The 72,089-nt window shown below is 40.7% G+C and overlaps 1 protein-coding gene across 1 annotated transcript; it reads left to right on the top strand.

The window, feature by feature from the left end:
* The first annotated feature begins 22,374 nt into the window (after nt 1-22,374).
* On the top strand, nt 22,375-61,693 carry haus7 (HAUS augmin-like complex, subunit 7). Its single transcript, XM_072249209.1, has 10 exons — nt 22,375-22,470; nt 28,464-28,579; nt 29,838-29,920; nt 31,216-31,277; nt 40,613-40,725; nt 42,376-42,525; nt 53,263-53,365; nt 54,534-54,740; nt 57,754-57,865; nt 61,462-61,693. The coding sequence occupies exons 1-10, from the start codon at nt 22,414-22,416 to the stop codon at nt 61,527-61,529; spliced, it is 1,071 nt and encodes a 356-aa protein (XP_072105310.1). The 5' UTR covers nt 22,375-22,413; the 3' UTR covers nt 61,530-61,693.
* Nucleotides 61,694-72,089: the final 10,396 nt, after the last annotated feature.

Below are 72,089 nucleotides of genomic sequence, written 5' to 3'. Positions count from 1 at the left end.
CTTCTCAACACATCAACAGTGTTCGAGGCTTGTGGTGGAGGCTATTGGGAGCACTTCTGGTCACTTTGTAGCTGCATCCACTGCTACCAAGAAATTTGTACCCAGGAATGATCTGGCAAAATTTACATGTATCCTCTGCCAGGGCAATGCATGCCACTCCCAGGGATGGAGAGGCACTGCAGTATAACCATGGGAGATTGTCGCTGACATTTCATTTGCAATCACAAGGCGATGTTGGACAGTGATAGTGTAAATTGCTGCAGCCTTTTACCCTTGTCTGGTAGAGGGACAGATGATATGGCAGCTGTGCAGCCTCTGTTGTAACAAGGTCTGGGTGTCAGGTCTCGGGCTTGCCTGCTGCTATAGACCAAGTTAGGAGACAGGGAAGCGTTACAGCGTGGTCTCCGTGCTCGGCTGGGGCCTGGCTTCTCCCATCGGCTGCCCTCCCGTGTTGAAGCAGTGGAATAATAGGCTGCATCTGCACACCGCCGGGATACTGTACCATCGATTACCAGACATTGTCGCTCACGGTCTTGAACTATATATATGTTTTTTTGAGTGTATGTGCTTCTTTGCTCACTCTTTTGAATTATGTTACTTGCTATTTTTAACATTACTCGCTATTTTGAATGTTTTGTACCTTGGCCCCAGAGGAACTCTGTCTCATTCAGCTATGTATATGTATGGTTTAAATGATAAGTAAACTTGATTTGATTTGCTCTTGGCATCGTCTGAACATGTTGGCATCCTGAACAGTGCATGGCAAGCTGCTCAATCTGCTGATCTATCCCAGACCACCAAATAAAGCTTCAAGCCAAGACTTTTATTTTGACCACTCCTAGATGACCAGCAGTTAGCTCCTCCAACACTATAGCTCTCAGTTTGAATGGTACAACTCTCAATCTCCACATACGTAACCCCTGTTAACAGCAAGTTCATCTTGGTGCTGGTAAAAATGGGGAAACTGGAGCTTCTGTGGCACATTCCAGCTATTTTGTGTTGCCATGTAGACCTGAGACGGTGTGGGTTTTTTTCTAGTTTCCCTTTGGATCATCTCTGCCGTAATAGGGAGAGTTTTGAATTGCATTAGGAAGAATATGTCAAGAGGAGTGTCCTCTTTTATAAATTTGTCAGGTATTTCCTTTTCCAAGGGTAAATGGGACAATCCTTCAGCACGTCTATGGTTAGTTGTCCTCTTGAATTCGATGTTGTAATTGTGTCCACCAAGAAACAGAGCCCATCTCTGCATTTGTGCTGCTGCTGTTAGTGAAACACCCTTTTGTGCACTGAAAATGGACACTATGGTTGATGATCAGTAATGAGGGTAAACTCTTTCCCATACAGGCACTGGTTGAAGTGTTTCAAATTCCATATTGTTCTGTTGTCTAGCTTTGGGTCTCATCAGTAGTTATAGGTGAGTGAACACAACAGCTCTTCCATTTTCATCTGCAGGTAGGTCTCAGGTGAGGTGAGGTGTTTTCCTCCAGAAATGCCTGAAAAGATACCCTCTAGCCTGGGCAGAGGGTATTGATCTGAAAGAATTCCTTCAGTGTCCATGTGATCTAGCTCACTGTCTACTTGATCATGGATAGTATAAGGAACTGAATGGGCTTTGTTAAACTCTGAGGCATTTTCATTTTACACTAATTTCCTCAAGATATGTTTGAGTTTCCAATGCCATCCTTGAACACTGCTGTGGCATCATCCAGTACCTTTCTTAATTTGCTTTCAGTTGACTCTATTGCAGGGAATGTGGCATGCCAGTGGTGGATGGATCTCCAATCAAGTTGTAGTTGTCTCAGCGACTCATGGCCCACAATGCTGGTGCTCCTGTTTTTACCATATATAAGCCCAATGTGGCTTGTTGGTTTTGTATTTCACTGTTATGGATGTCATTCCCACAGGAGTAATCTTTTCTCCAGTATAAGTTCTTAGTTGGGTATCTGCAGGCTTCAGTTCAGTATCTTTGAAATGTCATTCAAACTCATTTTGTGAAATGACTGAAACAGCTGAGCCCGTGCCCAATTCCATTTTAATTGATTTACTGTTCACTTCTGGTGTAAGCCATATTGCTTGTGTCTTGATAGTCTTCACATTGTAAATCTTAAGGCTGCCAAGTCCTGTATCACTCTCATCATTATCAAATTTTTCATTAACACAATGCAGATTAGTGCTCTTTTTAATATTGCAACTTAACTTTTTATATTTTTCTCTTTCCTGTGTAGTCCATTCAGTTTTGTCTGCTGGACATGCTCTTTATAAGTACCCTACTTTGTTGCATTTTCTGCAAGTTTCACCTGTAAATCTGCATTTATATGGTGTATTGGAGCCCCTGTCACAGAGGTAACACAATTTGTTTGGCCAAGCAGGCCTCCATCTAGACCAGGGGTTCCCAGCCATATTTACGCCATGGACTCCTAACATTAACTGAGGGTTCTGTGGACCCCAGGTTGGAACCCCTAGTCTAAATACTGCATTTTTTAACACTCACTTTCATCCCTGACTGCAGCTCAATTGAGTCTCTAGCTGTTGTTTCCATTGATACAGCAATTTCAACTGATCTTTTAAATCTAAATTGTGCTTCATTTAGGATCTGTTTTTGAATGCTGTCTCCCTACCCCACTCAATTTTCTTGCTGCTCTTCAGGTAGGAGGTCAACTTGGATTAGTTTAAAATTTCCTCATCACCACTGATGTTTTGTAACTCTAATACATATAACTAATTGAAAGAAAAACATGGGAGCCCAGGAGAATGTGTCTTCTTTTTTTTACTTTAGTGAGGTGCACACTTATGACATGTTGTGTGATGACATATACCACTCACATACTTTTACCTATAATCCATAACGAATAGTGTAAACAACAAGGAATGCTTAATCAAACAATACATTTACAATATTACTCAGATATTAAGTACTCAACATGTGTATAATTTGATTACAGGAAAATTTTCAGGAAATTACCTTTAAATTTTACCTTTTAATGATAGATATGGCAACAAACTAATTAAATGAGTGGACTAGCAAGTCAATCCTGAAAGAATCAGAAGACTAAATCAGCTAATTAAATAAACTCTGAAATTTAAATTAAATCCAAGATTTGAAACAAATCATCTAGAATTCTGGATTGCTTTAGAAATGGAAACCTACCATTCTTGCCTGATTTGGCCCAGATGTGGGTCCAATTCCCAGAAATATAGCTGACCTCTAACAGACATGTTAACTTTCTGGATCCACAGATGAGAGTTCATGCCATTTTTTTTCTGCTGTTAGCCATTGGGACAAGCTGTTCTGCAGCAATTCTTTACACCTTCTCCTCAACATTAATCTTCCTGTATGGAGAAGCAACTAATATGGCTGGAGTAAGTAGAGTCATAAAGCAACTTATTTTAACCCCAAAATGCATTTTTCTACATAATTATGCTTTGTTAATTCAATAGCCTGTTCTACCAAAAATGTTGGCAACACGCACAAAATGCTGGAGGAACTCTCAATCCTGCCGAAGGATCTTAGCCCAAAATGTCGACTGCACTCTTTTTCATAGATGCTGCTGAGTTCCTCCAGCATTTTGTGTGTGTTGCTTTGATTTCCAGCATCTGAAGATTTTCTCTTGTTTGTGATTAGACTAACAAAAGTCTTAATGTAAATCCTGAACTCCTTACAGATCTGAAAAATATTTTGAACAACCTTGAAACAAGTATGGATATTCCCCTCAAAGTGGTATACTACTTTGGATACTGCTGGGGGGGGTGGGGGTGGTGTATGACTTAGCAGAGGAAAGCCATAGCAGTCAAGTCTCTGGCACTGAGTTTGGTGCTGTGGCTCAGAAGGGAAGTGGGGAGAAGAGTGCAGTAGTGATAGGGGACTCCATAGTTAGAGGAGCAGATGGGAGATTCTGTGGATGTGAAAGAGACACATGGATGGTGTGTTTCCTCCCAGGTGACAGGGTCAGAGATATCTTGGATCAGGTCCACAGCATTCTAAAGGGGGAGAGTGAGCAACTGATAGTTGTGGTACATATTGGTACCAATGGCATAGGTAGAAAAAGTGAGGAGGTCCTAAAGAGGAGTTTGGAAGAAAGCTGAAAAGCTAAACCTCCAGGGTAATAATCTCTGAATGGCAGTTTTGTGCCACATGCCAGTGAGGTAGGAATGGGATGATTTGACAGATGAATGTGTGGCTGAGGAATTGTTGCAGGGGGTAGGGGTTCAGATTTCTGGATCATTGGGATCTATTCTGGGGAAGTTGTGATATGGACAAGTTACACCTGGTCTTGATGGGGACCAGTATCCTTGTGGGCAGGTTCCCTGGAGCTACTGGGGATAGTTTAAACTAATTTGGCAGAGATGGGAACCAGAGTGATGGGGCTCAGGATGGGACAGTTGGTATACAAGCTGATGCAGTGAGACTGAGGAAGGACAGGCAGATGATAGGGCAAAATTGCAGTCAATGGTATTAGTTGAAATGTTACATGGGAGCAAAATTGAAAAGGGATGAATACAGGACTGAAGGTGTAATATTTGAATGCACACAGTATATGGAATTAGACAGATTATTTTGTATAACAGAGATTGGAAGGTGTGACGTTGTGGGCATCACTGAGTTGTAGCTGAAAGAAGGTCATAGTTGGGAGCTTAACATCCAAGAACACACATTGTATCAAAAGGACAGGCAGGTATGCTGAGGGGGCAGGGTGGCTCTGATGGTAAAATGAAATCAAATCTTAGAAAGAGGTGCCATAAGATCAGAAGATGTAGAATCCTTGTGTGTAGGGTTAAGAAACCTCAAGGGTAAAAAGACCCTGATAGGAGTTTTATACAGGTCTCCAAACAGTAGTCAGGATGTGGGCTACAAATTACAATTGGAGATAGAAAAGGCATCTAAAAATTTCAATATGCACGTAGAATGGGAAAACTAGGTTGGCACTGGATCCCAAGAGGGAATTTGTGGAATGCCTACAAGATGGCTTTTTAGAGCAGCTTGTGGTTGAGCCCACTTGGGAAAATTCCACATTGGGTAATGAACCATATTTGATTAGGGATCTTAATGAGGCAGTGATTATAATATGATCGCATTCATCCTGCAGTTTGAGAGAGAGAAGCTAAAATCAGATGTATCAGTATTACAAGGGAGTAAACAGAATTCCAGAGGTGTAGAGAAGTACAACACAGAAACAGGCCCTTCAGCCCATCTAGTCCATGCTGATTCCATTTAAACTGCCTACTTCCATCATCCTGCACTGGGACCATGGCTCTCCATACCCCTACCATACATGTACTTATTCAAACTTCTTTTAAACGTTGAAATCAGGCTCACATGCAGCTCATTGCACACTCTCACAACCCTCTGATTGGAGAAATTTCCCCTGAAACTTTTCACCTTCCACCCTTAACCCATGACCTCTGGTTTTCATCCCACCCAACCTCAGTGGAAAAAGCCTGCTTGCATTTACCTTATCTATACTCTTCATAATTTTGTATGCCTCTATCAAATCTCATCTCAATCTTCTACATTCTAAGGAATACAGCAATAATCTATAAAATCTTCCTTATAACTTGTGTTCTCCAAAGCTGGCAACATCCTTGTAAATTTTCTCTGTATTCTTTCAACCTTGTTTACGTCTTTCCTGTAGGTAGGTGACCAACATGCCACACAATACTCCAACTAGGCCTCGTCAATGTCTTGTACATCTTCAATGTAACATCCCATCTCCTGAACTCAATAAATCAGCATACACAAAATGATGGAGGAGTTCAGCAGGCCAGGCAACATCTATGGAAAAGAGTACAATCAATGTTTCGGGCTGAGATCCTTTGGCAGGACTGGAGAAAAAAAGCTGAGGAGTAGATTTAAAAGGTGGTGGGGGAAGTGGAGAGAGAAACACAAGGTGATAGGTGAAACCTGAAGGGGAGGGATAAAGTAAAGAGCTGGGAAGTTGATTGATGAAAGAGATGCAGGGCTGGAGAAGAGGGAGTCTGATAGAAGAGAACAGAAGGCCATGGAAGAAAGAAAAGGGGGGAGGAGCACCATAGGGAAGTGATGGGCGGACAAGGGAATAAGGTGAGAAGGGGGAAAAGGGGATGGGTAATGGTTAAGGGGGTTGGTGTTGGGGGAGGTATTACCGGAAGTAATACTTGCTCTCCTGAACTCAAGATACTGATTTATGAAATTCAATGTGCCAAAAGTTTTCTTTATGGCCCTGTCAATGTGTGATGGCATTTTCAATAAATTTTGGACCTGTATTCTAAAATTCCTTTGTCCTACCACACCTCTCAGTGCCCTACCATGTACTGTGTAAGACCTACCCTAGTTGGTCCTACCAAAGTGCAAAACCTCGCACTTGTCTGCATTAAATTCCATCTGTCATTTTTCAGCGCATTTTGACGCAGATCCCTCTGCAAGTGATGATGGCCTTCCTTGCTATCCACTACATCCCCAATCTTAGTGTCATCCACAAATTTGCTGATCCAGTTGACCACATTATCATCCAGGTCATTGATATAGATGACAAACAACAAAGGACCCAGCATCGATCCCTACGGCACACTACTAGTCATAGGACACCAGTCAGGGAGACAACCATCCACTACCACCCTCTGGCTTCTCCGACAAAGCCAATGTCTAATAAATTGAGTACCTCATCTTCAATGTTGAACCACTAAAACTTCTTGGCCAACCTCCCAAGCAGGACTTTGTCAAATGCCTTACTAAAGTCCATGTAGACAACATTCACTGCCTTGCCTTCATCCACTTTCTGGTAATTTCCTCAAAATTCTATATGATTAGTTGGATATGTCCTACCACACACAAAGCCATGCTAACTATCCTTATTCAGTCTATGTCTATTCAGTACTTTTATATCTGGTCCCTTAGAATACCTTCTAATAAAATTTCTCACTACTGATGTCAATCTCACCGACCTGGTTTGTGTTTAGAGCCTTTCTGAAACAGTGGAACAACATTGGCTAGCCTCCAATCCTGGTACCTCTCCTGTCGTTAAGGATGATTTAAATGTCTCTGTTATGGCCCCGGCAATTTCTGTACCTGCGTTCCATAGGGTCCGAGATAACACCTTGTTAGGCCCTGTTGGTTTATCCACCCTGATTTGCATTAGGACAGCAAACACCACCTTTGTAATCTACAGGATTTGGTGCTGCTTTGCCACACTTCTATAGGCTCTGTGTCCATCTCCCAAGTAAATACAGATGCAAAAAAAAACTTAAGATCTGCCCCATCTGTTTTGGCTCCATGTATGGATTAGCATTCTGGTCTTCCAGAGGGCCAATCTTGACCCTTGAAATCCTTTTGCTCTTATCATATCTGTAAAATCCCTTGGGATTCTCTTTCACGTTGTCCGCTAGAGCAACTTCATGCCTTCTTTTAGCCCTCCTGATTTCTTTTTTAAGAGTTCTCTTACATTTCTCGTACTCCATAAGCATCTCGTTTGTTCCTACCTGCTGATACCTGCAATGCATTTCCTTTTTTCTCTTAACCAGGGCCTCAATATCTCTTGAAAACCAAGATTCCCTACACTTTCATTCTTTACCTTTTATTCTGACAGGCACATACAAGCTTTGCACTCTCAAAATTTCACTTTTGAAGTCACTTATACTTTTGCCAGAAAACAGCCTGTCCCAATCTACACTTGCCAGATCCTTTCTGACACCAGCAAAATTGGCCTTTTTTCCAATTTAGAATCTCAACCCGAGGACCAAACCTATCTTTTTTGCTTATTTACTTTGAATCTAGTGACCACAATGCCATTAGTTTCAAAGTATTCCTCCACACAAACTTCTGTCACCCGCCCTGTCTCATTCCCTATAGCAGATCCAGAATCGCATGCTCTCTCATTTGGATATCTACGTATTGATGAAGGAAACTTCCCTGAACGCATTTGATAATCTCTATCCCATCTAGTCTTTTTACAGTATGAGAGTCCCAGTCAATATGTGCAAAGTTAAAGCCACCTACTGTAGCAACATAATGTTTCTTACAACAGCCTGGTATCTTTTTACAAATTTGTTCTCCTAAATCCCTAGGACTGTTGGGTGGTCTGTGATATAGCTCCATTAACATGGTCATATCTATCTTATTTCTCAGTTCTACCCATAAAGCCTCGCTGGACAAATTCTTCAGTCTGTCCTGATCGAGCACTGCTGTGATATTTTCCCTGACTAGTAACACCACCACTCCTCTAATCCCTCCCATTCTGTCACGTCTAAAACAATGGAACACCAGACTATTGAGCTCCCAGACCTGCTCCTTCTGCAATCAAGTCTCACTAATGGCTACAATATCATAATTCCAGGTGTTGATCTATGCCCTGAGCTCATGAGAGAGGAGATGGTCAAAGTTGATCAGAAAGAGACATGAGGAGAGATGACAACAGAACAGCAATGACTGGAGTTTCTGGGAGCAATTTGGAAGGTGCAGGATAGATGCATTCCAAAGATATAGAAGTATTTTAAAGGGAGGACTACGTAACCGTGGCTGATAATGGAAGTCAAAGACAGCAGAAAAGCCAAAGAGAGGGCATATAATATATGACAAGATTAGTGAGAATCATTTCAAAACCAACAGAAGGCAATTAAAAAAGCTATAAGGAGAAAAAAGATGAAATATGAAGGTAAGTTAGCCAATAGTATAAGAGGATACCAAGTTTTTTTCATATGTAAAGTAAGAAAGGCAAAAGTGGATATTGGACTGCTGGAAAATACCACTGGAGTGGTAGTAATGGGGGACAAAGAAATATCAGATGAACTTGAGTATTCTACAGTCTTCACTATGGAAGACATACTGTAACAGTATGCCAGAAATTTGAGTGGCAGGGGGCATTAGTGAGTGTAGTTGCTACTGCTGAGGAGAAGGTGCTCAGGAAGCTGAAAGATCTGAAGGTAAAGAAGCACCTGGACCAGATGGATTGCACCCAGGGGTTCTGAAAGAGGTGGCTGAAGAGATCGTACAGGAATTGGTAATGATCGTTCAAGAATCACTAGATTCTGGAATGGTTCTGGAGGACTACAGACTTGCTGTTACTCTACTCTAAGAAGGGAGGAAGGCAGAATAAAGAAAATTATAGGCCAGACAGTCTGACTCCAGTGGTTGGGAAGATAATTGAGTCCACTGTTAAGGATGAGGTTTCGGTGTACGGTACTTGGAGGCACATGATGAAATAGGTTGTAGTTAGCATGAGTTCCTTAAGGGGAAATGTTGCCTGACAAATCTTTTGGAATTTTTTGAGGAAATAAGAAGCAGGACAGACAAAGGTGAGTCAGTGGATGCTGTATATTTGGACTTTCAGAAGGCCATTCACAAGGTGCCATACATGAGGCTGCTTAACAAGATAAGAGCCCATAGAATGACAGGAAAGATATTAGCATGGACAGAAGATTGACTGACTGTTAAGAGGCAAAGAATGAGAATAAATAGGGTCTTTTCTGTTTGGCTGCCAGTGACTTATGGTGTTCTGCAGGGGTCAGTATTGGGACTATTTTTCATGTTCTACATCAATAATTTATTTGATGGAATTGATAGCTTTGTGGCCAAGTTTGCGGACGATATGAAGATGGGTGGAGGAGCAGGTAGTGTTGAGGAAGCAGGGAGTCTACAAAAGGACTTGGACAGATTTGGAGAATGGGCAAAGAAGTTGCAGATGGAACATAGAGTAGGGAAGTGTATGATCATGCACTTTGTAGAAGGAGTAAATGTGTAGACTATTTTCTAAACAGAAAAAAATCAAAACTCGGAGGTACAAAGGGACTTGGGAGTCCTCGTACAAAAACATAAATGCAAGGATACAATGCTGAGGCATTGGTCAGACTGTACTTGGAGTACAGTGAGCACTTTTGGGCCCCATAGAAGAAAAGATGTGCTGGCATTGGAGAGGCTCCAGAGGAGGTTCATGAGTATGATTCTGGGAATGAAAAGATTAATGTATGAAGAGCATTTGATGGCTCTGGGCCTATACACACTGGAGTTTAAAAGAATGAAGGGGATCTCATTGAAACCTATTGAATATTGAAAGGCTGCGATGGTGGTTGTGGAGTGGATATTTCATATCATTGGGGAATCTAGGACCAGAGTGCACCGCTTCAATATAAGGACATTCTTTAGAACAGAAATGAGAAGGAATTTCTTTAACCAGAGGGTGGTGAACCTGTGGAATTCATTGCCACAGATGGCTGTGAGGCCAAGTCATTGGATATATTTAAAGCGGAGGTTGATAGGTTCTTGATTAGTCAGGGGGTCAAAGGTTATTAGGACAAGGAGTGAGAATGGAGTTGAGAGGGATAATAAATCAGCCATGATGGAATGACAGTCGATAGGCTGAATGGCCTAATTCTGTTCCATGTTTTATGGTCTTGTGTACAAACTCCTTACAGACAACAGCAGGAATTGAACTCTGATCTTCCAATCAATGTGCCGGCCACTGGTGTAGTGTCATCCGCACCAGACTTCAAGGTGAGTGGTCCTGGTATTGAATCTGGCTGGCTCCTTGCACACGTTCCATCCATACTGGGTTGAGCGTCAAGCTAGCAACTCAGCCTCTAAAAAACAGACAAATGCAAAAGAAATGGTAAGGTTGCACTACAAGGTGTGGAGAGGAGCAGCAACTTCTGATGAATAGGACTGTCATGTGTTACTCTAACTACAACACTATCATGTCACCCAGAAAAATCCTTGTTTGCTAGGTTACTTGGTCACTGTAAATAGACCCTAGTGTGTAGGTGAGTAGTAGAATATTGAGAGAAATTGATGGGGATATGGTGAGTATAAAATGGAGTGTGGTGGGATTAGAGTAAAATGGGGGATTAATGGACAAAATCAAAAGTTAAAGTATGTATATGTCACCATATACTGACATGAGATTCATTTTTTGCAGGCATTCACAGGAAAATAAGAAATACAATAGTATGTATAAAATTTATACATAAACAAAGACTGACAAACAACCAATGTACAAAAGACAAATTGTGCAAATAAAATAAATAATACTGTTATATGAGCTGTAGAGTCCTTCAAAGTGAGTCCGTAGGTTGTGGAATCAGTTCAGCATTGAAGTGAGTGACGTCATTCACACCAGTTCAGGAGCCTTATGGTTACATGCTAATAATTGTTCCTGAACCTAGTGGTGTGGAACATAAAGCACCTGTACTTTCTGCCCAATGGCCGTAGTGTGAAGAGAGCATGACCTGAATGGCAGGGTCTGTTATGTATTTAATAATTCAGAAATATTAGAGATATATTATGTATGTATAAAAATGATTCCAGGATTGAACAGCTTGTCATATGAAGAGTGTTTGATGGCTCTGGGCCTGCATTCACTGGAATTCAGAAGAATGAGGGGTGACCTCATTGAAACCTATCAAATGGTGAAAGGCCTTGATTGAGTGGATGTGGAGGGGATATTTCCTATGGTGGCAGAGTCCAAGACCAGAAGACAAATCCTCAGAATCGAGAGACGCCCTTTAGAATGGAGATGAGGAGGAATTTCTTTAGCCAGGGAGTGGTGAATCTGTGGAATTCATTGCCACAGGTAGCTGTGGAGGCTAAATCTTTATGTATATTAAAGGCAGAGGGAAAATGGATCAGCCACGATGAAATGGCAGAGTAGACTCGTTGGGTCAAATGACCTAATTCTGCTCCTATATCTTATGGTCTTATGGCACTGAACTGAAGCCTGCAGATATCCAACTAAGAACTTGTACTGGAAAAAAGGTAACTCCTGTGGGAATGACATTTGTAACAGTAAAATTGAGGTTAGCATCCGTCTGTTTCACAGGACAATGAGTGATCATCATCGCAAGCCTGGGCAGAAGGTATGGAGATCCTGAGATACCCTGTCATCAAGATCTCCCTCTCGGCCTCACCGGTGTGGTCAAAAGGAAAGCTTATTAAGCAATATGTTTGGCACCAGCTTCGCTGCAGGAGCTGCCGGAAGGATGTTTGATGTCTTCCAGCCGCCTTAGGGACTCCACTCCGGATTTGCTGTCTCGGTTTACTCCCATAGCCTTTGTCTCTCCCAAGGCTGCCCACAAGGCAGTGAGGCTATTGACCCATAGCTGGGGATCTGGTTGACGAGCACCAGGACATCCACATACCGGTGGGCCTGTGTGCTACGTGTGCAGGGGCCAGACCTCCTCTCTGTCCTCTGTAGTTCAGCCTGCGTCCAAAAAGTGTTCAGTTTCTGTGTGTCGCCAGCGAGGAGGCACTACATGAGGTTTGCTGTTGGAGAGGCTATGTACCGGCAGGGAGAGACTTGCACATTCAGCTCTCCTTTTTGCAGAGCTGCTAGCCAGCGGTGGAAGCTGAAAGTGAGAGCGACAAGTGCTACCTACTACACAACCACACTAGTGAAATACATCAATCAAAAAGCCACATTGTGCTGTTGCGTGCTTAAAACAGGACAGCCAGCATTGTGAGGACGTGATTTGTTGAGGCAACTACAACTTGATTGGAGGTCCATCCACTATTTGCATGTCAGATCCCCGGCAATAATGCCAACAAAACAAATTAAGAAAGGTACTGGATGATGCCACAGTAGGGTTCAAGGATGGCATTGGAAATTTCAAACATATCAAGGGTAAAATAGTGTTACATGAAAATGTTGCACCCAAGTATTTCAAAGCATGTCTGATTCCTTATACCATCTGTGATAAAGTAGCCAGTGAGTTAGATCGCATGGAGGCTGAAGGAATTTAGTGAAGCCCCTGGGTAATGCCAGTGGTCCCACTAGCCAAGAGGAATGGGTCTGTCAGGATCCGTGGTGATTTTACGGTCACCATTAACCCAGCAGTGACAGTTGATCAATATCCTCTGCCCAAGATAGGGGACATCTGCGCAAACCCTTTTGGAGGGAAACACTTCCAGCAAATTGGACTTAGCTGAGGCCTACCTACAGATGGTAACGGAAGAGGAGTCCAAAGTGTTCTCACCATAAATACTCACAAAGGGGTTTATTGCTATTAAGAGGCTTAATTTTGGAGTAGTATCTGCACCTGCACTCTGGCAGAAACGTATGGACCAGGTGCTGCAAGGCTGCTCAGGCACTCAGCGTTACCTGGATGACATCATTGTTACTGGTTAGGATAACAAGGAACATCTTCAAAATTTCAAGTCGGTGTTAAATAGATTAGAAGATTATGGGCTCAGAATAGAATGCAAGAACTGTGAATTCTTTAAACCAAGTATCACTTACTGGGGTCACATGATTGATACACAAATATCACACAAGTGTGCTAAGAAAATCCAAGCAGTGGTGGCCAAAGGTCAAAGATGTGTCACAGTTGCGATCTTTTTTAGGATTTGTCATTTACTATAACAGGTTCCTGCCAAAGCCGGCTACTGTATTCTACCCCTTGAAACTCGTTGGTATAGATCGGGAAGAAGTGGCAATGGACAAAGCAGTGTGAGGTGGCTTTCCAGAAGGTAAAGGAAATAGTGATATCAGACACTGTATTCACATATTCTGACCTATATCGTCTAATGGAGCTTGCCATGCACTGTTCAGAGTGTCAACACGTCCAGAAGAAAGCTATCCAGATCTGTCAGAACCACTTTCTGCAGTCTTGCTCAACTTCTACAACCACCACAGAGGAGGTCCAGAACCTGAGATTGTTTCACAGCCACAAGTCCTATAATACAAGCAGAGTGATCCCACTTGTCAGGACCAATGTTGTCCCACAAGAATAAGAAAGCCTCCTGAGCAATTAAATCTAGATCTACATAGGACAACTTAAAATTTACTCTGCTGTGGATGTCTGTATAGAAGTTGTATTATATTATACACCATGTTTCTAGTTGAGATGCTTCTATAGTTTAATATTTTGGTAATATTTGAGTAATATATGTATTTTGTTTTTGGTTACATATTTTTGTGGGCACTGTAAAAATACGTGAATTGCATACATCCTCACACCTCCATGTGATACGTGTGCACCTCGCTTAAGGTAAAAAAATTAAGTTAGACTTGCATCCCCTGTCCTGTGTCTTTCTTTTAATGTGTTTAATGTTTTGGAGTTACAGAACTTAACAGGGTCCTTGATGATTGAATGCTGCTTTCTTGTGACAGTGCTCCATGTAAATGTGTTCAATGGTTGGGAGGGTAATGGTCTGGTCTGTATCCACTACACTCTGAAGGCTTTTCTGTTCCTGGGCATTGCTGATTACATGCCAGGCCATGATACAACCAGTTAGGATACTCTCCACTGTGCATCTACAGAGGTTTGTCAAAATTTTAAATGACATGCCAAACCTACACAAACTTCTAAGAAAGTAAAGGTGCTGTCATGCCTTCTTTGTGATGGCACTTAGGCAGCAGAGATTCTATTGAATAAAGTACTCATTTTATCGCCCTATGATTATATTATTAATTTATTTTACTTCCCTATGTGCACTGGACCTCCCTGTATTTCCGAGAGGTGACCTGACTTGGTAAGGGGGAAGTAACAAACAATTCAGGGGTCACATTAATGACTAAACAAATATAACCTTCCATGAAATTTGATTGGTTAATTCTGCTGCTATTTCCATATTCTTTATTATATATATTTCCATCTCTACCTCTAAGGGAAAGAGTTAATATTTACTCCAGTTAATATTTTTCTTTAGCCTTTTTGATGAAAATAACACAACGTTAATGAAGAATGAGGATTTTGGACACCCACACAATGTTGAATATCAGCTCCACACAAAAACCCATGTAATGGCAGTAAGAGTGCACTATCTAAAAAACTACACACCCATCAGACACCTTGTTGGTTTGTTAACTTACTGATCTAGATACCCATCCTTGATCTTTTTCAGGAGTTTATCCTTTCGAATTTCCCAATCTAATTGCAGATTGAATTCCTCATGATTATTCTAGATGCACCTCTGCTTTCCACATTTAAACTGTGCCCTGTATCACTTTTATGTTGGGTGATTTATAGGCAAACTGCACCAATGTTTTTTCCTTCTTAGATCCATCTAAAACTGAGTGACTTTCTGAATCAAAGCTCTTCCCTTACTAGCAGCGCTGCCTATGTTTTAAGTGTTGAATACTTCAGAATATTTAGTCGCTGGCTTTGGTAACCCTGAGCATAGGTCTGTTATGGGAATTTGACTATCCCACCTATTTGTGCCGCGCTTTGCATTTAGAGATAAAGTCTTTAAATTTGGTCTTTTAACATTTTTTCTGTATTCTAATCCCACTTTCAGTTTTCTTTTCTATCCACTACTTATTTTGACTATTATATATTTCAGCTTTGTTTCTCTCTGTCTTGATATCCTCTCATGTTCTTCTGTTTCTGCCAAGCTGAGCCAAGCCCTCCTCAAAAGAACTAGTGAATGCTCCAGTGAAGACGTCTGTTTCAGCCGTGTCAAAGTGTAAAATATCTGGCACGTACAGGTCCCAGCTGCTTCAGAAATGATTCAAGAATGTCAAAAATCTAAAGCTCTCCCTCCTGCACCATCTGTCCAGCTCTATGTTCATTTGCTGTCAACAAATAATCTGCAGGAAGAACTCAGAGGGGTGAGCAGCATCTGTCAAAGGATTGTCGAGTTTCACGTCGAAACCTTGCACCAGTCCTGATGCTTTTAACCGCTTTCCTGGCATACTAAAATCAGTTTTGCACACATCCTTTTAGTTTTACTTGAGGTACCAATATAGATCTCAGTTTCTGATTTTGAATGTTTCCTGGCCTTTCAATGAAATCCTTGACTCAGTAACAGAGAGGTAATATCATTCAGGGGTCACATCACTGACTGTAGAAGCACCTGTTTACCTCACTACTGAATCCCTAACTATTGTTCTGTCATTCTTTTTCAAAGTCAAATGCATAGTCAAAGTTGAGTTAATTGCCATATGCACAAGTATATGAATGCAAAGTAACACACTTGAAATACTGGAGGAACTCAGCAGTTCAGCCAGCGTATATGGAGAGAATGTTTCAGGTCAAGACTCTTTATCAGGACTCAAACATTGATTGGCCTAATCTCAAAAAATAACAAGGCAGCCTACAGAGAAGAAGTCAATACCCTGACACAGTGGTGTCAAGAAAACAACCTCTCCCTCAATGTCGCAAAAACAAAGGAGCTGGTTGTGGACTACAGGAGGGATGGAGATATGCTAACCCCTATTGACATCATTGAATTTGGGGTTGAGAAGGTGAACAGCTTTAAGTTCCTTGGCATACACATCACCGAGGATCTCAGCATACACACAGCCAGTATGTCTGTACATACCGGCTGTGTGGTGAAAAAGAAACAACAGTACCTCTTTCACCTTAGATGGTTGAAGAAGTTTGGTATGGGCCTGCAAGACCTAAGAACTTTCTACAGGGGCACAATTGAGAGCATCCTGACTGGCTGCATCACTTCCTGATATGGGAGCTGTACTTCCCTCAATTGCAGGACTCTGCAGAGAGTGGTGTGGACAGCCCAGTGCTTCCCACTATTCAGGACATTTACAGCGACAGGTGTGTAAAAAGGCCCCAAGGGTCATTGGGGACCCAAGTCACCCCAACCACAAATTGCTCCAGCTGCTGCCATTCAGGAAACAGTACCGTAGCATAAGCGCCAGGACCAACAGGCTCCGGGACAGCTTCTTCCACCAGGCCATCAGACTGATTAATTCATGCTGACACAACTGTATTTCTATGTTATATTGACTGTCCTGTTATACATACTATTTATTAGAAATTACTATAAATTGTACATTGCACATATAGATGGAGATGTAACGTAGAGATTTTTACTCCTCATGTATATGAAGGATGTAAGTAATAAAGTCAATTCAATTCATTCCTCTCCATAGATGTTGCCTGACCAGCTGAGGTTCTCCAGCATTATGTGTCTGCTATTCAAGTACGGAGGAAGAACTACAAAAATTAATCGATATAATTGTTGAAGAAAGTGCAAAAATGGGTCTATCTATCAACTGCAAAAAGACAGAATGTATGGTGTTATCCAAAAAGAAGGAGAATCCTATCTATAGGCTGAAAATAAATGGGAAAGACATAAAACAAGTACAGAATATTTGTTACTTAGGAAGCTGGGTGACATCAGATGGCAGGTGCGACTTGGACATCAAAAGAAGAATAGGGATGGCAAAAGACACCTTTATGAGAATGAAGAGTATACTGACCAATACTAAACTAGGCATGACAACCCGCCTCAGAGTACTGAAATGTTACGTTTATCCAATTATGTTTTATGGCTCAGAATGTTGGACAATATCTAGTAACATGAGGAAACAAATTGATGCAGCAGAGATGTGGTTTTTGAGGAGGATGCAAAGAATATCATGGACAAAACGAATATCATGAACAGAGTAAACACAAAAAGGGAAATAATGTATGAGATCATGAAAAGGCAACGTAACTTCACTGGACATGTGATTAGGAAAGGGGAGTTAGAATGCACAGTAACTATGGGAAAGATTGAAGGGAAGAAAGCAAGAGGAAGACAAAGACAAATGATGATGGAGACAGCAGCCAGAGAACTGGAAATGAATACCAATGAATTGATCCACTTGACCCGAAACAGGAATGTGTGGGCCATGGCAGTCAAAGCTCAAACTGGGCATGGCACCTGATGATGATGATGATGATTCTAGATTTCCAGCATCTAGTTGATTGAGCTGATCTCTGGATCAGTGTCATTCTACAGATGCACAGTCGAGAGCATCCTAACATACTGCATCACTGCATGGTATGGAAACTGCTCTGCAGTGGACAGGAAGGCTCTAGAATGGGTAGTCAAAACTGTCCAATGCATCATGGGCACCAGCCTCCCCACCATCAAGGACATGTATACAGAAAGGTGCCAGAAAAAGGCCAGCAACATCATGAAGGATCCCACACACCTTGCTCATGGACTGTTTGCCCCACTTCCATCACAGAGTAGGCTACATAGCATTCATACCAGGACCACCAGACTCAAAAACAGTTACTTTCGCCAAGCCTTAAGGCTGATTAATGCCTCCATCCACCACCACCGCTACCACCACTATTTTATCATTTCCTGTTAGAGTCACCCAGCCATCCCATCCTGCAAAAACTCATTTCAGGGAGGTAGCACCATCAATTTGCGGGAGACTTCCGGGAGAGGTGGGATGTCTGCAATAGAGTAGCTTCTTAGCAGCTGGCCATCTAGTTTAAATAACGTTAGCTATGCTAATGAATGAATGACACCTGTTAAACTCACCTCAACATGTCTTTTACAGCCTTAACCCACCATGGGCTATAGAAAAGTCACTGTTGCAAACAGTGCAGCAAGTGACACTGTCATTATTTTGACCCTTATTAGGCAGGGGAACGTTACACTTTAGTGTAGTCTGGCGTGACGTACGTTTTATATTTTCTTTTTTTGGAACACTCTGCCATGGCGCGCTCTCGCTCGTTCTCGCTCTCTCTCTCTGTTGTGGTCGCTCGCGCGCTCTCAAGCGCTCTCACTTGCTTTCTCTCGCACTCGCTCTCTCTCGCTTTCTCTCTCGCGCGCACTCTCTCTCGTGGTCGCTCTCGCGCTCTCTCTTGCTCTCTCTCTCTCGCTCGCTCTCAAAAAAATTGATTTCCGTGATATTGTATAGAATTTGCGGGCATCAGGGAGCCACTATTCATATGCGGGAGACTCCCAGAAGTTCTGGGAGAGGTGGGATGTCTGGTCACCTTATGTACAGATATTCCTGTGCCTAGTCTCACTTTATGGACATACAAACTATGTATATAAGCTATCTTATATATTATATTTATTTATTTATTATTGTGTTCTTTATCTTATTGAGTTTTTTTTGTGCTGTAGTGGATCTGGAATAACAATTACTTCATTCTCTTTTACACTTGTGTATTGGAAATGACATGAATCAATCTTGAATGTTGAATCTTGAAATCTGCAGTATCTCTTGTGTATATGTATGCAAAGGTGCAATGGAAAACTTTGTTAGTGACTCTAATGCTATGTGCCTGTGCACATTACAGGCACGTAACATTAGAGCAAGGATTCCCAAGCTGGGTGTCATGGTCCAGTCCGTGAAATCCGCATTACAGTTCATCAATCCTTATTCCGGGTTTTCCTGTTTTCCCTTGTTCCATTGGGTGCCTTAATTGAGGCACCTGATTTTCGTTTTGAGCTGTCACATAAATACCTCTGCAAATCAAGGATTCCCTGCTGGACTGTTCCCTTCCCCTCCCCATTTGAATCCCTGACAGTTTACCTCGGCAGTCATCCTGGCCCCGCGTCCAAGGAAGGGTCCCGGCCCCGCGTCCAAGAAAGGGTCCCGGCCCTGCGCTGCAAGAAGGAGTCCCAGCTCCGTACCCAAGGGACTAACTGAGCTGAGTCCAAGAACTGAGCCTAGCCTAGTCCAAGAGCCCAGCCCTGTGCTGGAGTTCCCTCGTTCTGTGCTAGAGTCCCTAGTCCAAGCCACATCCAGGAACCTCGTCTAGTCCAAGCCACGGCTTTGTGTTCTTGTCTTGTCCATGTGCCTCATCCTGTGCAGGAGTTCCACGTCCAGTCCTGTAGCCATATCTTGTCCTCACCTAGCTCCGGGGTCTGAGCCCGAGTCAAGACCTGGGTTCCGGATCCCTGTCCAGTCTCTGGCTCAGAGTCCTAGCCCAGGCTCCTAGTTCCAAGTTCCTTGTCCTGGTCCTGCTTTCCTAGTCTTAGTCCTAGCCCAGGCCTGGTGTCCTTGTCTCATCCAGGGCCTGTATCCATGTCCAGCGTCGTTTCTTCCTGACTCCCCTTGCTTTCTTGATAAACCTTGTCCTGTTTCTCGTACCTCAGTGTCTGTGTCTTGTATTTGGGTCCGCTCCCAATGCCCCCTTATGACAGAACAGCCCAGTCATACATGGACCAAGCAACACAGACACTGTTGTTTAACTCTCGCCATCCTGAGTTCCCTCCTGTTGAATACACCCCCCCCCCCACCTGCCTGGGTCGTCCTTAGTCCTGGAGCGCCTGTTCAGTCGCCAGGAGGCTCCCATAGGGTGGGGGTGGGGTGGGGATACTGTCATGGTCTGGTCCATGAAATCCGCATTCCAGTTCATCGATCCTTATTCCAGATTTTCCTATTTTCCCTTGTTCCATTGGGTGCCTTAATTGAGGCACCTGATTCTTGTTTTGGGCTGGCACATAAATACCACTGCAAACGAAGGATTCCCTGCTGGACTGTTCCCTTCCTCTACCCATCTGAATCTTTGACAGTTACCTTGGCAAGTATCCTTGGCAGTCATCCTGGCCCTGCGCTCCAAGAAGGAGTCCTGGCTCCGTACCCAAGGGCCTAACTGAGCTAAGCCTAGCCTAGTCCAAGAGCCAAGTTCTGGCCTGGAGTTTCCTCCCCCAAGCCATGTCCAAGAAGCTCGTCTAGTCCAAGCCACGTCTAAGAACCTGTCCATGTGTCTCATCCTGTGCAGGAGTTCCACATCTAGTCCTGTAGCCTAGCCATGTCCAGTCCTGTAGCCACGTGTTGTCCTTGCCTAGATCCGGGGTCCGAGCCCGAGTCAAGACCCAGGTTCTGGGTCCCTGTCCAGTCTCTGGCTCGGAGTCCTAGTCCAGGCTCCTAGTTCCAAGTTCCTTGTCCTGGTCCAGCTTTCCTCGTCTTAGTCCTAGCCCAGGCCCAGTGTCCCTGTTTCGTCCAGGGCCTGTGTCCATGTCCAGCATCATTTCTTCCTGACTCCCCTTACTTTCTTGATAAACCTTGTCCTGTTCCTAGTACTTCAGTGTCTGTGTCTTGCACTTGGGTCTGCTCCCAACACCACCTTATGACACTGTATTCCTAATGATATTGGTCTACTTCATAAAGGTTAGGAACCCCTGCGTTAGAGACACAATATTCATATAAGTTGTACAAGAAAGAACACAATTGGAACCAAACATGTTCCATTGTGGTCTAAAGAGTTCATATTGTTATATAATATTATTCTTCTCCCTTCCTGTGTAGCTAAACCACACTCCCTAGCAGAACCTGAATTCAATTGCACAAAAGATTCTGCGGATGCTGGGAAGCCAGAGGAACAGACACAAAATGCTGGAGGAACTCAGCAGGTAAGGCAACATCCATGGAAATGAATAAACAGTCAATGTTTTGGGCCGAGACTCTCCTTCAGAACTGGAAAGGAAGGAGGAAGATACTGGAATAAAAAGGTGGGGGGAGAGAAAGGAGAACTAGCTAGGAGGTGATAGGTGAAACCAGGTGGATGGGAAAGGTAAAGGACTGGAGAAGAAGGAATCTGATAGGAGAGGAGAATGGACCATGGGAGAAAGGGAAGAAGGAGAGGCACCAGGGGGAGGTGATAGACAGGTGAGGAGAAGAGGTAAGAGGCCAGAGTGGGGAAAAATAATGGAAAGGGAAATCAATGTTCATGCCATCAGGTTGGAGGCTACCTAGACAGAATGTGAGGTGTTGCTCCACCTCTCTGAGAGAGGTCTCATTGTGTTAAAAGAGGAGGCCTTGGACCGACATGTTGGAACGGGAATGGGGATAGGAATTGAAATGGTTGGCCACTGGGAAATTTCACTTTTGGTAGATAGAGCGGAGGTGCTCGACAAAGTGGTCCATCAATTTTTGTCCGCTTTCATCAATGTCGAGGAGGCCACATTGGCAGCACCAGATACAATAGATGAACCCAAGAGCTCACAGGTGAAGTGTTGCCTCACCTGGAAGGACTGTTTGGGGCACTGAATGGAGGTAAGGGAGGAGGCAATTGGGCAGGTGTGTCATTTCTGTCGCCTGCAGGGGTGCCAGGAGGGAGATCAGTGAGAAGGGATGAACGGACAAGAGAATCACAGAGGGATTGATCCCTGTGGAAAGCAAAGAGTGGGGCGTGGGAGGAGGTAAAGATGAGTTTGGTGGTAGGATCCCGCTGAAGATGGCGGAAGTAGCGGAGAATGATGTACTGGATGCGGAATCTCATAGGGAGGGGAAACAAGTGGCACTCTGTCCCCGTTAAGGCGGCGGGAAGATGCCCGGGAAAAGGAGGAGATGTTGGTGAGGGCAGCGTCAAAGGTGGAGGAAGGGAAACCCCGTTCTTTGAGAAAGGAGGACATCTCTGATGTCCGGGAAAGGAAAACGTCATCCTGGGAACAGATGCGGCGGGGATGAAGGAACTGAGAAGAGGGAATAGCATTTTTACAGGAGACAGGGTGGGAAGAGATATAGTTAAAATCATTTTTAGTAATAGCCCTTTATAAGGTTGTTTTTGGTAAATGCGGTCTCTGGGATAATCCAATATCTCTTCATCAATTAATTTACAGACACTCGTCAAGTTTAAAATAAAGAGAGAACGCATGCGTGATCATATCCAAGACCACCCAGTTAAGGGCGAGAACAAATAATTGACAGATGGAAGAACCAATCACCTCTTAGAGCCTGTGAAGGACAGGCACACTAGCCAATGGGCGGATATGTTTGAAGGCGGCTGAATGTAATTGTGCGGCTCACGATGGCGGCAGGTTTGAGCGAGAAACAACTGGGATTACGGGTGTTGCAGAGACTGATGGTGAGGGCAAAGGAACGTAGGAAGCATTGGCATTAATGTGGGAGGCAGCCCGTGGCAGGGTCGCTGTTACTGTGGAAGAGTTGCAGCCCCCGGAGGCAGGATTGGGCCCAGAGCCTGCCGGTCCCAGGAACTCGAGGGGTACAGGCGGCAGTTCAGTGCGTAGGGAGCAAAGGAGCATAACATAAAATCAGAGCAGGAGTCGATCACTCGGCCTGTCCAGCCTGCCGCGCTAGTCATACCCCAAACAATTGGGCGCCACGGTATCGTAGCGGTTTGCGCGACGCTATGGGACGTCGGAGTTAATTTCCGGCGTCGTCTGTAAGCAAGTTTATTACGCTCCCCCGCCCCCCGTCAAATGTGCGGGTTCCCCTCGGGTGCTCTGGTCTCTTTCCACGGTCCAAAGACGTACCGGTTAGTAGGTTAATTGGTCATTGTAAATTGTCCCGTGATTAGGTTACCGACAAATCGATGGGTTGCTGAATTAACAGATGTCAGATAGATTTGCCTTTGCTGGAGGATAAACAGGGTCTTGTGGGTGGTGAGAGTGTCTGGTCATTTATGGCAGCCGTCTTTTTCCTTTTTGCCCATCTTTAAAGACCCAGTTCATAACCTGGCGGGCTCATGGATATTTATCCCCTGGTTTAATGTTGAGTTACGGAAGAGGTTGACAGGTTGGTTGAACAAGTTACGACAAACAGGGTTGCTCATACTGCAGAGGCAACACACACACACGCAAAATGCTGGAGGAACTCAGCAGGTCAGGCCACATCTATAGAAATGAATAAACAGTCGACGTTTCGGGCCAAGACCTTGATCAGGACTCTTGTGTTCCGTATTGCAGAGTTTGGAATCAAAGCATTCAAGGAGACCTGATCTGTTGATGGAAGTGTGTTATAATCTATATGTTCTGGAGAGTGTGGGAATAGTGGTACAGTTTTGTTGGGTATTAGCACATGTGGGCGTCTTGAGTAATGAATGGGCTGATGTTATAGCAAAACAGACACTTACTAAGTTGGAGGTAGATATATTAGTTAATATGGGAAAGTATGAAGCTAAATCCTTTATTAGGTTGGCTGGGGTTGGGAAATGGCAGAAATTCTGGGATAGGAGTGGGACAGGGACATAGTATTACAAGTTGTTTCCATCAGTTCAGCAGGGCTCCTTTTGGGAAGGAAGATGTGTGCTTGGTGAGACTAATGTTTGGACATTTGAATTTGCACTCCACTTTGGCATTTGTTGGTAAGCATAGTAAGAATGAGTGGTGTGATTTTTGGTTGAGCATGTGATCATAGTGTACCACAGATATTCATTGGAACTGGGGAAGCTGTTGAGGGAATTGTTGGGTAGATCTTGGGGTGTCTACTTTTCTGGCACCTGAAGCAGGGATGGTTAAGTTGCATTTGAGCCTGGTGAACTTTTTAATTAAAATAGGTTGGGAGGTAGGATCTGATCCCCTCCATAGCTCCCTTCATACTCCATTACAATAAGTGGCAGTAATGCACCTTCCTGATAGGTGCAAGTCGCCATTAGCACAAAGGAAGAAAAATGTGGGTTGCTGGGCAGTGTGGCTCAAAGGGCCGATAGTGCTTGTTCACATTGTAATTCTAAATAATTTTTTTAAAATCCCTTTACCAGTTTTACATTGCCCTGAATGTCCCCGTTTTCAATAAAAATATTTACCTTCCCCTGAAATACTTCTTATGATCAAGCCAAAACAACTCTGGGGTTTAGAAATTCGAGACGCAGCGTGGAATAAGCCCTTCTGGCCCTTAGAGCCACACTGCCGAGCACTCCCCCAATTTAGCTCGAGCTTAATAATGGGACAATTTACAATGAACCTAATAACTGCTACATCTTTGGACTGTGAGAGGAAATCAGAGGACCCGGAGAAAATCCACACATTCCTCGGGGAGGACGTATAGACTGCCTACTGTGATGTCAGAATTGAACTCCGAACTTTGACGCCTCAAGCTGAAATAATAACGTGCTAACTGCTACGCGACTGTGGCACTGAAATACAGAGATGCTGCACCTATGCACCTTAATATTATGTGATCGTAGCCTTGTGACGATGTCTTGTTTGAGACTTCCCCCACTGGTGGAAACTTCTCAGCAACTACCCTGTCATGTCTCCTGGTAATCTAATAATGGTTTTATGTACTGTAGGTAGCTCATCAGAGAGGGTTTGAAGGTGCTGTGTAAAGTGCAGTGTTAAATTATGACATTAGTGGAACATAATCTGGTGGAGTTTCATGACGCAGTTTATTTGGGTGTGGTCTGCTAAATCCTAAATTAATGGAGTATAGCCAGGAGTCAAATCTGAATTAGTGGAGGATGTTCATTCAATGCAAGTTCATCATCAAAAGGGGAAGAAATATAATAGTACTTATGAAAAGCTGTACAGAAAAGTCATAGAAACAGTTCAGTCTTAAGGTGAGTGAAGTTATCCATGCTGGTTCCTGGTGGTTGTAGAGTACTAACTGTTCCTGAACCTGGTGTTATGAGACCTAAGCCTTCTGTACCTCCTGTTCGATGGTAGTAATGAGAATAGAGCATAGCCTGGATGATGGGGGTCTTTAATGATGGATGCTGCTTTCGTATGGGAATGCTCCATGTAAGTGTACTTGATAATGGGAGGGCTTTGCCTGTGATAGACTGGACTGCATCCTCCACTTTCTTTAGCCTTTTCCATTCCTGGTCATTGATATTTCCATATCAGGCTGCAATGCAACCAGTTAGGATACTCTCCACAGTGCAGCTATAGAAATTAAAAAGTTAAATCTGTGCAAACTTCTAAGAAAGTAGAAGTGCTATTGTGCCTAATTTGCAATGACATGTATGTGCTGGTCCCAAGACAGATCCTCTGTTTGTGAAGGCCAAGTAATTTAAAGCTACTGACCACCTCCACCTCCATTTCTCTAATGAGGATTGGCTTATGGGCCTCCAGCATCTTCCTCCTTCAGTTGGTACTTTATCCTCAAATTCATGTAGTCTTAAGTACCGAATTAGTGGTGTGTTAATCGGTCTCAAATCCTGAATTGGTGTAATCTGGTCTCCTGCCTCAATGGAGTGTATTCCGTTGATGGCAGTGGAGGGTTAATAAGGTTACTAAAGTCGATGCTGTTGAATTTTTATTTGTTAACTTTGTACTTTTCCACTGAGATCTTAGCATGTTCCTCTATGTGAATGTGATAAGTGTGTCCATCTGGGCCAGAATGTTCGACAAGCATGGGCTTTTATGTTGCTGACTATATCACCTCTTGATAACATATTGTATGGACAGTCATGTTTACAATAGAATTGCCATGTCACGTGCTGAATTAATGGAGTGAACTCTGGTACACTCTGGTGTGAATGTCAGGTGCTTGGTAGTGAAAATAATTTATTGATTTACTTTGCGATATTACTTATTAATTTACTTTTCATATTTGCATAACAAAAAGTTAGCTTATCCATAAATCACTGTGTGGTACAGAAGCTGCACTGCAGCTGACAGGAGGGCTCTACAGCGCATAGTTAATGCTGCCCAATGCATCACCAGCCTACCTGCCATCAAGGACGTGCATGCAGAAAGGTGCCAGCAATATCATGAAGGATCCCACCCACCCTGCTCATGGACTGTTTGCCCCACTCCCATCAGGGAAGAGGCTATGCGTGGATGCTGTCAGGACCACGAGACTCAAAAACAGTTATTTCCCCCAAGCTATCACACTGATCAACACCTCCACCCACTAACCCACCCCCGCCATCACTACTTTATAATTTCCTGTCAGAATCACCATATATACAGATACTCCTGTATGTAGAGTCACTTTATGTACAATACATGCAATCAGTTTATGTATATAAGCTAATCTTTTAAGTATTTATATTTATTCTGCTCTTTATGTTTATTGTGTTTTTTTTAATGCTGCATCGGATCCAGAGTAACAATCATTTTATTCTCCTTTACACTTGTGTACTAATGAATGACAATAAATAATCTTGAATGTTGATCTTGAAATTGAATATTCTGAAGTACTGAATGGTATTTCAATGATCAGCTACCTCCCTTTCAACCATTCGGTCCATTCAGCCGAACCCTAATCACTACAACACCATGAATACTTTGATTACTTTGCACTGAAAGGTATTTTTTGTTCTAATTGTGGCCTTTCATGTAAATATTGTATATAATTTATGTTTTTTTTCTTGTGAATGTTGCTTATGTGCTACTATATGTCGCAGCTTATGTCACTGCTGCAGCAAGTGAGTTTTTCATTGCACCTGCACATACATAGATTTGGTGCACTTTTTAAGACCATAAGGCATAGGAGCATAGTTAGGCCGTTCTGCCCATTGAGTCTGCTCCACCGTTACATCAGGGCTGATTAATTATCCCTCTCAACCCTATTCTCCTTTCTCCCCTTAACCTTTGATGTCCTGATTAATCAAGAAACTATCGACCTCCGCTTTAAGTATACCCAGTGACTAAGTCTCCACGACTGACTGTGGCAATGAATTCCAATTCACCACCCTCTGGCTAAAGAAATTCCTCCTCATTCTGTTCTAAAGGGATGTCCTTGTATTCAGAGGCTGTGCCCTCTGGTCTTAGACTTCCTCACGATTGGAAACATCCCCTCCACCTCCACTCTATCGGTTTCAATTAGATTTTTGTAAGCTCCAGCGTATACAGACCCAGAGCCATCAAATGCTCCTCATATGTTAACCCTTTCATTCACGTGAACCTCTTCTGGACCCTCTCCAATGCTAGCATTTCCTTTCTTAGATAAGGGGCCCAAAACTGCTCACGATATTCCAAATGCAGTCTGACCAATACCTTATAAAGCTTCAGCATTACATCCTTGCTTTTATATTCTTCTTGAAATGAATGCTAACATCGCATTTCCCTTCCTTTCCACCAACTCAACCTGCAAGTTAACCTTTAGGAAATCCTGTACTAGAGCTCCCAAGTTTGTTTAAACCTCTGACTTCTGAATTTGCAAAATAGTCTATGTCATTATTCTATCAAGGTGCATGGCCAAGGTCGTGAGTTCGAGCCCTAGCCGAGGCAGAGTGTTGTGTCCTTGAGCAAGGCACTTAATCACACATTGCTCTGCGACGACACTGGTGCCAAGCTGTATGGGTCCTAATGCCTTTCCCTTGGACAACATTGGTGTCATGGAGAGGGGAGACTTGCAGCATGGGCAACTGCTGGTCTTCCATACAACTTCGCCCAGGCCTGCGCCCTGGAGAGTGAAGACTTTCCAGGCGCAGATCCATAGTCTCGCAAGACTAATGGATGCCTTTACAAGGTGCATGACCATACAGTTCCCTACACTCTATTCCATCCACCACTTATTTGTCCATTCTCCCAATTTGTCCAAGTCCTTCTGCAGACTCCCTACTTCCCTAATACTGCCTGTCCTTCCACCTATGTTGAATCGTCTGCAAACTTGGCCACCAAGCCATCAATTCTGTCATCCAAATCATTGACATATAATGTGACAAAAGTCCCAACACTGACCACTGTGGCACACCAGTAGTCACTGGCAGCCAACCAGAGTAGGCCCCTTTATTCCCACTCTTTGCCTCCTGCTAGTCAATCAATCTTCTAACTACCCTAGTATCTTTCCTGTATTGCCATGGGCTCTTGTCTTGTTAAACAGCCTCATGTGTGGCACCTTTTCAAAGGTGTTCTGAAAATCCAAATGAACAATATCCACTGACTCTATATAAAACAATAACAAACTAAATGTGAAGTGTAAAATAGATGTATAGTTTATCATCATTAATTTTCACTTTAACTAAAATGGACTTCCTATGAATTAATGAAATAACATAGAAATGTATTATTTTTGGATATTTTATGTGTTGAAAGGACTTTCAGACTTCCATTGTTTAACAATATCATCAAGTTTAATTCCCCTCCATAGATGATGCATGATTTGCTGAGTACCTCCAGTATTTTAAGTTCTCCTTGTCCTTTCCTGATGTTTGTGATATTCTTTTAGGATGTGAAGTGCCCATTTGTGGAAGAAATCCAAGAGGATGATTCAGATACAGTTATTCAGTTACTATGCACGCCGGGAGAGGACAGACTCCAGATCTTAGAATGGTTATGCATCAGGTACTCAATGTTCATACTTCAGTGTTCTTGCAATTTATGAAATGTTTGCTAATATTTTGTATTTTAAAAGATTGAAGGAGTTGCGAAGGGGGTCAGAGGTGAACCCTGTGTTATAATGTGACAAAATGTGAAACATACTAAATTGTACAACTCAAGTGCTGATGTTGAAAGAAATCTCGGTGTCCTTTTATGAGTCACTGAAAGTTAATGTGCAGGTGCAGTAAACAGGATTATTACAACAGGGTTTCAATGTAAAAGATATTTTAATGAAATTATAAAAGCTCCTGGGTAGACTAGAATATAGCGTATATGTCCAGTGTTTATATCTAAGGAAGGATGTATTTTCGATAGGTTCACCAAACTCGTTGCTAATATTGGAGATTATCCTAAGAAGTAAGTAGACTAGAGCTTAGAAGAATGAGAGGCGGTGTAATTGGAATATTAAATCAAACAGTAAGAATAAATAGAGCATTTTCAACTTAAATTGCTGTGGCTTGTCACGTGCAATACAAATTGTGCTGGGATCCCAACTGTTCACAATAATATCAGTCATTTAGATGAGGGGACTTAACAGGGCATGTAGACTGGTCACCTACCGCAAAAATAAAAGGTAAGTCATTGAAAACTTGAGTTGTAAAGAAATTTATTCAACCAGCGAGCAGTGAGTTTTTTTAATCCTTCACCCAAGAGAGTTGTGCAGGATTGCTTGGCATACTTGAAGCAGAGGTCAATATATATTTGGATGTTAAGGGAATAAAGAATATGATTTAGTACAGGAAGGTGGCGCAGGTGCAAGGGGCTGAATAACTTAATCCTGCATCAATTTCTTACATTGTTGTGTTAGATCTCATTATTAATTCCTTGTTAAAGTATTCCAGTATTTTCCCACCTGGCCTACAGTTTCCTGCTTTCTCTCTCCTTTCTTGATAGAGGGTGCAGGTGTGATATATTTGTGGTTTTCCAGTCACTTGGGATCTTTCCAAAATCAATGTAGAACAAAAGCTGTTGGTGTTTGCATCCTGTTTCATATGCAAATTGTTGGGAACTTTAACCTCACATTATTGCACTAAGGCAGTTTGTAACCAAGAGGCCTGCAGGGACAGAGTCTTTACAAACTTGATGTACTACTGACTTATAACTTTTAATGAGGTATTGATTTGCTTTGCTGTTAATGTTTTCTGCAATTTAAATATCCGATATCACTATGCTAGTCTCTCAGGAAAGTAAAATAATCAAATAATTTGTGTTTGTTTTATAGCTTTGATCCACGACTCAAAAGAAAATTTGAAGAGCTACATTATCAATCCATGCAGGACCATGGAACAGAACTTGTAATAAAACGTAGGAAGTTTTCCTAATTTTCCTGACTGTTATCGTGGAGTAGAACTTTATAGTCCATAGCATTAGAGTTTCAATGTTTTTCATTTTTCAGTTCTCTGAACATTATCTATTTAATATTTTGAATATTCTCAGAATGGCTTTTTTGAAGACAATTGTTAGAGTTCTGATTTTTATTTGGACACTTCCTGCAAAATGAGTGTAGTGAGAAATTAAGAGATGCAAGATTCAATAGATATGCATGTCTGGAATAATGGGTATAGGCCATATGGCTTCACAAATCTTCTTGCTCTTCAGAATGGCTGGTTCATTATGGCCAAGACTATGCTCAAGTTTGCTTTGCTCTTTGGATTCCTAGCTCCTGATTCCTTAATGTTCAAAAATCTCACCTTTGAATATGCTCAATTACTGCATCACCACTCTTCCAGGTAGAAAGTTCCAACATTTCTACCTATCAAGCATGAGTGTGGGTACGTTATATTCTGTCTTTTCATTATTATGGTAAATTGAAAATAGCTGTGCTCCTCAGCACTAATCCCTGTGGCAGCCCACTGGTTAGAAATTGGCAACTTAAAAACAACTATGTTATTTCTGTTTCATTTTTGGTCCTTTAACCAATCCTGCAATCATGGTAAAGTATTACCCCCAATGCTATGAGCCATTTTTCCAATAACAACCTATTGTGCTTACCCCAACTTTCAAAAAGCAGATATTTTACACAATTCTGATATACCCTTATGTCCAGCTAGTTACATTAGTAAAATACTGTTAGATTTTTAAACATGGTTCTCTTTTTAATGGCCTTGCTGTCACTGTTTATTGTGATATTCTAAGTGCCATGTTAACTTATCCTTAGTGATGGATTCCGGTGTTTTGTCAATGACATGTCATACTGTCAGACTAATTACCAACATCTTTTCTCCATTTAAATAATGTGTCACATCTGCTACCCTTCAATTTACTGTGTCTGAGGAATTTAGACACAGAATCTGAGGAATTTAGGGAGACAATGATTAATGGAAACATTATTTCTGGAGCCATCTCTTTTAGAACCCTACAGTGTAGCCTACCAAGTCTCGAGAAATTGTTCAATTTGGGTACCTTCTCATTTCTCAAGTACAAGCTCTTCAGTGATATTACTTTGAAGATGCCTTGGTTCCCCTCAAAATCTACCACGTTCAGTATATTTCTAGATTGATAAGAATTCTAAGCAGACCTTCGTTTAAGTTTGTGTGATAAGGATATACTCATGATATAAAATTGATCTACTAAACACTTAACATACCTCTATTTCACAGAAATGACCTGGCTTGGGGATAGCTTGGGAGTGTGCAATGCAGAGGACTTTCATCTCTTTAGGGTAATACACTCTTGTTTTTTTTAAACTTTGATAAAACTCACTTATATGAATTTCAAATTCTCTCTACTCATGAAGTTCTCACTTTGTTCTTTCTATTGATGTATAATTTAATAGCCAGTCTATGAGTTATCCCTTGTGTACATTTGCATTCCTGGTCTGGTTTTGAAATTTTGGGAATTTTTTTACTATACAACTTGCTTTTTAAGGTTAGGCTCCAAAGTCTTTCATGTGTGACTTATATTCTCTTACCGCAGCACAGACTATTGAGTCTTTACCGACCCTTAGAGTAAATTTATTATCTAAGTATTATATGTCACCATATACTACACTCAGATTCATTTTCTTGCAGGCATTCAGCTTGTACCAGAGAGTGAGGAGATAATCGATCAGAGTTACAGGGAAGTAGTCACCCGAAGTTGCAGGAGGCAAGTAGCTGGGTGACTGTCAGGAGAAATGGAAATGTGAATAGGCAGTTCGTGCAGAGCACCCCTGTGGCCGTTCCCCTCAATAATAAGTAGACCATTTTGGATATTGTTGTGGGGATGACCTTCTGAAACCGGGTTACTGGCACTGAGCATAAGTCCAAGGTGTAGAAGGGAAAGAGGGAGAAGAGGGGAACAAGTGGTAGTGATGGGGGACTCGATAATCAGGGGAACAGACAGGAGATTCTGTAGATGTGAGCGGGACACCCAGATGGTATGTTGCCTCCCAGATGCCAGGGTCAGGGATATCTTGGATCACATCCACAAAATTTTGGAGAGGGAGGGAGAGAAGCTCGATGTCTTGGTACATATTGGTACCAATGACAGATGAAGGAAAAGTAAAGAGGTCTTGAAAAGAGCATTTAGAGAGCTAGGTAGAAAGCTGAGAAGCAGGACCTCGTGGGTAGTAATTTCTGGATTGCTGCCTGTGCCAGGTGCCAGTGAGGGTACAAACAGGATGATTTGGCAAATTAATGGGTGGCTGAGAAGCTGGTGCAGGAGCAGGGCTTCCGGTTCTTGGATCATTGGGATCTCTTATGGGGGAGGTATAACCTGTTCAAAAGTGATGGGTTACACCTGAACCCAAGGGGAACCAATATTCTCATGGGCAGGTTTATAGAGCTGTCGGGGTGGGTTTAAACTAATTTTGCAGGGAGGTGGGAACCGGAATGAAGGGACTCAGGATAGGATGGTTGGTAAAAAAAAAAAAAAGCAAAAATAGCATGCAGTCAGTCTGTCAGAAAGGGCAGACAGATGATAGGACAAAGTTGCAGACAGCAGGGTGAGTATCAGTGCATTAGGGATGCAGAATCAAAAAGGGTAGCAAATGCAGTGTTATATCTCAATGCACTGAGTATAAGAAATAAGGTGGATGATCTTATTGCACTTTTACAGATTGTTGGGTATGACATGGCCATCCCTGAATCGTGGCTGAAGGATGGTTGTTGTTGGGAGCTGAATGTCCAAGGTTACACGTTGTATCGGAGGGAGAGGATGGTCAGCAGAGGGGGTGGCGTGGCTCTGCTGGTAAAGAATGGCATCAAATCATTACAAAGATGTGACATAGGATTGGAAGGTGTTGAGTCCTTGGGGGTTAAGTTAAGAAACTGCAAGGGTAAAAGGACCCTGATGGCAGTTATATACAGGCCTTGCAACAGTAGATGGGATGTGTCCACAGATTGCAACAGGAAATAGAAAAGGCATGCCAAAAGGGCAATGTTATAAAATCAGGTTGGAAATGGATCCCAAGAGAGTGAGTTTATTAAATGCCTACAAGATGGCTTTTTAGAGCAGTTTGTCATTGAGCCTGCTAGGGGATCAGCAGTACTGGATTGGGTGTTATGTAATGAATTGGAGGTGATCAAGGAGCTTAAGGTAGAAGAACCCTTAGGAGGCAGTGATCACAATATGATTGAGTCCAACTTGAAATTTAATAGGGAGAAAGTAAAGTCTGATGTAGCAGTATTTCAGTGGAGTAATGAACATTACAGTTGTATGAGAGAGGAGTTGGCCAAAGTAAATTGGAAGGAGCTGCTGGCAGGGATGATAGCAGAGCAGCAATGACATGAGTTTCTGGGAAAAATGAGGAAAGTGCAGGATAGATGTATTCCAAAAACAAAGAAATACTCATATGGCAAAAATTGTACAACCATGGCTGACAAGGGATGTCAATGCTTATGTAAAAGCAAAAGAAGGCATACAACAAAGCAAAAACTAGTGGGAAGACAGAGGATTTAGGAAGCTTTTAAAACCCTACAGAGAGCAGCTAAAAGAATCGTTAGGAGGGAAAAGATAAAATATGAAAGCAAGCTATGAAACAAAATGTAAAAAATAAAAGGGAGATGAGGGAATATCGGACTGCTAGAAAATGAGACCGGAGAAATAACGGAGAACAAGGAGATTGCAGGTGAACTAAGTGAGTATTTTGCATCAGTCTTCATTGTGGAAGATACTAGCAATGTGTCAAATATTGAGCATGAAGAAAGCTCACCTCTGTCCCAGGATACTGACGGACTTTTACCGCTGTACCATTGAGAGCGTACTCACCAACTGCATCTCAGTGTGGTATAGCAATTGTCCTGTATCGGACTGCAAAGCACTCCAGCGTGTGGTGAAGACTGCCCAGCGGATTATCGGCACCCAGTTGCCCACCATTGAGAACATCTACCATAAACGCTGCCTGGGCAGGGCGAAAAGCATTATCAAGGATGCATCTCACCCTAACCATGGACTTTTTACTCTCCTCCCATCCGGTAGGCGCTACAGGAGCCTCCGCTCCCGCACTAGAAGGCACAGGAAGAGCTTCTTCCCTGAGGCTGTGACACTGCTGAACCTCTCATCACAGCGCTAAGCAGTATTGCATCCGTATTATACTGTCTCAGTACTTTTATATCTGTGTGCTGTAGCACTTTTTATTCGCAGTTATTTTGTAAATAACACTATTCTTTGCATTTCTGGTCAGATGCTAAATGCATTTCATTGGCTTTGTATCTGTACTCGGCACAATGACAATAAAGTTGAATCTAATCTAATATTGAAGGGTGTGAGGGAAGAGGAGTGAGTACAGTTATTATTACGGGGAGAAGGTGCTCAAAAAGCTGAAAGGCCTGAGGGTACATAAATCACCCGAACCAGATGAATTGCACCCTAGGATTCTGAAAGAAGCAGCGGTAGAGATTGCGGAGGCATTAGTAATGATCTTTTAAAAGCCATTGAACTCTGGCATGGTCCCAGAAGACTGGAAAATTGCAAATGTCTCTCCATTCTTTAAGAAAGGAGGAAGGCAGCAGAAAGGAAACTATAGACTGGTTATCCTGACCTCAGTGGTTGGGAAGGTGTTGGAGTGAATTGTTAAGGGTGAGGTTATGGAGTGGAGTACTTGGTGACACAGGACAAGGTAGGACAAAGTCAGAATGGTTTCCTTAAAGAAAGACCTTGCCTGACTAACCTGTTAGAATTCTTTAAGGAGATTACAAGTAGTATAGATAAAGGGGATGTAGTGGATGTTGTATATTTGAACTTTCTGAAAGCATTTGATAAGGTGCCACACGTAAGGCTGTTTATCAAGTTAGGAGCCCATGGCATTACAGGAAATTTACTAGCATGCTTAGAGCACTGGCTGATTTGTAGGAGGCAGTGAGTGGGAATAAAAGGATCCTTTTTTGGTCGGCTGCCGGTGACTAGTGGTGCTCCACAGTAGTTGGTGTTGGGACCGCTTCTTCTAATGCTGTATACCAATGATTTAGATAATAGAATAGGTGGCTTTGCTGCCGAGTTTCCAGATGGTATGGTGGAGATTAGTGTTGAGGAAACAGGTAGGCTGCAGAAGGACTTAGAGAAGGGCAAGAAAGTGGCAAATGCAATACAGTGTTGGAAAATGCATGATCATGTATTTTGGTAGTAGAAATAAATGTGCAGACTATTTTCTAAACGTGGAGAAAATCCAAAAATCTGAGATGCAAAGGGACTTTGGAGTCTGTGTAGGGAACGCCCTAAAGGTTGGTGGTGAGGAAGGCAAATGCAATGATAGCATTCATTTCAAGGTATCTAGAATACAAGAGCAAGGATGTGATGCTGAGGCTTTATAAGGTACTGCTGAGGCCTCACCTTGAGTATTGCGAACAGTTTTGGGCTCCTTATCTAAGCAAAGATGTGCTGGCATTGGAGAGGGTTCAGAGGAGATTCACAAGGAAGATTCCGGGAAGGTCTATTATACAAGGAATGTTCGATAGCTCTGGGTCTGTACTCGCAGGAATTTAGAATAATGAGGGGGAATCTCATTGAAACCTTGCGAATATTGAAAGGCTTAGACAGAGTAGATGTGGAAAGGATGTATCCAATGGTGGCGGGGGGGGGGGGGGCGGTGTGCTCAGGACAACAGAGCACAACCTCAGGATAGAGGGGCATCCATTTAAAACTGAGATGTGAGAAATTTCTTTAGCCAAAGGGTGGTGAATTTTATGGAATTCATTACCACAGGCATCTGTGGAGGCCAGGTCATTGGGCATATTTAAGGCAGAGCTCGAAAGGTTCTTGATTGGACACAGCATCAAAGGCTATAGGGAGAAGGCTGGGGAGTGGGGCTGAGGAGGGGGAGAAAGGGATCAGCCATCGTGGAATGGTGGAGCAGACTCGATGGGCCAAATGGCCTAATTCTGCTTCTATGTCTTATGGTCTTATTAACAAAGAAATGCGATAGAATCAATGAAAAACTACACACAAGCAAAGACTGACAAATAACCAATGTGCAAAAGAAGATAAACTATGCAAGTAGAAAAAATACTTGTAATAATAAATAAATAAATAATACTGGCCAAGATGGCACTGGTGAACCACAGTGCCATGTTGCAAGCTGCTTACAAAGCTTATAAATATACCTCTTCTGAATTGTACTCACTGAAATCTGCAGCCTTTAATTTTCCTTTAAACAACATACTTTTGAACTATCTTAATGAACTAGTGATTTCACAATCTTCTGAAAGACTTGGTGGACTTCACTGCTAAGCATGCAGGTACGGCACCTTTAAGCAAATGAAGGTTCATCACCATGGCCTGAGGGAGGAGGGGAGGACTTCAAGCCTGGGTGGAACACCAAACAATGAATGTTCCTCGACCAGGCATCTTGTCAGCAACTGTACAGTTGCTGAAGAACAAGATTGAGGACCTAAGGGCAAGATTGCTGTATTTGATGGAAATGAGGAGTTGCTGCATTTTCTGCTTCACAGAGACATGGCTCACTCTGAACATGCTGGATTCGGCGATTAGACCCGAGGATTTCTTGCTACAAAGAGGATGGACTGAACTGCTGATTTGCTGAAAGGCAAAAAGTGGGGGTCTGTTCTTCATTATAAACTCTGTGGTGCTTGGATTCACCTGTTTTGGTCATATCACACTTTTTTTTCCCCCCAACCTGGAATATTGAATGGCACAACAGGTTCAAAGGTTCAATTTAATGTCAGAAAAATGTATACAATATACATCCTGAAATGTTTTTTCTTTGCAAAACATCCATGAAAACAGAGAAATGCCCCAAAGAATGAATGACAGTTAGACGTGAGAACCCCAAAGTACCCCCCCCAGCTCCCCCCTCCCGTGCATAAGCGGCGGCGAGCAACAATCCCCCCTCCCCCCACCAGCAAAACAAAAGCACACCCGCTACTGAGCACAAACGTGAGAGCTAAGTGATAGCAAAGAGACAGACCTTGCAGTTACCCCAAAGACTACCGCAATTCATCCGGCATTCGGCAACCCACATGTTCTTTCTTTCCCTGATAAAGGAGAGGGAGGTGTCCCCCATTTTTACAGCGAGTGGGAGACATAACAACAACCCGCTGGTTTACGATTTTAAAAAGTCCGTCAACAGCATGTGCCATTTTATTAGTTCTTCACTCAACCCTGGAACATCTGGACAGCAAAGTTGCATACCTCAGGATGCTCTTTATCAACTACAGCTCAGCATTCAATGCCATCATCCCCTCAAAACTAATCAATAAACTTCAAGACCTTGGCCTCAATATCTCCAACTGGAACCTCAAGTTTCGCACTTGCAGACCCCAGTCAGTTTGGATTGGCATCAACATCTCCTCCACAATCACCATCAGTACAAGTGTATCAAAAGGCTGCATGCTTAACCCCTTGCTCTACTCGCTTTACACTTATGACTGTGAGGCAAAGCACAGCTCTAATACCACATATAACTTTGTTGATGATGCCAGTGTTGTGGGCCAAATCAAAGGTAGTGATGAATCAACATACAGGAGGGAGATTGAAAATCTGGCTGAATGGTGCCACAACAACCTGTCACTCAATGTCAGCAAGACCAAAGAACTGATTATTGAATTTAGTCTGAGGAAAACTGGAGGTCCATCATCAGAGGTGGAGAGGATTAGCAACTTTAAATTCCTTTATGTTATCCTTTCAGAGGATCTGACCTTGGCCCAGCACACAAATGCAACTATGAAGAAAGCATGGCAGTGCCTCTACTTCTTTAGAAGTTATGAAGATTTGGCATGACAGCTAAAATTTTGACAGACATCTATAGATGTGTGCTGGAGAGTTAAGTGACTGGTTGCATCATAGCCTGGTATGCAAACACCAATGCCCTTGTACAGAAAATGCTACAAAAAGTAGTAGATCCAGCCCAGTCCATCACAGGTAAAGCCCTCCTCACCATTGAGCACAACTACACGGAACATTATCACAGGAAAGCAGCATCTGTCATCAAGGACACTCCCACCACCCAGACTATGTTTTTTTCTTGCTCCTGCCTTAAGGAAGAAGGTACACAAGCCTCAGGACCCACACCAGCAGGTTCAGGAACATTTATTACCCCTCAACAATCAGGCTCTTGAACCAGAGGGGATAACTTCACTTAACTTGCCCCATCATTGAACTGTTCCCACAACCTATGGACTCATTTTCAAGGACTTTTCATCTCATGTTCTTGATATTTATTATTATTATTATTTCATTTTTTTCTTTTGTATTTACACAGTTTCTTCTCTTTTGCACACTGGTTGTCTGCCCTTTTGGGTGTGGTCTTTCAATATTGTGGACTACTTAAAATGCGATATGGCCAACACTTGCCTGGCCGTGTAACACCATGTCTTAAGACCATAAGGCATAGGAGCAGAATTAGGCCATTCAGTCCATTGATTCTGCTCCTCCATGCCATCATACTGATTTAGTATCCCTCTCAACCCCGTTTTTCTGCCTTCTCCCCGTAACCTTTGATGCCCTGATTAATCAAGAACCTATCAACCTCCTTTTTGAATATACCCAGTGACTTGCCCTCCATAGCCATCTGTTGCAATGAATTCCATTGATTCACTACTCTCTGACTAAAGAAATTCCTCCTCATCATCTTCTAAATCCTGCTATTCTGAGGCTGTGCCCTTTGTACTAGACTCCCCGACTATAGGAAACATCCTCTCCACATCCACTCTATCTATACCTATCAATATTTGATAGGTTTAAATGAGATTTCCCCCCTCATTCTTCTAAACTGCAGTGAGTACAGGCCCAGAGCCATCAAACACTCCTCATACGTTAAACCTTTCAATCCTGGAGTAATTCTCGTGAACCTTCTCTGGACCCTCTCCAATACAAGCACATATTTTCTTAGATAAGGGTGCATTATCAAGGATGCATCTCACCCTAACCATGGACTTTTTACTCTCCTCCCATCCAGTAGGTGCTACAGGAGCCTCCAGTCCCGCACCAGCAGGCTCAGGAAGAGCTTCTTCCCTGAGGCTGTGACCCTGCTGAACCTCACATCACAGCGCTAAGCAGTATTGCACCCATATTGGATTGTCTTAGTAATTTTATATTTGTATGCTGTAGCACTTAGGTTTTTTTATTCGCAGTTATTTTGTAAATAATACTATTCTTTTGCACTTCTGGTCAGATCCTAATTGCATTTCATTGGCTTTGTATCTGTACTCAACACAACGGCAATAAAGTTGAATCGAATCTAATCTAATCTAAAAAAACTGCTCGCAATCCTCCAAGTGTGGTCTGACCAATGCCTTATAAAGCTTTAGCATTACATCATTGTTTTTATATTCTAGTCCTCTTGAAATCAATGCTAGCATTGGATTTGCCTTCCGTATTATTGACTCAACCTGCAAGTTAACCTTTAGGGAATCCTGCACCAGGACTCCCAAGTCTGTTTAAACCTCTGATTTCTGAATTTGCTCACTGTTTATAAAATGGCTTATACCTTTATTCCTTCTACCGAAGTGTATGACCATGCACTGTATTCCATTTGCCACTTCTTTGCCCATTCTCCAAATTTGTGTAAGTCCTTCTGCAGCCTCTCTGCTTCCTCAACACTACTTGACGCTTCACCAATCTTGGTATCGTCTGCAGACTTGCCCATAAAGCCACCAATTCAGTCATCCAAATCATTGACATACAAAGTGATGTGATCAATTGATCTTCTACTATCCACACCAGTATTTTTCCTGTAATACCATGGGCTCTTATCTTGTCAAACAGCCTTATGTGTGACAGCTTGTCAAGGGCCTTCAGAAAATCCAAGTACAAAATATCCACTTACTCTCCTTTGTCCATCTTGTTTGTTACTTCTTCAAAGAGTTTCAACAGATTTGTCAGGCAAGATTTCCTTTTAAGGAAACCATGCTGATTTTGGTGTATTTTATTGTGGGCTTCCAAGTACCCTAACCACTGAAGTCAGGCTAACTGGCCTATAATTTCCTTTTTCTGCTTTCTCCCTTCTTGAAAAGTGGAGTGACATTAGCAATTTTCCACTCCTCCAGAACCATTCCAGAATCTAGTGATTCTTGAAAGATCATTACTAATGCCTCCACAGTCTCTTTAGCCACCTCTTACACAACCCTGGGGTGTAGTCTATTTGGCTCAGGTGTCTTTTCCACCTTCGTACTTTTCAGCTTTGCAAACACCTTCTCCTCAGTAATGGTAACTACAATCACTACTGCCCTCTGATCCTTGAATTCTAGCATTCTGTTAGTGTGTTCCACAGTGAAGACTGACAAAAAATACTCAGGTTTGTCTGTTATTTCTTTGTCCCCCATTACCAACTCTCCAGCGTCATTGTTATTGGGGTCTTGCAGTGCCACTGACCTAAATATGCTTTAATTGGTATTGTTAATTCATTAACTTCTAACCTTCTCATTATTCATGCAGATTGCCACTTGATTTGTTTTGCATTGTATTCTGTATTCATAAGTATACAGGCAGATGTATTGGTACTCCTTGGGGGATCCAGGCCAATATAAAAGTGTTGACCCAAAAGTTGCTTTATTAGTTACATATACTGCAGGTTATCACGCATGGATGATAACATTATAATGTTTTCCTGGTCATTATTAGGGCCAGGCAAGTCCCTTGAGACAATTAATGATGATGGATCAGATGTTAAAAGGCCTCCAAGAAGTTCAGCACATTTGTGCATCAGCCTCAACAGACGTAGAAAGTATTAGCAAGTAAGTAGACCAATATTTGTCATTAAATCCTGAAGTTGCCTTGTTCTGTTTTATAATTCCATCATTTTAATTTATTTAATAAAGCTGAGCCATCACTCTTGGCACAGAGTGCATCTGCATGTCGCAGGATGATGTAGACTGCACTCTGCAGTGATGTCTCAAAATTGATGCATCACAAATATTTAGTTTGCTCCTTGCACATTGGTTACTTCCATCATAGCATGGAAATCAGCTCTCATTGTTGCAGTTTTGTTTTGTGAAAGATGTGTGGAATTTTTGAATAGACATTCAAACATAATGAGGATCAAAGCATTTTGCCTTTAAATTTCTGTTTGAATCTTTGCAATAGTTCATTAAAAAGAAACTGAAGCTTGTACATCAGAATATTTACATTTTTTGTCTCCTTTCCAGTTCCAGAGAGCGTCAGTCTCTTCTGTATTAATCTTGTCTTGCAATCCTCTTCCTGTCCCTGTCTGATTGTTGATAGGACTTTAATTAAAGAAGGTGTGCTGATAAAAAGCAATGCCTAAGCCTGTTGCCACTTGGCACTCATACACGCCTTCTCCTTTACATATTCCAGGAATGTAATCATGAGCCTTTGATTTCTCATCATGATGTCATTTGGAGCATATCAAATGAAAAAAAATTGGGTGGGCACAGACTGTGTCAAGCCTAGTTCCCAATAACTGAATTGTTCATTGCCTTGCACCTTGGAAATTATTATATTTTCCTGAAGGAGCAAAGTAAATTACTGACTGAAAGCAATACATGAGTCAATCTCTCCAGTCCTTGAACTATAGATTCTTATTTCTTCTTGCCTGTATGTGTGCAGATCTTGAACTACATCCTTGCTTCATATGTTGAAAAAATTTAATCATTGGGCCTTGGCCAGTATTGCACAGCAAGTACAGTGATCTCTGCTCCCCAAAATGCTAAAGACATTGCTGTTTGACACTTAACGAATAAAATGTCAGAAAGTAAAACTTTTAAAATAGGGACTGAATTACATCCACATTCTTGTCCAGTTAATTTGTCCTTGAACCTAACACATATTGAAATTGCTGTTGGTTTTAACGCTGATGAGTCAGGCACAGGAAAATTTCCATATTCTGATGAGAATTAATATGTTGTAAACGCATACCCTCGAGCTGCTTAATGTATGTAAAACTAGAACCATTTTGGAAGTATCTGAAACAACTGCTATTTGTGACAGTAATTTTAGGATTTCTGTTTCTGCTATAATGCTCTGGTGTTCAACAAAGCAAAATGGGATATGAAATAAAAATGTATGGGTATTGCAGTAATTTTTAGCTGCAGTCTTAATAAAACCTGAAAGTGATTATGTGAGAGTTTGTGCTACATTTGCTTGAACCATAAAATAAATCCAATGGCACCCTCATAATTGTAATTCATTTAGTAGATTGAGCAGTCGGAAGAAGTACTGTTGAGAGCAATTTGAGAAAAGTTAGATATATCCTACAAGAAATGTGTCCGATTTGTTAATTAGCCTTTTGCTCCAGTTCTGCAGTTCTTAACATTCAACCATTGAAACTTTAATGTTGAGAATGTTCACTAGATCCAGAATCATTAAATAAATATTTACTTTGAAGTTTGAAATATGGTAATCAACTTTTATTTCTTTTTATTAAGGTGCATTAAAAAATCAAATGACCAGCTGCTGTATGATGTCCTGAGTGATCGCCAATTTTGCTTGCCAGAAAATTTGAAATGTAATCTCTCCCTTGATGCACATAGGCTCCTTAAGAAAGCTGAAGCCAACTTTGATTCACGAGGAAAAATGTAAGTGATCCTTTATTAAAATTCTGCCTTGACAACCTGAATCATCTCTAAGAAATTATGGCCTGACATTTTTCTGTCCATAAAATGAAATCTCAATTTAAAAAAAAAGTCCCACTGTACACCATCATATTGTTAAATCCCTATGACTCAGTATTTGGTTTTATAAGAGCCCTACTCTCATGAAGATTATAAGCACAGTGGCCTCTGTTCCATACACACTTTATTCATAGAATATGGGACTCTACAGTACAGGAACAGGCACTTGAGTCTATAATGTCCAGACTGAACATCATGGCAAACTAAACCAAATCACTTCTGTTGCTTGTGGTCCATATCCCTTCAACCCTACACATTCATGTGCCTATCTAAAAGTCCAATATTTCTGTATTTACTTCCACCACTACCTCTGCACCTACCACTCTCTGTGAAAACAAAAAACAACATCCTTCCCTGCACATCTCCTTTAAATTTTTGCCCTCATCTTAAACTTGTAAAATTAGTCGGCTCGATCATGGGTACTAGCCTCTATTATCCAAGACATCATCAAGAAGCGGTGCCTTAGGAAGGTTCCGTAGTGTCCAAGATATCTTCAAGAAGCGGTGCCTTAGGAAGGCGACGTCCATCATTAACGATCCCCACCACTCAGGGCATGTCCTCTTCACATTGTTACCATCAGGAAAGAGGTACAGAAGTCTGAGGGACATTCTCTCCGATTCAGGAACAACTACTTCCCTTTGCCATCCGATTTCTAAATGGACATTGAAACCATGAACACTACCTCACTTTTTTTTTGCACTACTATTTAATAGACATCTACTTACTGTGTATATAGTAATTAAATGAATATATAGTATGGAAATGAATACCAATGAATTGATCCACTTGACCCGAAACAGGAGTGTGTGGGCCATGGCAAAGCTCAAACTGGGCACGGCACCTGATGATGATACTTACCGTAATTCAGTTATTTTCTCTATATTTATATATCATGTATTTCATTGTACTGCTGCCATAAAGTTAACACATTTCATGATATATGCCGGTGATATTAAATCTGATTTTGATTCTGAAATGATATCCTCTAGTACTTAACATTTCTACCCTGGGAAAATTATTCTGACTGTCTACCCTGTCTGTGCCTCATAACTGAATAAATTTCTGTCAGGTTTCCCCTCAGCATCTGGTGCTCTAGAGAGAACAATCCAAGTTTGTTTAACCTCCCCTGGTTGCTCATACTCTCTAATCCAGGCAGCGTCCTGGTAAACCTCTTCTGTATCCTTTACAAAGCCTCCACATTTTTCCTGTAATGTGGTGACTGGAACTGTATCAAGTGGAGTAGTATCCAGTAGCTCTGAATATCTACCTGTTTGGCACCACCAACATCCTGAGGTTGCTGGATTATCAGTTTTACTGTATATCAATTAAATTTGCAAATAGTTACTGCTACAGATTACAGATGTAACACAGCTAGTATATTAACATAGTTATCCCATGGCACAAGTAATTTTGCATGTTGTTGCTTAGTCATTAAGTCGAGTCAGACTCTTCATGACCTCATGGACTCCTGCACACCAAGTCTTCTTGTTGGAAACTGCCTCTCTAAGATCCTCCCAGGTCATACATATTGTTTGAGTAATATTATCTATCCATCGTAGCCTCTGTCGTCCTCGCCTTCTTTTATCTTCTGTTTTACTTAATATGAGAGTCTTCTCCAAGGAATCCTGTCTTCTCATGAGGTGGCCAAAATATTTGAGCTTTTGTCTCATTATCAAGCCTCCTAGTGAGCTGTCTGGCTGTGTTTGTTGTTCTGTGTTCAATTCTAACTGTTGTTTCTTGATCTTTTTAGAAGTTTCTCACAAGGCAGATCAGACGTCCAGGTATTCCAAATTCTTTAAGGCTTTGCCATAGGTTATTATGGTCCATACTGTCGAAGGCTTTAGAGTAGCCAATAAAACATAGACAAATACTTTTCTGGAATTTCCTCCATTTCTTCAATATCCAGCGTAGGTTAGCAATTTGGTCTCTGGTGTCTCTGCCTCTTCTAAAACCAGCTTGTACATCTGGCAGTTCTCGTTCCATATATTGCTGGAGTACATGTTGTTAAAATAAAGCTTGAAAAATACATGTCCTCTGGTATTAGACATTTCAGTCCTGGGAGAAAATTACTGGCTGTCTACTCTGTCTATGCCTTGCATCATCTGATACAACTTTGATCAGCTCTCCCCTCGACCTCTGCTGTTCCAGAAAAAAACAACTCAAGTTTATCCAACCCCTGCTAATAGCACATACCCTCTAGTCCAGGCAGCAAATCTCTTGTGGTAAATCTCTTCTGCACCAAAGCCTCAACATCTTACCTATAATGGGGCAACCAGAAATGAATGCAATACTTCAGAAGCAGTCTAACTAGAGTTCTGTATACTTACAACATAATTTCCTGACTTTCAAACTCAGTTCCTTGACTAATAAAGGCAGCCATGCATTTGCCTTCTTGATCACCTTATCTGTCCTGGGCCCTCCACAAAAGTGTAATTACAAAGAAAGCACGGCAGCGCTTCCACTTTGTTAGAAGTTTGCCAAGATTTGGTATGATGTCTAAAACTTTGACAAACTTCTATGGATGTGTGGTGGAGAGTATATTGACTGGTTACCTCACAGCCTGGTTATGGATACACCAATGTACTTGAACGGAAAATCCTACAAAAAGTAGTGGATATAGCCCAGTCCATCACGGGTAAAGCCCTCCCATCCATGGAGCATTGTTGCAAGAAAGCGACATCCATCATCAGGGAACCCCACCACCCAGGGCATGCTCCCTTTTCGCTGCTGCCATCAGGAGGAAGATCCAGGATCTTCAGGAATCACACCTGCAGGTTCAGGAACAGTTATTACCTTTCAACCATCAGGTTCTTGAACCAGAGGGGGTAACATCACTCTACTTCATTTGCCCCATCACTAAACTGTTCCCACAACCTATGGACTCACTTTCAAGGATCTTTCAACTCATGTTCTGGATATTTATTGCTATTTATTTATTGTTATTATTTTGTTTTTTTTCTTTTGTATTTGCACACTGGCTGTCCGCCCTTTTGGGTGTGGTCTTTCATTAATTCTATTATAGTTATTGGATTAATTGAGTATGCCCATAAGAAAACAAATCTCAGGGTAGTATATGGTGACATGTATGTATTTCGATAATAAACTTACTTTTGAACCTGTGAAGCCACTTTCAGGGAGGTATGGACTCCAAGATCCCTTTGCACATCAATACTGTTATTGGTCTCATTACATTTGGTCTCCCGAAGTGCCACACTTCACATTTGATTGGGTTAAATTCCATCTGCCATTTCTCTGCCCATATCTGCAAGTGATCTATATCCTGCTATATCCTTTGGCACTCTTCTAAGCTGTCCACAGCACAGTCAATCTTCGTATCACCTGCAAACTTACAGACCCCTCCATCTGCTTTTTCATACAGTTTATTTATATTTATCACAAACAGCGGAGGTCACAATACGGATCCCTGCAGAGCACCACTAGTCATATACCTCCACCCATTTTAAGTCCTATCAACCACCTGTTTTCTAAACATGATCCAGTTCTGAATCCAAACAGCCAATTCACCATGGATCCCATGTGTCTTTGTCTTCTGGATTAGCCTCCCATGAGGGATCTTGTCAAAAGCCTTAATAAAATCCATGTAGACAACATCCACAGCTCTACTTTCATCAATCACGCTCATCACCTCATTAAATAACTCAAATCAAGTTTGTTTGACACAAATTGCCTAGCACAAAGCCATGTTAACTATTCCTAATTAGGCCATGGTTTTACAAATGGTCAAATCCTATTCCTAAAAATTCTCTCCAGTAATTCCCTGCCACTGATTGAGACTCACCAGCCTGTAGTTTGCAGGATTACTCCTGTTTTCCTTGAATAATGGAACAACATTAGCTTCTGTCCAGTCCTCCAGGACCTCACCTGTGGCGAGATAGACATAAAGATGTTGGTTAAGGCCCCAGCAATCACATCTTTGCCTCTCTCAATAACTTGAGATAGATCCTGTCAGGCCTGGGCTCTTATTCACCTTAATGCTCTTTAATGTTCTATGTTTTGAATTGGTTTAATTCTAGCTATATATTCTAGGAGTATAAATTTAGTTTGTATAAGCTTTATCAGATGATGTTTTAAATAATTCTGCTCTTAAATAACTTCGGATCCATGCCTTACCAGTATGTTCCAGTCAAAGCTAAGATGGCTCGGTTTTGGGTTTGATTAGCTGGACATTCTCCATCCTTGGCAGTCTTGTTTTCTTCATCATTAATCTTGACAATGTAACCAGCAACATATTGCCTGTTTCTTCAGATGAAAGCAAATTTGTTTAGCTTTGGTTGCAACTTATTAAAATCTTGCACTAACCTTGCTAACTTTCCATTTGGGGAGAGCGTTCAGCTCTCTCAACACTACACTCTGTAAAGCTCTCTCTAAACGTAATTCCACAATCCATCCACTTCAAAATCCACCTCTGATTATACATTTGATTGCTACTGTTGCGAAAGATCTACTTTTTCTTTTGCATGTGAAGTGCTTTGAATGCTTTGTTTGTTTGAACATGTCATGTATGCTTTTGTTGTAACTGCCTATTCATTGCTGGTAACCCAATTAATAGGAAACTCTAATTAAGCCTATGCAGTGCAGAAGAGATGATATCCCACTGCAACTATATTTAAACAAATTCAAAATGCTCCATTTTCTGTGATAGGCATAATCATATTTAATATGTTGACTTGAAGTCAAATTTACTTTGACTTTGAAAGCAATTCTCATTTGCATTTGAGTACAGTGCCTAAAAAAAATTCACTCCCCTTGGAAGTTTTCATGTTTTATTGGTTTACAGCATTGAATCACAGTGGATTTAATTTGACTTTTTTGACACTGATCAATAGAAAAAGACTCTTTGGTGTCAAAGTGAGAACAGACCTGTACAAGGTAATCTAAATTAAATGCAAATGTAAAACACGATAAAATTGATTACATAAGTATCCACCCCCCCCGCCCCCACTTCAAGTCAGTATTTAGTAGATGCACCTTTGGCAGCAATTACAGCCTTGAGTCTGTGAGGGTAGGTCTCTATCAGTTTTGCACATCTGGACACTAATTTTTCCCCATTCTTTACAAAACTGCTCATACTCTGTCAGATTGCATGGAAATCGTGAGTGAACAGCCCTTTTCAAGTTCAACCACAAATTCTCAATTGGATTGATATCTGGACTTTGACTTGGCCACTCCAGGATGTTAACATTGTAGTTTTTAAGCCATTCCTGTGTCGCTTTGGCTTTATGCTTGGGATTTGTTTCTTGCTTGTAAACAACTCTTCTCCCAAGTTGCAGTTCTCTTGCAGACTGCATCAGGTTTTTCTCCAGGATTTCCCTGTATTTTACTGCATTCCTTTTACCCTCTACCTTCACAAGCTTTCCAGGGCCTGCTGCAGTGAAGCATCCCCACAGCATGATGCAACCACCACCATGCTTCATAACAGGGATGGTGTGCTTTTGATGGTGTACTGTGTTTGGCTTACACCAAACATAGCGTTTAGTCTGATGGCCAAAAAGCTCAAGTTTGGTTTCATCAGACCATAGAACCTTCTTCCAGCTGACTTCAGAGTCTCCCACATGCTTTCTGGCAAACTCTAGCCAAGATTTCATGTGAGTATTTTTCATCAGTGGCTTCTCTTTGCCACTCTCCCATAAAGCTGCGACAGGTGAAGCACCCGGGCAACTGTTGTTGTATGTGCCATCTCTCACATCTCAGCCACTGAAGCTTGTAACTCGTCCAGAGTTGTCATAGGTCTCTTGTTGGCTCCCTCACTCGTCCCCTTCTTGCACAGTCACTCAGTTTTTGAGGATGGCTTGCTCTGGGCAGATTTACAGCTGTGCCATTTTTTTTTCCCCTTTCTTGATGATTGACTTAACTGTACTCCAAGGGATATTGAGTGACTTGGAAATTTTCTTGTATCCATCTCCTGACTTGTGCTTTTCAATAACCTTTTTGCAGAGTTGCTCAGAGTGTTCTTTTGTCTTCATGGTCTAGTTTTTGCCAGGGTACTGACTTCCAGATACAGGTGTATTTTACTACAATCAATTGAAACACCTTTACTGCACATGGATTAGTTAGTTAATCCATTTAACTAATTATGTGACTTCTAAAACCAGTTGGCTGCAGCAGTGATAATTTGGCGTGTCATATTAAAGGGAGTGAATACTTATGCAATCAATTATTTTGTGTTTTAATTTGTAATTAATTTAGATCTGTTTTCACTTTGACATTAAAGAATCTTTTTCTGTTGATCAATGTCAAAAAAAAACAAATGTAAATCCACTGTGATTCAATGTTGCAAAACAATAAAACTCGAAAACTTCAAAGGCGGTTGAATACTTTTTATAAGCACTGTAAATACAACGTGTGGCATTCTTGTAATCTCGTGATGTGCAGCAGAAGAAATTCTTTTTGCATTCTTGGGTACTTTTTTAAACTTGTGAGGTAGGTGGTTATTAGAAGGCAATAGCTAGATCTGTCAGTTAATCTCCAATTAATGTGGAATTTGTAACTTTATTGCATAAGACAAAAATGGTTTTATGCAGTACCCTTTCTGTCCCTGGGACCTTCCAAATGTTTCATAATCATTTATGTTCAAAATTAATATACAGTTGGTAACCGTAGGTCAATGTATTTATGACAGAATTTCAGAAAAAGTTATTAAATGTGACCAAATTAACACTTTATCCGGTATGGCATGGTTGTTACATCTCGGACGTGATGAGAACTCACTGTTTATCCATGTTTTGACATTCTTCACCCACTTGAGGGAGCTGCTGCATCTTAAATTTTATCCGAAAAAAGGTCCCTCTGACTATGGCACTCGCTCAGTAAAGCAACAGAATTTTACCACGAGTTTAATGCTACCTTCTTTGAATAAGACTCATGTTAGTGATCTTCTGATTCTGTGATTAGTGTTGCTACTGAAACAAGGCTCATTCATAAAGTCTCGTCACATGCTGATAATCTGCTGTTATTTATTTCTAATGTTGAGACTTCATTACCCCATGTGCTTTCTTTACTCTCCTGTTTTAGCCAGTTGTCAGGTTATAAATTAAATCTACATAAAAGTGAACTTTTCCCTTTGAACAATTTGATACCAACAAATTCTAACTTTCCTTTCAAAATTGTAAGAAACCAATTTACCTATTTAGGTGTAACATCAGTAAAACTTATAAGTGTTTATTTAAAGAAAATTTTCTTACTCTATTGAATCATGTAAAAAGAATACTATCAAATTGGTCCCCTCTTTCATTATCGTAAATTGATCGAATTAACTCTATCAAAATGAATATATTACCTAAATTTATACAGGTGTCCCCCGCTTTTCGAACGTTCGCTTTACGAAACCTCGCTGTTATGAAAGACCTACATTAGTTACCTGTTTTCGCTAACAGAAGGTGTTTTCACTGTTACGAAAAAAGTTAGTGCACGAAAAAAGCAGCACGCGCCCTGAGCAGCCAAGCTCCTCCCCCGGAACTGCATTCTAGCCAGCATTGCTTAAACACGTGCCTGTGAGCAGCCGTTAGCAAGATAAGTTCTAAGGTATCGGGAAAGCCTAAAAGAGCTCGTAAGGGTGTTACACTTAGCGTAAAACTAGACATAATTAAGCATTTCAATTGTGGTGAACGAAGTAAGGACAAAGTGAGTTTCGCTTGTGGAAGTTGACGAAGATGATTTTGAAGAGGTTTTGGCATCCCATGACCAAGAACTGATAGATGAAGAGCTGATGCAATTGGAAAATGAAAGGATAACAATCAAAACCGAATGCAATAGCGAACGGACCGAAAGTGAAGTCGTCCAGTAACTGAATGTGAAGCAACTGCATGAAATTTTCACTGCAATGATTGCAGAAAAGTGTGACTTTAATTTTGAAAGGGTATGTAGGTTTAGGGCATATTTGCACGATGGTTTGAGTGCTTACAAAGAACTGTATGATAGAAAAATGCGCGAGGCTAAGCAGACAAGCATACTGTCATTTTTCAAGCCTTCCACATCAGCCACAGCAGCCAACGAACCTTGACTTTTGACATCGAGGCAGGCAAACATAGAAGAAGATGACCTGCCTGCCCTGTTGGAAACAGACGACGATGAGATGACACCCCAGTGTCCCACCACTCCAACCCCCATGCTACGGACTGATACATTGCCGCGGAGAATGAAGCGGTAGCCGGGACGCACCAACACATCTTTAAGAAAAAAGCCGAAATAAACGAGCTAATTAATTAGGTGCCGCCCAGCATGTAAATGTCGGCCCAGATCAGAGGCGACGCAATCGGCAATCGCCTCTGATCTGGGCCGATATTTACGTGCCAGGCAGCACCTAATTAATTAGCTTGTTTATTTCGGCTTTTTTCTTAAAGATGTGTTGGGTGCATCCCGGCTACAGCTGTACCACTGCATGCTTCGCGGATCGGTATCGATCGGTCGGCGGCCTGGAGGTTGGGAACCACTGCACCACCCCAACCTCTGATGACTCAGCCTAACACACCATCAACAGTGTGCTCGGCACTGTCTTCCCGATTCTGGTAAGTGATACTACACTGTACATACATTATTTCTACTTTATATAGGCTGTGTATTTTTATGTTTTATTTGGTATGATTTGGCCCTTCATAGCTTAAAGGTTACTGGAGAGAGTGTTTCTGCCGAGAGCGCTTGAGTGAGATTTTCGCTACGGAGAACAGTGTGGCAATGATTGTAGAAAAGTATTTCTACTTTATATAGGCTGTGTATTCATCATATCATTCCTGCTTTTACTATATGTTACTGTTATCTTAGGTTTTATGTGTTATTTGACATGATTTGGTAGGTTATTTTTTGGGTCTGCGAATGCTCACAAATTTTTCCCATATAAATAAATGGTAATTGCTTCTTCGCTTTACGACATTCCAGCTTATGAACCGTTTCATAGGAACACTCTACCTTCAGATGGTGGGGGAAACCTGTATATCTTTTTCAGGCATTGCCGGTTTTCATTCCTAAATCCATTTTTGATTCTCTTGACTCTATTATATCTTGTATATGGAAGAATAAACATCCTAGATTAAATAAAATTCATCTTCAGAAAGATAAAAAGAATGGAGGATTAGCCTTACCAAACTTTAGATTTTATTATTGGGCGGTTAATATAAGAAATCTTACATTTTGGTTATATTATATAAATCGTGAGGATTGCCCGACGTGGGTTTTTTTAGAAGCTAATTCTGTTAATCTCTATTATTTCTCTTCTTGGATCCTCACTTCCTTTGTCCTTGAGTAAGTTAACTCATAATCTGGTAGTTAAACACACTATGAGGATTTGGATACAATTCTGAAAATATTTTGGCTTATTGAGATTTTTTCTTTCGAGTCCCATTTTTTCTAATTATTTTTTTAAACCCTCTATGATTGATGTGGCTTTTAAAGAATGGGATAGGTTCGGTATTAAATGCTTTCAGAACAAGTTTGTAGAGGGAAGTCTTTTTCTGTTTGAACAATTGTCAACTAAATATAGTTTACCCAAAATGAGGTTTTTTATGCTCTCAAATAAGTACATTTCCTAAAAGTCCTGATAAGAATCTACTAGATGTAATCTTTAATCTGAAACCTTTTTATAATGGATCTATATCTAATATTTATAATATGTTGTTGGGAATGAGAAGTGTTCCTTTAGATAAAATTAGAAATATTTGGAAGCAAGATTTACAGACTTCAAATTCTGAGGAAACTTGGAATCAAATTTTTAAATTGGTCAACACTTCATCGTTATGTGCCCGTCACTCTCTCCCTCAATTTAAAGTGGTCCATAGGGCCCATATGACTAAGCATAAGTTGACTTGTTTTTATTTAGATATAGCTCCGTATTGTGATAAATGTAATAATGGAGAAGCTTCACTCATTATATGTTTCACACATGTCCGAGTCTTGGAAAATATTGGAAAGAAGTATTTCAAACCTTTTCGATACTTTTTAACGTAAATTCCAAGCCTAATCCTTTGACTGCTTTATCTGGTATTGTTGGAGGAAAGGATATTATTTTGGAGCCATCTGATTTGCACATTTTGGCTTTTATGTCCCTTACTGCCAGAAGGACACTTTTGCTTAAATGGAAAGATATGGCCCCTCCTATTCTCGCCCAATGGTTACGTGATGTGAAGTCATGTTTAAATTTAGAGAAGATTCGATGTTCAATCTTTGCATCTAATTGAGACTTTCAAACATTGTGGGGACCTTTTCTGAATTATTTTCAAAACCTTTGATTTACTGTTGAAGAACAGATGGTGACTAACAATCTTTTTTCTTTTTTTTCTACTAATCAGCTTCGGTCTTGGTAGTGGGTTAGATTTTTATTATATAATAAAATTATTATTTTTCAATGTTATGAACTAATTGGCTTGTACAAATATAGGGTAAGGAGTCTTTATATGCGATTTAGTTTAATGTATTGACATTTTTTCCTGTACTCTGTATTCTTATATATATATATTAATTTTAAAAATTGGAAACAAAGCTCATGCTCAGTGGCTATATTCTATTTCTTCATTGTTGAGGTAATTACATTCAAGACTTCATCTTAAAAGATGTGAGATTTGTTAAATTATGAAATGATTTAGTATTGAGTGCAATTTTTTTTTACCTTGTTTATGTAAAAAAAAATTTCAGGAAATCCTCGCCACCTTCTTTTGAATCGCTAGAAAAATTGTTGACAAAGCTTTCTGAGGAATTAAAAGAAACAAATCGACATCTTGAAGAGATGAAGAAAACAGTAAGTTCTATGATGCATTTTATAACAAACTGATCTTGTTAAATTACCTTACCTTTGTCAGTTCTCACAAAGAAAGAAGCATTTATTGAGTTGATCAGTGACAACTGATTTGAATCTTTTAAACTTGTTCTTTTGTTCATGGGATTTGTTGTTGCTGGAAAAGCCAACAGTTATTGTCCATGTCTAATTCCCCATAAAACAATGGCTTGCTACTCAGTTTTCAAAGAGCATTTAAGAGTCAACCATATTAATGTGTCTGGTGTCATGTCTAGGCCAAACCAGGTTAGGACAGCAGATTTGCTTTCCTGAACAGTATCAGTGAATTTTAGATTTTTGTTTTCCGAAACAGTCCAATAGTTTCATGGTCACTTACCGATGACAGCTTTTCTAGATTTGACTTACTGGAATGTAAGTTCTCTATTTGGCATGATGGATGTTGAAGTCGCATCTATGAATCTGCTGTAAAGGCCTCTAGATACCACTCCAGTAATTTAACCACTATTCTATTGTATGCAAGTGTTACCAGCATGGATGCTTGTCTGTGTGCTGAATCCAGAAGCAGCACTAAGCAGCATTGGGGTGGGGGGAGAGGGGTGGTAATGCTTTCAATTGTGGTGAATGTAAAGAAGAAGTCTCAGAGCTCCTGAATTTGGGTGATAGCAGATAATCAGATTTTTGAGAGTGGGGGTTGAACAAATTAGAGGAGGAAAATTTGTTGATTGATGGGTATGTGGAAACATTTCCATGAGTTTCATTGCCAAGCTGAATGATGTTTATTCTAGGAAATTGGAATATCTTTGGTCACCAACATTAGCTAGCATTCCTCAGTTAGATATACATAAATGTTCATTATTAGCTGTTTTCCCCAAAAACTTTTAAGATTATTAGCCATCTGGTGTCAATCAAATGAAATCTTCTAATTGTTAGCTCTTAATTGGCCTTGCATTGATTGGAAAGTGGTTCAGACTTTCTAAGCTAATTTTAAATGAGATTCTTACAATCCATCTAATGAAATCTTTATCTAACCATTTTGGGAAAGATACAATCTCGTGCTTCGTGGTTGTAACACACTGCCACTCAATACTCAATATCTTTTTGTTTTCTGATTAGTATGGAATTGCCTTAATAATGCATTAATTTAAACATTTGGATTATTTATTTTATACAGGTTGCTTTTAATGGATCCATTGAAAGTAATGATACCATCATCCAAACCTTGAAGCTCACACTTTCAGACTTTCATCAGCTGATGACTGTGTTTTCCGTGGCATATGACCATGCACTTGGAGTCAACTGTAATAAAGCCTCACCTCAACTTTGCAACTATGGACCACTATCTAAAGCTGTCCATAACCTGTTAACAGATTTTACCAATGTAAGTTTCTCACTTGAAAATGCTGTCTTTGAAGTACAGAGATTGTTACATTTTGATCTTTGTTCTCTGTTTATTGACTTTACAGTGGTAAAATCAATACCTTATCAGTCAGGATTCCCCAAAATGTAGAGAATCTGTGTTTGAGAGCTGAAATATAATTTCTGATAGCAATGATAGAAATGTTTGACTCAAGGGAGAGCACTTAGATAATTGGTACCCAAAATGGGTGCTATTGCCCTTGAGTGTGTTGAGTTTCTAAAAGGGCGATAAAGTTGAAGGGGACGTTGGAGGATGCTCAGTAGCAATGGGGGCAGCTGAGGGATTACAGGATTAATTTAAGAAATTAATTACTTATTATAAGCATTTGATCCTCAGTGCCTCATAATTGATTCCAATGATCAAGTGATCATCTCTTGCTAACCCACTGTTCTCTTGGACTTTACTCTAAGTGCATTATAATCATTGAAAAGCAGTGTGACACTTCTGTATTTGGCATGTCATGAGAAATCTGGACTGAGACATTGTGTTATTCTGGACCTGGCACTGACTACTGTTGTACAGTGTTAACTAGTACAATTTCCATACTCCCATACAGTCTGTTGTTTTGAAAGAAGTTGGACAACTGCATTGAAACTGTGCTCCACTAAATATGATATTGGAAAGGCAATAAAGAACATTTTGACCTTTTTCTAAAGTGCAGGATAACAGTTAGAGATTTCTTTCTGCAACCAAAAGTCTTGATATGATTTTTTGAACCTCAACTTCAGCTCAAAGTCATTTTGTAGTGAGATCAGTTCTTCCTCCATCCTTCCTCATTACAAGTGTTCAGGAATGGGTTTATTACCCAATCTGGAATTTGGATCGAGAAAAGAGCCTGAAATCTCTGACATGCCTTTATGCAGCTCACCCAGAAACTTGAAAATCATTGTTTGGTATTCTTTCTTTCTCTTCCAACTCAGAGAGGCTTGGAAATTGGAAAAGGTTGCAAGGGTAAATGTGCATATAAATAGGGTTAACTTGGACAGAAATGTGGTGACAACTGATTTGACTTTGAAAAGATTCACATTATTTCCTTGCAATTGAAGGTTGATTTCATCTTCATGAATAGTTCTGACAAATAAACAATTTGTTTGATATTCTTGTCTAATAGCCTAATATTCTTGAGTTGAATGAATCACTTGAGTCTTCAAAGAATTGTATCACAGTTTTAAAAAGTGCATAGAAGTATCTCAGGCAGTTTCCTTTGGAAAGCCATCTGACTTCTGTATGCACCAGCAAGCATTTAAGCTGTTCATCATTCTCAATACAAAGCTCTCAAACTAGTTGAGAATTGAGAGCATGGAATTTTATTTTAATTACCACTGATATAAGTATTGAATGATTTTTACAGTCAATCACTCAGGCCTTTTTATGACAAAATGCTGTCTCTGAATTACACAGTAAATGGTATGTATGTTAGGTACGGCTTGTTTTAAGAAAGTAATAACCCCACAGTGGCGTTCGGTCATTGATAGTGCCCATCTGTTACACAAGCAAGAATGTTGGTGAGCAGAATGTCCTTCTCTTTGAAAAGTTGCTCAACAACCTGAAATATTGACTCACCCCTTGTAGCTGTTTCTAGTCCCCTTGCAAATAACAGCTCTTGAACCATACTTTCATCTTTTATGAAGTGAACATAACCAAGAAGCAAAGATTCGTTACCTGGCAAAGTTAATTAATCCAACTGCAAAGCAAATTCTGTTGTCTTAAGTATGTTGCACAATGTGTCTTCCACATTCTCAGACATTGTACTTGGAACTTTGAACTTCTGAGCATTTCATTTATTCACCTTTGAACAGACTCATGGAAACATAGAAAACCTACAGCACAATACAGGCCCTTTGGCCCACAAAGCTATGCCGAACATGTCCTTACCTTAGAAATTACCTAGGGTTACCCATAGCCCTCTATTTTTCTGAGCTCCATGTACCTGTCCAGGAGTCTCTTAAAAGTTCCTATTGTATCCGCCTCCACCACCATTGCTGGCAGCCCATTCCACGCACTCGCCACTCTCTGCGTAAAAAAACTTAGCACTGACATCTCCTCTGTATCTACTTAAAAGCACCTTAAAACTGTGCCCTTTATGCTAGCCATTTCAGCCCTGGGAAAAACTCGTCGCTGAGTTTGCTGCTGTTGGTTGCTTCGTGCTAGTATAAATCCATATTTTAGATACGCCACACTATACTATCTACACGTCTTTTTCGTTAGGTCTGCTTCTGCCATTTTCATTATGGATTAAGACTACAGTCAATTACCTAATGTTTAAGTCTAACCTGAAGCACTGCAATCAATAAAGGGGAAAGTTATGACATCATCATAGCTCAGGCAAAACCTGATTTTCTGCTTGAAGGTACAGAAAGTGGGGCAGCAATATCTCGGTTAGGACGTGGGTTAGAGAAATGCAGTCAAGACAATTCAAAAGGACAGATTCTGAACTTTACCCCATTGAACTCTATCCCCTAAATCACAAGAATTCTCACTGTGTGACTAGAGTATGTGAATCATAACAGTTAATCGTAGTGAACAGCAATAATGCACAGGCCAGGCCTGCAAATAACACAATTTTTTCAGTCCAGATTTCTCATGATATGCCAAATACAAAAGTGTCACATTACTTTTCAACAATTATGATGCGCTTTGAGCAAAGTCTAAGAGAACAGTGGGTTAGCAAGAGATGAGATTATGTAATTGCTGTAATCAATTATGAGGCACTGAGGATCAAATGCTTATAATAAGTACTTAATTCCTTAAATTAATCCTGTAATCCCTCAGCTGCCCCCCTTGCTACTGAGTGCCCTCCCATACCAGCACCTTTATCCTTAAACTCCCACTGCGTCCAGGGGGATGATATTGCCCACTTTGGGAACAACTGGTATAAAGTGACTATTATTCCCTTTGATGATTAGGATATTGAATTTAGTGACTGAACAGTGTCTGAAGTCAACATTGCTGATATCTACAACTCTTTATAAAGGAGCTTGCTGGCTTGGCAGAGATAAATGTCACAAGCACAAAGTTGGAGGAGATTGTAAATGGACTACAGAAAGATGTCATAACGTGGGATAGTGGTGAAATTGCTACACTGCGTGAGTAACAGGAATATCTCGACTAACTTTGTGTGAATTTCTATTGCATGATCTTTCCAGCAGAAATTTGTTTACTGATATGGAAAAAAATATTTTAGCTATTGTTTTTAAAACATATATAAAATATAAATTTATTTTTCAGTAACTTACTGGTATTAAATATAGGGAAAAATTTTTTTACAGTATTGGGGAGCAAGGTTTTACAATATTGTGTAAGTGTGCTTTTAATTCTTATCCATGTTTTGGCCATGCACTTTCTCCACTACGAAACTAAATTTTATTTTACTTTAATGTTCACTAGAAATGAATTCAAGATCAGAACTACAACAGTGATTTTTTAAATTCTGATTTTATGAGGAAATATGGTTCCTCTTTCATGTTGTTCCATTAAATCAGTTCCCTACAATATCTCTTTTGAGACCAAATGCAACTTCTGATCGAAAGATTCAGCACGCTATTTGATCTTGGGGTTGGTAAGGGACAGTGTTGGTTTGCTGTACGTAGCATCAGTTTTTCTCAATGTAGTGGAAAATCATGAGGTACTTTATGGATGAAACAGAAAAGCAAAGGAATTTTGAATGGTGACAGATTGGGAAATGTTGATGTTTAAAAGGACATAGAAGTCAGTGAAAGCTAATGTGCCAGAAGGTAAGTTGTATGTTGACATTTCTTAAAGGATTTGTGTGAATGTTTTCAGCCATTTTCTGGAGACTTGATGAACCTGCACTTGGAATATTGATTTCCTTGCTATAGAGGGAGTACAGTAGACTGAGATAAATGGTGTGCTGTGTGAGAAGAGACTGGGTAGACTGGCCAGTATTCTCAGGAATATAGAATAATGAGAGGTGGGCTCACTGAAGCTTACAATATTCCTTCAGGGGTCAAAAGTTGTATGCAGAAAGAAATTGAGATTGAGAAGTCTAGAACCAGGGGTCAAAGTAGTTTATTGTCATGTGAACAAGTATATGTATGCACAGTGCATTAAAGAACTTACCTGCAGCAGCATCACAAACACAGCATCATACAGGTTCACAACCCCTTATCCGAAATTCTGAAAACTGAAAAGCTCCGAAAACCGAAGTTTTTCTCATGGAGTGTGGAGCGTGACATAACAAGGCTTGTTTGGCGTGCCAACAGCTGATGTCGCTCAATTCAAGTTAATTGCTGGCTTTGAACAACGTGCCTTTATCAGTGAGCAAGAGATTATGGCAGTTTACTCAGTTAAAGAGGGATTGCTTAGACATAATCCTATGTCAATGAGACAGATGACACTTGAAGAAGTCTTTTAAAATGCCGTCTGTTGTAGTGCTGCTTCATAACTTGAGAATCCTGTTCCTGGCCCATCGGGTACCTGTAGAGCATTTAGCTTTGTTTGCCAGACGTAATGCAACTTAACTAGAGGTACCTGTACGTATTTAGCTTAGTTTGCACCTGTATATGTCCTAGAGTATTTACATTCTACATTTATTCCAATAAGTCATTTACCATGTGTTTGATTCAGTTCGTTTGAAGCTGTATATTTTTATGTTTTATTGAATGTTTTTTGTTGGAAACAAAATGTACTAGTGTATTTATGGTCTATAATTATCCCACTGTTTCATTTATCAGTACTGTATATTACTCTATAAATAAACTGTAATAGTATTTGTAAAAGAGCGCGGATCGGGAAAACCCAGAAGTTCTCTCTCCAGCACTTGTTGTTTGAGCATGTACAGACTTTTTTCTTGTCATTATTCCCTAAACAATACAGTATAACAACTACTTACATAGTATTTACATTGTATTAGATATTATAAGTAATCTAGAGATGATTTAAAGTATATGGGGCGATGTGCGTAGGTCCGGAGCTCCCCCGGGTCCTAAAGTCCACCCACACTGAGGCAGATTAATTATCAATTTTCTGAAGTCCGAAATGCAACTGGCCCCAAGGATTTCGGATAAGGGATTGTGGACCTGTATAAGCAGCCTTCACAAAAAAACACACAAATTAGGAGGTAAGCCATTTAGGGATGCATGATTGGAATCCTAAAGCCATGCCTATGGACTCCGATGAGAACTTTTTTTCCTCCCACACTGAAAATGGTGATTTTTCCATTAGTATTCTCTATCCTCCTGAGGTGTGGAAGTTCAGCCACTGAATTATTTGAAAATGGATCTTGTTGATAAATAGTTTCCTGATTATTAAAGGAGCCAAGAGATGTGGCGATAGTGCAGAAAAATGGCACTGAAGTTAAAGATCAGCCGTGATCTTGATGAATGTTGGAACAGGCTTAAGGGGCCTGATGGCTGCCTTTGGCTCCTGTTTCATATGTTCCATGCAGAACTGATTGTTCTCCTAAAATGATGTGAATGGTCTGGCTAAGATGTGAGTCATCAGTCATAAGGTCAAGTTTGTGGATTAAGAGGCAGTATCGGCAGTGCTAGGTAGTATGACGCATTTTGCTTTGCGAAATGACTTATTTAGATTCAGTAGCTGACCTACACAGGATCCGTCTGATTTAAGTTCACATCTACTATGGGTGACATTCGTTGCAGGATATGACAATTACGTAAGTGATGATGGGAGTGATCTGTCTAAAGCTTATTGGTGATAAAGGTTTTTCCCTAACTTGGAATACTCTGTTGTCTCCTTAACACAGGGGTTTCTAACCACAGAACCCCCCCCCCCCCCGCCGGGTTAATGGTAAGGCTCCATGGCATTAAAAAAAAAAGGTTGGGAACACCTGCCTTAATGTGAAACTTTGCCGCTGTTGAATAGTTTGTTGAGCCTGTTTGCTGGTAGTATTTGATGAGCCATAATGAATTCTCAGAAGGAGCTGACTTAGTATTTTTATCTTTTAGAGAGCAAATTGGTTAGATTTTGAGTTCCATCTGCCTAAGGTATATCTTGGGATGAAATACCAGATTCTTTACAGTCCCCACAAAGTTTTGGTTAATTCTCATAGCTAGCTGTGAAGTTTCCAATTTATTCATTGTCTATGTAAAGGTGCCCTGCAGAATATCTGTAGAAGGGAGTATTTTGCACTATTACGCTCAGGTGGAACGATATTCTCCTAATTATCTTTTAAGAAGGGGCTGCTTTCTGATTCGAATACATTGATAAATATGTATTAGTGATGTATTTTGAAACTTTTATTGTTGAGGTAAATTTATTCTACATCTGAATTTAAGTAATCTGATAGTCATAACCAATAAGTGCTGGAAATTTTTTTTTTCCGAAAATACAATTCCTCTCCCAAGTATGACGATAATCAAGTGAATTATCGAAGGTTGCCTTATCTGAGTTAGTGACTTTTAGTTGCAGTGTGTTTGTGTTTTATTGAACTCATAATTTGCATGCACGAAACTATTTCACTCCTTATTTATTGTTCTCTGCTACCACTGGTTTAAGAAATTAATTGGCAAGAACATTTAGATAAGAATGTAAGATTTATTAGAGTTAACCCAAAAACATGTAAAGCAAGCAACAGCATTTTTTAAATAATTTGAGACAAATAGAACTGCTAGTTTCATGGCAAAATTTCTGATACTGAATACACTGTTTGTGAATTTTATGCAGTGACATTGCTTTTAAAATTTGACACTTTTTCTTTCAGCAACACAAGTGAAAGAGATGAAGAGGAAATATGCAGGTTTCCTGGAAGCTTTTCAGAACCATGCCTAATTAAGTTGTACTTCTGCAGAATAGTCTTTAATACTAACTCTTACTGGGCTCCCTCGCCTATTTTTTGAAAATAAAAATGCTTTTTTATGAAAAATATTCCAGATTTTAAAGCTTTCTAAAAAATTGTATTGTGCAGTAATTAGCAATAATTATTAAATTTTTTTTACTAAGTTAATAATGTCTCATGTTTCATTAACTGGGGTAGCATTGCACTTAAACATTTTCAAGTATAGTAGCCTTGTGATTTTATTTGTTTAATAGTTAATATTGTACATGTCCTAATTGAGAAAGTGCTGAAAAAGTGCTTTCTATTTCACTTTTACTGAGAACATCATGTTTGAAATGTGCAGAAGTATTATTAGTTGATGTTCTTTATAATCAGCCCAGTATCTTAGCTGCCAGCTGTGTGTCATGTTCAGTCCTCTAGGCCAGTGGTCCCCAACCTCCAGGCCACGAAGCATGCAGCGGTGCAGCGGTAGCTGGAATGCACCCAGCACATCTTTAAGAAAAAAGCCAAAATAATATTTTGGCTGTTTTCTTAAAGATGTGCTGGGTGCGCTCCAGCTACCGCTGCACCCCTGCATGCTTTGCGGCCCGGTATCGGTCCGCGGACAGGAGATTGTAGGTACCAGTCCTACCTCAGATTTGCACTTTATAAGTTGTCTTAAGTTGACATTGCTGTCTAGTTCCCAGAAAGCACTGCTTAGTGGCTGTTCCATCTTTTTGATAAGATTTAAAAACTGAGGCCCTGTCCAATTCATCTGAATTCAAAACATCCCACAGCATTATCTCAAAGAACAGTATACATGGTTATGTAGAGCATACCCATCCATTGTCCTTGTTAATATAAATCCTTACATCAACATCACCACAGCAGATTTATCTGATCATGATAAGTTTATGGAGCTTTGCATGGGCAAATTTGTGATTGCATTCTGATACAGTGCCTATAAGAAGTATTCCCCCAGAAGTTTTCATGTTTTATTGTTTTACAACATTGAATCACAGTGGATTTAATTTGGCTTTTTTTGACACTGATCAACAGAAAAAGGCTCTTTTGTGTCAAAGTGAAAACAGATCTCTACAATGTGACCTAAATTAATTACAACTGTAAAACTCAAAATAATTGATTGCTTAAGTATTCACCCCTCCCCCTTTAATATGGCACACCAAATCATCACTGCTGCAGCCAATTGGTTTAGAAGTCAGATAATTAGTTAAATGGAGATCTATTTTGGGAGACTTGTGTGCAGTCGAGGAGTTTCAATTGCTTGTAGTAAAAATACACCTGTATCTGCAAGGTCCGACTACTGGTGAGTCAGTATTCTGGCAAAAACTACACCATGAAACAAAAGAACACTTCAGGCAACTCCGTAAAAAGCACAACTCTCTGAATATCCCTTGGAGTACAGTTAAGTCAATCAACAAGAAATGAGAAGAATATTGCACAGCTGTAAATCTGCCTAGAGCAGGCTTGTCCTTAAAAACTGAGTGACCATGCAAGAAAGGGACTTGTGAGTGGGGGCACCAAGAGACTTATGCCAAATCTGGAGGAGCTACAGGCTTCAGTGGCTGAGATGGGAGAGACTGCACATACAACAACTGTCACCCAGGTGCTTCACCAGTTGCAGCTTTATGGTAGAGTGGCGAAGAGAAACACACTGTTTGGAAAAATACTCACATGAAATCTCAGCTGGAGTTTGCCAGAAGGCATGTGGGAGACTCTGAAGTCAGCTGGAAGAAGGTTCTATGGTCTGATGAAACCAAAATTGAACTTTTGGCCACCAGCCAAACACTGCATATCATCAAAAACACACCATCCCTACCGTGAAGCATGCTGGTGGCTGCATCATGCTGTGGGAATGCTTCACTGCAGCAGGCCTTGGAAAGCTTGTGAAGGTAGAGAGTAAAATAAACATTTACGGTAAATGGACATTGAACCCGTGAACACTAACTCACTTATATTATTTCTGTTTTCTTTGCATGATTTTTAATCTATTCAATATATCTATGGAAAGGAAAGGTACATTGCATCCAGAGTTTCTCCGGTTAGCGGACTATTTCTCTCCATGCCTCTCTGACGTAGTGGGGAACCACGTTCGAGGCAAGCTACAGCAGTCGTTTGCCATTGCCTTCTGTCGGGTGAATTTCCAAAGAGATCACCAGTTCGTAACCCAGCACGGATGGAAAGCGTGCAGGGGAGCCGGCTCGATACGAACTCGGGACCTTTTGTCCCGAAGTCCGGCACTGATGCTACTGCGCCACCAGCCGAGTCCAATATATCTATACTGAAATTGATTTTTTTTTCTTCTATATTATCTGAATATTGAACTGCTGCTGCTAAGTTGACAAATTTAACGACACATGCCGGTGATAATAAACATGATTCTGATTCTGAACTAAATGCAGCAAAATACAGGGAAATCCTGGAGAAAAACCTGATGCAGTCTGCAAGAGAACTGTGACTTGGGAGATTTGTTTTCCGGTAAGATGATGACCCCAAGCATAAAGCCAAACCTACACAGGAATGGCTTAAATGCAACAAAGTTAATGTCCTTGACTGGTCAAATCAGAGTCCAGACCTCAATCCAATTGAGAATTTGTGGCTGGACTTGAAAACAATCCCCATGCAATCTGGCAAAGCTTGAACATTTTTGTGTTCAAATGTGCAAAGCTGATAGAGACCTATCCACACAGACTCAAGGCTGTAATTACTGCCAGAGGTGCATCTACTAAATACTGACTTGAAGGGGGTGAATACTTATGCAATCGATTATTTTGTCTTTTATATTTGTAATTAATTTAGATCACTTTGTAGAGATCTGTTTTCATTTTGCCACAAAAGAGTCTTTTCAATGTCAAAAAAAGCCAATTTAAATCCACTGTGATTCAATGTTGTAAAACAATAAAACATGAAAACTTCCAAGGGGAGTGAATACCTTTTATAAGCACTGTATCACAGGAGTGAATGCATATTTAAAAGAATAATTAATATTTTGCGAATGATATTAAAATGTTTAATACTATCTGAATTTGAGCCTTCTTGCATACCTCAAGTTTTAATTATTTTCCCTGTAATATTGAGCACTAGATAAAAGATTTATTTAGAATCCCTGTGTAAAATGTTCATACTGATTACATGAAAACATGCTTGAATATACATTATTTAGAGTTACAATACGAAATGCTGAAGGAGCTCAGCAGATCGGGTGGCATCTATGGCAAGGAATAAAGAGTCAAAGTTTTAGGCTGCGACCCTTCATCAGGACTGTATCGGAGCCACTGGATAGTAATCATCAAAACACATTACCTTTGTATTCTTTGGCACAGGATAAGTGATGGTCTTAACAGGTGGCAACCTCCTTTTAGGATAGGAAAAGGGTTAAAGGTGTTTGAATACTCCCAACGGCTTATCAACACAGGATCTGAGAACACAGCCAAGGCTTCAGCAAGGCCAGTAGTTTTCTACAGGTTCACTTTTCGGTAAGCTCATCTGATGTCTGCGACAGGTGAATCAGAGGGTGTTTGAACAGATGACATAATTTCTCTGACTACCTATACAAAACTGTATAGGATGCATTGATCTCATTGGGTTGATGTTAGCAGTACTGCTTGACTTCATTTTGCAGCCCGTTTAGCATGCAAACCTTGCCACAATCAATGGCTAACCTGGGACTCTAGCTTGGTGTGGTATGAACTCATGCCATCCTTGTTGTTTTTACACAGGTCATATCTAGATTTCATACACTGGTTCGAATCACCTGATTGGATGTCTTCGACCTGGATTTCAGTAGGGAGTGGACCTCTGGGGTTGTTTAAAGTTCCGATAAAGATACCACATTACATATAATTTTCTACATTTTTAAGTTCATGATCTACAAAGTCCTTTAATGTTCCAATTGTAAGTTTCCACCTACCCATGCAATCTGCTTTCAATAAAAATAATGGCACATTCCTCAAAGTTTTGCACATATGAATGGTAGATGACCAAGTCTTTAGTGCCAATCAGTTAATTACCGCTTTCTGAAGGGTGTTGGCCAATATCATTGGCTCCACTAATTTGCTACTGCTGAAAAAAAATCAAAGAATTTTATAGGTTCCTTTAGTGTAATAGATTTATTTGTTCTGTCATGTCCAAACTGCTGGAAGAAAAGGTATCAGCCTAATATAATTTCTGTCTCAGTAACTGTAATGCTGAATTCTCTGGCACTTGAAGTGTAAAAAAAATCTAACTAAACTGTTCTACTGCCATTGAAATAGTTCTGAAATGTAGGGAACTCCAACCCTAGCCTTCAAACTACAATTTGCAAATAACATTCTCATACATTGGTCTGGCTGAACTAAAATTGTTGGCAGCTCATTCACTGAAACGGGAGAGAATTGGTCTTGCACTTGACATCCGTGAAACAACTCGCCACTGTGCATCACCCCACTGACTATAAAGAATCATAATGAGACGCAGGATATATGGATTGCTTGTCATGAAGGCAGACATAAAAGACCATAGACCATAAGGCATAGGAGCAGAGTTAGGCTATTTGACTCATTCAATCATGGCTGATCCTTTTCTCCTCCTCCTCAGTCCCACTCCCCAGTAACCTTTGAAGCCGTGTCCAATCAAGAGCCTATCAAGCTCTGCCTTAAATACACCCAATGACCTGGTCTCCACAACTGCCTGTGGTAATAAATTCCTTCCTGTATGCTTCTAAGCCTTGGACTACCTTCAGAAATGTCTTAAAATATTGAAGGGAGATATTACCAATTTTTTTTTTGCAATATCCTACAATCATTGCAAGCTTCTAAATTGGAACCTAACCAGTGATTCCATTTGGGTGTGTCTTACTTGGGCAAGGGTACCTATTGTGATGTCATAGGTTTTGGCAAGTCAGATAATTAATTGTATTGTAGCACAATATATCCATCAGTAAATGCAACAACTGTGACATAATAATGACAGTGTCCACAGCAACGACTTAAGACAAAGTTGAAATGGTACCTGCGATGGGGTTTTATGATCTCTGATTTTCAACAACCACCTATTATACAGGATGATTGGATAAGCAGAGCCGCCATGGCTGGTGCAGGCTGAGTTCTGTTAAATTCTACAAAATTAAGTGGTCAGTACGCAATCCTGAGGAAAAGTTAAATCACTAAACATCAAGAGCCACCAGTTAATATTACAAGGTATGTTGTTTCTGCTTTTATTTATCTGTTTATTAGTTGATAATTATATGCAAGATCAATTGCATCAGCTACTTTTACTGTCATGTAAATGTTTCTGATACTGGAGGTACTTAATTGTGCACATTCAAGCATGCAGTATATTGCGGTTCAAACACCCCATAGTTTTAATACCACTTAAGACACTGTGTACTTGGGTATTTCATTTTGATTATTTTGTACCTTTTGTCTATGGTTTAGATTGTAGTATCAGCTGCCATTCTTGGGAATTGGCACTTTTTATAGTATCTGTCCACGTACTTTATTCTTCCCTTACAAATACTTTGAGCAGTATTACAGATATTGATCCTGCAAAAATATATGATTTGAACCAGTAAACTTTCTTGGGGGTTCTAAAAATTAGCATTTTACTTATTATTGCAAATATTCCAAGTCTTGGTGGCTAAGTATCTTATGGAGTGTGCCATTGATTAAGGTATTAGGTATCTGAGACATTATTGCCTATAGAATTGTAATGGTATACAAGAAGGTAATTCATCCTTTGCTGGTTTCCTGTGGAGTAATCCAGTTGCCCTACTTTTCCTCTTTAATTTTGTAAATTATTTTCTATCAAGTCTCAATCAATTTTTCTTTAAAAAGACTCATTTTACTATCTTTGCTGTGGGTAAACTCCAGATGACAGCCACTCCATGTAGATAGCATAAATTCCTATCACTCCCTAAGCCCATCCCCAGTCATTTATCCATCATTTCCAATCTGTCCCCCTGGTCCTTGTGCCATTTTTCTATTTACCCTATGCAAACACATCATGGTCTTGTATACCTCTGTTAAATCTCTTTGCACTCTTGTTTGGTTTAAGAAAAACAACACAGTGTAACATCACATCTGAACTCCTTCATCCCTAGAACTATACAAGTAAATCTTTCCTCCAACCTATCTGGAATCCACATGACCTTGCTAAATGCAATGATCGGAAATCAATGCAGTCCTTCAATTATAGATTAACTAGTGCTTTTATAAATGTTCAACATAATCTCCCTGCCTTTGTACACCATGCCTTTATTTATGAACTGAAGAAGCTCTAGCAATGCACTGTCTGATCTCTCAACATGTTCCTGTCACCTTCAAAGATTTATATGGGTCCCCTTGCTCCTGTACATAGTCACTCAATGTTGTCTCTCTGTTCTTTCTGCCAAAGTGCATCTAGCATTTCATTTTTCTCCACTTGTCACACCTCCATTTATGGTGTCATCTGCAAATACACCACTACCCAGATTACTGGCATACAGTATAATGGATGGGAAAAACCTAGAAATTGAAAGACACCCAAGCTGAAATGTTGGTGTACAAGGAGCAAACTATTCTTTTGTTTGTGAGCTTGTCTTGGTCAGCACTGTGGATGATACCATCCATTATTTTGAGAATACAGCTAAGAGGTAGTAGTGGGCTAGACATGTCCTGTCTTTTGTGGACAAGACCTGTTTTCAACGTTGTCAATTTGATTCCAATTTTGCAGCTGTACTTGAATTATTTGGTGGGGTTACAAACAATCTTTTGGAGGAACTCGGTGGGTTGAGCAGCATCTATGAGAGGAAAGGAAATGTTGACATTTTGGGTTGAAACCCTGCGTCAGGGCTAGTTGTGTTCCCACGGAAGATTGTTGCTCTCCTGTGTAGTGTCTTGGGTTTCCATTTAGTGAGCTTATTTTCTGGGTGAAAGTTACAGCATCAGAGTTCGGATGGTGTTGAAACTATTTCTTGGAACAATCAGGAGAATATCAAAATCTACTCATAAATACTGTATTGAGATTAATAGGGGCTCCATACACCATGCTCCAAGTATGACCTAACCAATATCTTATACATCTGCAGCATGACTTTTGTACTCAATAAGACCTTTAGACATAGGGGCAGAATTACGCCATTTAACCCATCGAGTCTGGTCCATCATTCCATCGTGGCTGATTTATTTTCCCTCTATCCCTCTCAACACCATTCTCGTGCCTTCTCCCTGTAACCTTTGACACCCTTACTAATCAAGAATCTATCAACCACCACTTTAAATATACCCAATGACTTGGCCTCCAGAGCTGCCTGTAGCAAAGAATTCCACAGATTAACCACCCTCTGGTTAAAGATACCCAAACCTCAACTTCACCACCAGCTTTATATTTGTACCCTGTAGGAACCCTTGAAATTGGGTTTAGTAGTGTCTAGGAGAATTCTTAAAACATCATGCTGGTTATTTTTTATTTGTTGCTTAGTTACTACCAAACCCTCGCTTCCCTTACCGTAGTAAGGTCCATCCCAACAGCTTGTTTTACTTGTTTATTACCTAGTTTATTACCCTAGCTGTGTTAGAGGCCAGCAGTATTTCCCAGGATGTGTAACACTTGTACTAATGGTTGAGTCAATAATAATTCATAAATATTTTTCCACATGTAGAAGTAGTTTACCTGTGTGTGGTCCCCATCCAGTAGTTGACCAGATCGGAATATCTCTTTCTACCACATTCCTAACGTAATTATAGTCAGTACATATCAAGACAGGTCCTGTTGTTTTAGACATAATTCTAGTGCTTTAGTCTCTGCAAATTGAGCTGTATGAATCCCTAACAGGTGTGTTTGCAACTCATGTGGTTCAAATTCAGTTTTCGATTAAAAAAAATTATTTTGTAGTCAAGAGCAGAGATTATAATTGAGTGGATCCATCTTTCTGGATTTTCATGACTAATCTATCATAGTATCATATTGGAGAATAGTGCTCTAAAGAGTGTTGTGCTACATAGGATGTAGAGAAGATGGTTCTGCATCTTCTATGAAAAGTAAGGATTGTAAGGCATACCTCTCAGGAATGTACAGTATTTCCATTTTACGGTGCTGCTTTTTTAAAAAGTGTTTGCCATTCCCCATATCTAGTTATAGTAGCTCTCTGTTCATTTGGTAATTTGCTATAATTTTTCAAAGCTGCAAACTCTGTTCATGCAATAATTAGTTTGTCCCCTTGCAGTGATCTTACTGCAATGTCTCTCTGGGCCTCCATCAGTCAAAGTTAACCATGGAGGTTGCATCCTAGCTGTCTAGACACACAAGCCTGGGCAGTACGATATGGAGAGCAAGCTGTTGCCCATGTAGCAAGCGCCCCCTCTCCACTCATCTGATGAATCCAAAGGAAACAGCAGAGACCGATACGGTTTGGTACCAGCAGATGGCAGGAGTTGCCAGTCAGCATTGAACTCAACGTAGAACTGCCTTAGGGACTCCAGCTCTGGATTTTTCCTCGGGGTTTACTCCCAAAGCCTCCTTCATGAGTGGGCATAGGCGCAAGGCAGCGGAGGCTTGAGATCAGATCTTTCCTTCTGGATGAGCTGCCAACCACGGCTGATGAGCTCCAACTGCCCGAAGCGACTGGTTTTAAGGCACCAGTAGTCCACCTTTGTCCCTTCTCCTGTCAGTAGAAATGGTTCTGCTGGGTTCAGTAGCTAAGCCACGCATGAAGGCCAGGAGCTGGACTTGGTTGTCAGAGGCTGTTTGAGGCGCATGCCATTGGGAGTGTTTAATAGGTAGTGGGAGCTTGTCTCCACTACCAACCCTAGCCATAACAACCTTAAGGAGCCTGCAATAAATGTATGGAATGCCATAGTAAGACATTGTTCTAAGGCAGTAATTCTGTTGGGGTGAGATTATATGAGGCATAATGTATGGGAGCCAGTATTTCTTCTCCCACATTATAACGGATGGCTACAGTGGTTTTTAGAGAAACACAAATTCGCAGAACAAGAGGTTTTGTTAGGTCTCTTGTCTGGAGGTCTATTGCTTGCTGAACTGTATTCATCAATTTCTCTACTGTTCTGTAATCTTCTGGGGTAAAAACAAAAGACTCTGCATTTTTCAGTGTACATCTGTCGTAACAATTTAACAATTGAGAATAGTCAGGTATGAAAATTCAAAGTTCAAAGTAAATTTATTATTGAAGTACATACAGTATATGTCACTATTTGTGAACCTGAGATTCATTTTCTTGCGGGCAGTCACAGTAAATACAGGAAACACAGTGGAATCAATGAAAGACCACACCCAACAGGACAGACAAACAACTGACGTGCAAAGAAAAATCCAACAAATCGTGCATATACGAAAAGAAAGATGAATAAATAACTAAATGGACAAACAATACTGAGAACATGAAATGAAGAGTCCCTGAAAGTGAGCTCATAAGTTATGGGAATAGTTCAGTGATGGGACAAGTGAACTTGTGTAAAGTTCAAGAGCTTGATGGTTGAGGGGTAATAACTTCCTGAACCTAGTGGTGCAGGGCCTGTGTCTCCTGTACCTTCTTCCTAAGGGTAACAGTGAGAAGAGAGCATGGCCTGGATGGTGTGGGTCCTTGATGATGGATGCTGCTTACCTGCAACAGCGCTCCATGAAGATGTGCTCATTGGTGGAGAGAGCTTTACCCGTGATGGACTGCACTGTATCTGCTACTTTTTGAAGGCTTTTCTGTAGAAGGGCATTGGTGTTTGCATACCAGGCCATGATGCAACCGGTCAATATACTCTCTGCCTCACATCTATAGAAGCTTGTCAAAGTCGAATCTTTGCAAACTTCTAAGAAAGCAGAGGTACTGACGTGCTTTCCTCATAATTGCACTTACATGTTGGACCCAGGCCAAATCCTCTGAAATGATAGAACTGAGGAATTTTGAAGTTGCTGATCTTTCCACCTCTGATCCTCCGATGAGAACTGGCTCATGGACCTCTGGTTTCCTCCTTCCAAAGTCAATAACCATATCCTTGGTCTTGCTGACATTGAGTAAGATATTGTTGTTGTGGCACCACTCAGCCAGATTTTCAATGTCTCTCCTGTATGCTGATTCGTCACCACCTTTGATTTGGCCAATGACAGTTGTTTGTCACCAGCAAACTTAAATATGGCATTGGAACTGTGCTTAGTCTCACAGCCATTAGTATAAAGCAAGTAGACCAGGGAGCTTGTGGTGTACGTGTGCTGAGGGAGATTGTGGAGGAGATGTTGCCAATCTGAACTGACTGGGGTCTGCATGTGAGGAAATTGAGGATCCAATTGTATAAGGAGGTATTGAGGACAAGTCTTGAATCTTCTTGATTAGTTTTGATGGATAATAGTATCGAATGCCAAGCTGTAGGTCGATAAAGAACATCCTGATGTATGCATCTTCACTGTCCAGATGTTCCACAGTTGAGTGAAGAGCCAATGAAATGGCATCTGTGGTTGACCTGTTGTGATGGTACATTGGTTTTATCATTTCAAATTGCAGTGGGTCCAATTTGCTTCTCAGGCAGGAGTTGATACCTCTCAAAACACTTCCTCACTGTGGATATAAGTGCTACTGGTTGATAGTC

The sequence above is a fragment of the Mobula birostris genome, chromosome X, assembly GCF_030028105.1.
Source record: "Mobula birostris isolate sMobBir1 chromosome X, sMobBir1.hap1, whole genome shotgun sequence".
Lineage (NCBI taxonomy): Eukaryota > Metazoa > Chordata > Chondrichthyes > Myliobatiformes > Myliobatidae > Mobula > Mobula birostris.
This window is presented reverse-complemented; position numbering and strand designations above follow the sequence as displayed.

Coding starts and splice junctions, on each gene's coding strand:
- haus7 (XM_072249209.1), top strand. CDS start 22,414: ATGGCGGCAGGTTTGAGCGAGAAACAACTGGGATTACGGGTGTTGCAG. Junction 29,921..31,215: donor AACAGAACTTGTAATAAAAC/GTAGGAAGTTTT, acceptor TCTATTTCACAG/AAATGACCTGGCTTGGGGAT. Junction 54,741..57,753: donor TGTTAACAGATTTTACCAAT/GTAAGTTTCTCA, acceptor CTCTTTATAAAG/GAGCTTGCTGGCTTGGCAGA.